This window comes from Rattus rattus, chromosome 5 (genome assembly GCF_011064425.1).
Source record: "Rattus rattus isolate New Zealand chromosome 5, Rrattus_CSIRO_v1, whole genome shotgun sequence".
Lineage (NCBI taxonomy): Eukaryota > Metazoa > Chordata > Mammalia > Rodentia > Muridae > Rattus > Rattus rattus.
Genome location: NC_046158.1, coordinates 87964975 through 88037063, shown reverse-complemented (window position 1 = coordinate 88037063; position 72089 = coordinate 87964975). Strand labels below are relative to the sequence as shown.

Here is a 72089-nt window from a genome sequence, read left to right as displayed (position 1 = left end):
TGCTATTTGGGGAGGTTACTGAACGTTATATGGCGTAGCATTGGGCAGAAAGCACAACACTAGGGACAGGCAAGAGCTTACAAGCTGCCCAACTTCCAGTTCCCTCTCTTGGTTTACTATACACAACTGAGATCTGCTCTCCCTGCTTCCTGCTCTGACCACCTGCAGTCATACCTCTCTTTCCACTACGGACTGTCCGTTGGAGATGTCACAGCATTTGTAAAAAGTTTTAAATGAGTTGCACCATTTTAGATGAGACTTCCCTGAAACTCCAGATTTCTGGCTCCTCTTGAAATTAATTTTTGATAAGCCCAGGACAGCATTTCCATAGGTAAAAGGGACCAAACTTAAAGATCATCTTCTGAAGAGACAGGTGGTAGATTGTGCCGCATGGTCTGCCATGTGATACCATGCTCACCTAAGCTACTGTCCAGTCCCCTGGGAAAAGAACAATAGGACAAAGTCTTGCAAGCTCGCCTAGTTTATAATGGAAAAGTAAGTGAAACTTCATTTAACTATTGTGTTTTTACATTATTATTATTATTATTCCAGTGTCACAGAAAGAAAAGCTGGAAGTCAGGGAAGTTTACTTATACACATGGTTGGGAAGAGGTAGCAAAATAATTTGAAATTGGGTCTCTCTGGTTCCAAGTTTTTGGACCATAAAATCCAGTTCTGTTTTTCTATACTCTGGCCTCACGTGGCAATTCCATCTGCAAGTGGCTCACACCCATATTTTTCTGTATCCTTAGGGCACTCGATAACCTGTCAGAAATCTCACAGTTAATATTCTATCAGTCACCATTTGTGACACCGGGAGAATCCAACAGAAGCCTTGTTTCTTTATCCTATGTGTTGGCACCCTCTGTGATCTCGGAATCCCTAATCAGAATGTAGGCAGTGATATTCAAATAGAATAGGAGAAACTTCTTTGTATATCACCAAGGTTACCATTTGCATGAAGGGAAGAGAGAGGTTGGATGACTCTCAGTCCGGCAATTCAGCAGCCATCTGCACTTCACATCACTGGCCTGAATTTTCAGCTTCATTAAATTCTTTCAGGTCATCTGGTCCCAATCTCTGCGGTTGCCTGAGTGCATATTTATGTCCCCTGAGTTATTGCCATTTCTAACCTGTGCTTTACTGCTCCCACTTCCTCCTCACCTTTAATTGCTCTTGCAGTTCTTCTGTTATTATTTTTAAAAGTTTTCCCTTTCCCAATTATTTCTGAGGGCCCACGGAGGTTGCTCCATGGATCCCAGATATTTTGCCCTCTGGGTTTCTATATGGCAACCTCCTCATTCTGCCAAGACTCCTTGGCAACTTGTGCTAGGACAAACCACTAGATGAAACCACTGCCAAGAGGTATTAAGGTCATATGGGTTCCACACAATGGAGGGTAGAATAGATGTTTGGTGCTTATCACAGAACCGCTTCCCCCTTGTGAATTCTCTTCTCTTGCTCTGCAGGATTCAGAGACAATGCCATAGGGAGCATGGCTGCGAAATACAGTGCTGAATTGGAGGTTGGTCACTCCTTTGCTGATGTTGCCACATACATACTGAATGCATACAGGGGCCCTCCCCTATAGCTTTCTCCCAGATGACTCTTTACTCCCCTGCTTATGTCCTTTCCTACCATGTCTGCACTGAGTGTGAAGGTCTCAGGGGTGAATGCTGTTCAGAGTCAAGTTAGAATCCAGAATATTAGGACACAGCACTTTGTGTAGTTGTGTGTCCCCAAAGTCCAGATCATCTGACATAGGTTGACCACACAAGCTCTCCCCAGATGCAGAATGGCTTAAGTGTTCCTTTGGGTACTTGCTATTCAGTGTTCTCTTTACTAAAGAAGCAAGCCTTGTACCTCCATGTTTCAACACTAGCAAAATGTGGGCAGAGGAACACACTTACACAATTATGCAGACACAGATGTGCTAAGTCCCTGGGCCAGCCTCAGCAACCAGGAGGAGACAGAAGTAGAATCCAAAGACAAGGATATAGCCATGTCTTCAGAACAGACAGTCTTAAACTTTGTCTGGCTTCTGCTTTCCTCTTCAGACCGCCTTCACTGTTTCAACCTGCAGACCGCTTCTCTTGGCCACCATATTTAAAGTGGTACACACCTGTCCCGTTGTTCTTTTGCTTATTTCAATAGTTTCAGAATTATGTGAGACTTGTTGAATTTGTTCCAATTTCAAACTCCCAGTAAGGAGAACCTTGCTGCTATTGTATCTGTTTAGGCGTGGCAGAGTTCACCTCTCATCTAGTCAGTTCTGCCTAGCCACCAAATCTGACGGATGCATTAGAAAGTCTACAGAGAAGGTCAGTGTGTTCAGGACAGCTTCACAAAAATCTATTTTATCACATCATAGATTCTCTTCAACTCATGGTCCCTTGTACCTTTGAGGAGCAAAGGAGCAAAACTCAGGATAGACATTGAAGTGTAGCAGGCAGTTGCTGATTCTTTACTGTGTATGATCTTTGTACCAAATAGTGGATTAAAGATAAAGGAATGGGTCTACCTATTATACACAGCAAGATCATACCACTGCACACTGCTATTATTAGTCTTGTATCACAGTGAAGACATCAGGCTTGAGCAGCTGGCTGGACCAACGTTTATGTAGAGAGGAGACTTCTAACTTGTTTTCAGATGTGAGGTCACACTGGCTATATGCTGCATCTCAATTTTCTTAGCTAGAGCTGGAAAAGAAGATGCCTATGCTATTTAAAATGTTTCAGTTTAGAGCATGTATTTGGGCTTCCCTACCTTATCCAAGCACTTCTGTTCTTCTTACTCCTCCCAATTTTGACAGAAACATCAGGCACTCCTCTGATTTACATTGAGCTCAGATAAACAGTTTTGAAAAAGTGACAAGAAGCAGGGTCTGAAGTTAGCAAACCTGGATTTGAAAATTGCATTTATATTAAGCCAATTCCTTGAAATTAAAGTGACTGCTTTTATAATTCTTCATCTCTCTCCCCATTTGTATTGGTGGTAACGCACACGTGTTCTAAAGATTAAAGTTAATGCACGTTAAATGTTCAAGAAACTCGAAGGCATCGCACATTTGGGAGGAATTAATACTATGGCAGAAAGTCCCGGAATGAACTCTTGCCCTGTGTCTGGCTCTCAGGTTGTTTTAGAAAATCCGTTGTTTGCTCAGTATTTTCACACTCTTAGTCTGTAGTAGCAAGTGTTTACCTTCCTTTCCTTTTAGGTGGCAGTAGTTCTGAGCTTAGGGTGTGTTTTCAAAGCTTCTTTACAGAGTTAAAGATGATGGATGCCGACCAAATTCTCGATCTACAGATAAAGTTAGCTTTTCCATGTATCGGTCTTTTAGTGTTTTTGTTGCAGCTTTTATTTCAGTATTGGGGAGACTTTCTAACAATGGTGGTAAAGCCTTTGAAAATCTTGAAAATCCCTCCGTAGGTACCCCTACCACTAACGTCATGCAAATGCACGAGAACTGATGTAAATAAGAACAGTTTAAGCAAATATCCTTTTATTTCTGCTTTGTTCTTTACGTTTGGCAGCCATGTCCTCTATAGATCATATTACTGCATTTCTGTATCCTGTGGGGCCTCAAGGCACATCTCCAGATATCAAAGAAGAAGAAAAAACACATAACAACATGGAATCACGAACTGTTAGAGCTTAAAGATCATTATGTTCAGCCCTGTCATGTTACGGATGAGGAGATGTCTAAGGGACATGAAGTGGCTTGCCTAAGGTCACATAGAAAAACAGTAATCTTTTCCTAATGAGAACTTTCCCTCTGAAATATTTTGATGTCTTCAGCGCTGTTGACATTTCCTTGGAAAGAGAACAGTTTTTGAAATGAAATATTTTCTTCCAAGAGACAAAGCAGTGGATCTTGGCCTTGAGGATGGATGGGGCTTGTAGAAGTAAACCAGCAGAAGGGTAGTAGTAAAAGCCTTCCTACCCAGTGGTGGCTTGATAGTTCAGTACAAATGCACCCTTTAGAAAGCAGCAAGAATACACTGAAACAGGTGGATTCCTTCAAATGAAATTATCAAGTCATTGTGTTCAGTAATTATTTCCTGATTATTTCATGACACCAGTGTGTCCAGTTCTATGAGGAAATTAATTTACATGTAAAAATGATTAACATGTATACAGCAGAGGCAGCATAGCACAGTGGTGAAGAGCTGTGGCTGTGGAGTCAGCATACTTTCTATCTGTAAGGCGTTTGGCCAGGGTCTTCTTAAAGAGAAAGATGTATTAGTTTATTTTATGTGCCTGTGTGTAGGCCTGAGTGTATATATATATATATATATATATATATATATATATATATACACACACACACACACACACACACACACACACACACACACACACACACACACACACACACACATCTTGTGCAAGCAGATCTCTGCAGAGGCCAGAAGAGAGCATCGAATTCTCTGCAACTAGAGTGACAGCCGATTGTGAGCTGCCTGTTATCCAGGCTCTTGACCGCTGAACTTCCTCTCCATGCTCATGAATAAGACTTAAACTCCTTATAGTTTGGTTTCCATATGGATCAATTGGGGGCTTACTAATAGTTGTGTGAATGTCAGGAGTCTAATAAATATCAGATGCTGATAGTGTCTGACCTGCAGTCAAGACTATACTAACTGCTATATTACATGGAATCTTATAGGGTCAGACCCTAGTCGTGTAACATAGGTATTGTAAACTGAGGGTCAGAAATGAAAGACTGTTTCTAGATTAGTGTATCAAAGATGTTCCCGGGAGGAGATGGAAATGGGTCTGAGTCTTGAATGATTTATTTACGTAGGAGTATGAAAGGCCACAGGGTTGGTTCAGTAGCTGGGGCCCCTGGGGCATATGTAGGACTAGAGTGGCTGCTGAGGTCTGAAGTCTGAGCTGAACACATCAGGTTGGTCTTAAGTACCAGACAGAATGTGCATATATATCAAAGGTCGAGTCCCCAGAATGGCTCATAAAATGATCAAATGACAGAAAGAATAGAGTGAAATTTAAGGTCTGAGACTTTGAGATATGATGGTTATTCTTCAGTACAGATTAGTAAAATCATTTTATTTACCTGCTTGGTTTTCTTTCAACAAAGGTCACACTAATATACAGAAAAAAGAAAAAAAAACAGATCTATTGTTTAAAATCACCCTTGGGGATGCAAGCACTGTGCTTATTTTAAGAGTCCAAGTAATTTTTATGAAATGTGATGTACTTTATGCATTTAAATTAAAATATAACTAGAGAAATTTTTTTCTTCAACTGGGTAAATAGGTTCAGAATTTGAACTTTACCTGTGAATATTTCTTCTGTTTCCTCCCCTCTCCTTTATTGGTTCACTTGTCTTTACTAGGCAACCAATGTTTGCTTTTCTTTAATTCTAACTTCTTCATATTTAAAATTTGGTTTATATTTAGAGTTCACATTCAGCCACGCAGGCTCCTAATAACCATTTGGCAAGGTTAAAAAGAGGTAGTAGAAAGGACTTAGTACAACACTCACCTCATGGTTGAGAATGCTGAAGCTCAGAGCCAACATGACTGCTTTCAAGAATGTAGTACCGGTTAAAGGCAGGGCACAGGATTAGATTTTTCAGACATTATCTGAATGTGTAAGTAATCCATGCTTTGGAGAAGAGCTTAGCTTCGAAGAAATGGCTTATAGATCCTCAACATCACTCTCATGAACTACTTCAAGGCCTCAAATCCATGAGGTATTTAGATGCCAAAGGTAACCTTCAGAGGTTGAAATCTACCAACTTTCCTGCTGTAGCATGAATATGTCTCTCCAAAAGCAGTGTGTTAAGATTTGAGCTCCACTACCATGGCCTTGGAAGATAGGATGTTTGGGAGTGTTGGGGTCACGGGGGCTCTGAATTAATGAATGCATTAATGCATTAAGGAGTGTGGCAGGCAAAGTTTGATGCCCCTTTACCATCTGTCTCTTTGTCATGTGAAAATACAATGTCCCTTCCTTCTGAGACACTCAGCATCTTAGATCAGGAGAAGAGTCCTCACCAGAGAGCCGAATCTACATCTAACATCTCGCTGTCTCCAGCACTGTTTGAAATAAATTTCTGTAGTTTATACATTTTGGTCGTGAGTCTTCTGTTATGGCAGCACAAACGTACTACAGAGACCATGGCTGAAAGAAATGATGGGGCTTGCCCAGTTTACATGGTTGGAGAGGGTCAGAGCAAGGTCAAGAATTCCAGTCGACTGACTCCTAGGACCATGTTTTCTCCCTGCACATGTTTATCCTCATTTCCCAAAGTCTCCATTTCAAGAATCCATCTCTTTGCAGTCACATATACCGAAAGGAATTCTACTTCACAATGCCTGGAAGAACGTCAAGTGGAATGTATCCAAACCAAGAAGAAATCAACTGCTTCGTTTTCCTCTGTCCAGGTTGGTGTGTAGTAGGGGTGGGAATGTGCGGGATGGAGAAATTCAGCCTCAGCAAGTTCTTCATTGTTCTATTCCCACAAAGGCCTATTGCTATTGTGGTGAAACCAGAACCTCCAACTAGTGAGTGTAGAGTTGAAACCCTGTTGAAGCAAAACCCAATCCAAGCTAAATCCAAAGTCACTCACATCCTGTGAGCATTCAACTTAAAACACACATATTGAGGGCTTTCTGACAGGTGTATATATAGACTGTGGTAGGCAAACAGATGAATGGAAATGTCTAGTACCTAAGAAAAGGATATTACAAAACAAGAGCGTGGACTGGCATAGAAATAATTACTACCTAGTAAATAGTTACAATTTCAAAGGGGAAATCCTAAAAGCCTCCCAGGAGTCTTCAAGGTTCGGTAGCATGTAGTGGTATTTAAAAAAAATTAGGGGGCTGGAGAGATGGCTCAGTGATTAAGAGCACCGGCTGCTCTTCCAGAGGTCCTGAGTTCAAATCCCAGCAACCACATGGTAGCTCACAACCATCTGTAATGGAATCTGATGCCCTCTTCTGGTGTGTCTGAAGACAGCTACAGTGTACTTATATACAAAATAAATAAATAAATCTTTAAAAAATTAGGGTGGAGGGAGAAGACTCCTTTTGTGAAGAAAGACGTGATTAATTGAAAAGTTGCCTTGGTAAGTTCACAATGATGCATAAAATGCCGTGGGCTATGTCTGAGTTTGGAAGGTAGAAGTAGCTTCTATTGTAAACTGGAGGCAGAGCACAAAGCTGAGAAAAGAGTTAAAACTAGAAAAGCTCTAAAACTTTTGAAAATGAAATCGGAGCGTTTTGAAAAGTAATCCCTTCACTTAGTCAACTAAGACTTGCTGTGCATTGTTTATGAATAGATTTGGTGAGAATGGAAAATAGTCCATCACCAAGATTCACTACAAGGAGATGCACATGGGGTTACCACATTGCAGGCAGGATTGTCCGATAGAGGAGTTAAAAGTGCAGGCATATGGAGGAGTACTGTCTTCTAGACACACAGTGGCTATCGTAGTCATTAACTCATAGCAGCTATAGTCACTGGCATAAGATAAAGCCAGCCAAAATCACGGAGTGGATGGGGAGGTGCTCTCCAGATCCTATATCTTACCAGGGAGCTATTGGCAGTTGATAGCTGTTAGGGAAGGAGAATCATCCCTCTTGAAGGAAGCGTCCATAGTTAGGTTATGGATGGCTAGGGCTTTTTATGATTCAGGAAGGAAGCATAAAATAAATAAAGGCGTAGGTTAAACAGAGTTTCCACATATAGAGACGGAAGATGTGGAATGGGACAGCAGTGTAAGGTATGTAGAGAGTTGACTGAGTACATGATGGGGACGATAACCTGAAGCCTCATCATAAAAGTCTCGAATGTCACTATGACTGATGTGTACTCTGTCAGTAATGATGAGCCATTCCATGTGTTAAATGGAGAAAGATTATATAAGCTGTCCATCTATCACTAAGATATATTAGGGAGCATATGTCCTCTGAATTTATCTCCTGGTTATACCAGTAATTGCCTTCAACTCACAGCCCACAGCATTAGTTCCATGAGAAATAACCATAATTAGAACTACATTCTACATTTCTTTCTGACATGCAATCATCAAGCAGACAAGGCCACCATGAATGCTTGTGGGGTACTCGTTTGAACACACACACACACACACACACACACACACACACACACACACACACACACACACACAGTGCCTTAAAACACTGCTCCCCCAACACCTTCCCCCCACTCTATTTTATCCCTTGCAAAAGCACTGGACTTTATTCCCTCAAGGGAGGACTGCATCCCCATGTCTTTTCCAAATGAGTACATTTGTGTAGAAGTGGGTGTGGTGCCTAGCATGGTGTGATTGATACAAAGCATTTTCACACTCATTTCCATTGAACCTTCAGAGAGATCCCATCCTAAAAGGCAAGAGGGATAGACAGCACGGGGTGGGGGTGGAGTGGAGAGGCCGACGGAAGGCTGCTGCTGTATCCCAGGTGAGCTGTCGTGATCACCTTAGACTAAGCAATGGAAAGAAAAGCTGAAAATGGAAGGAAGAGATGAAAAAGAACCCAGAAATACAAACAAAGGGAAATTCTGACACCTGCATTTTGATCTCCTTGACATTGCTCCCATTTCCTCTGGGGACATGTCCCGGATAAGGGTGAAATCAGATGCTCCTTGGCAGTTTCAAATGACACCGCCCCTAACTTTCCATTGGATAAGAGATGGCCCAAAATAGCCTCTGGTCCCACAGTCGAGATGATTACTGAGACTCAGATTCCTATTCTGAAAACATGGGGAAGAAGCCAGGCATTTGCCCACTTACCCTCTCAAGCAGCTGACCTGGGGCATTAGCACCCTGGTGCCTGCTGACACAGTACATCTGCCAAATTCGATTAGCCTGGCTAAGCCAGGCATGTCCTGCATTGCTGCTAAAAGGAGCCCTCCAGGAAGGGGTTATAGAATTCAGAGATTTTATTTTTTTTCTTCTACGTGTCACTCACTACTGCCTGTTTGGAAGTTTACGGTAGGGTTGGGGGAGAGACAAAAATGTCTGAAGGAGTAGAAGACAAAGACAGAGTATTTTAATGGTTGCTTTTGAATATAGGGAAAATCCTCCAAATGGCCATGGTAGATTGTTTTCGTTCTTCCAGTTGAACCTTTTAAAGCCTTTTGGAGGTCAACAGAGTAAGCCAGGCATTAGTGAAATGACACTGGGGTGTGTTGTCGACTGAGAGCAGCTGATGACCTGCCTTGAGCAACCCATGTAGCTCCATTTTCTACATTGCTAGGCCAGGGACCCTCATCTGCAGACTCAGGCTTCCTGCAGCCTTTCTGCCTATATTGTTCCTGTTTAGAGCTCCTGCAGGAGTTGATAGACCTTGGCCCAATAGTACAGTGTTAACCTGGACTCTCCAGTGCCCCATTAAGACTCAAAGATTGGTCTTAGCTTCTAGAACAGCCAACTGCTTTTTGCTGCTTTGGTTGTGTACCTACTTACATTTGGTTTACCCTAGGACTAGGGTCCTGCTTGGCTAATTCTCAATCATTAAAATCCCATGGTCTTAGTCATTAGCTGACTCAGGGAAAGTGGAACCCAGGTTAGCACTTCTACCCTGAGCCAACCACTGGGAAGACTTTTGGAAAATATACTTGCCTGGGTTCCACTGTCAGGATTCTAATTTAACTTGCCTGTGCTTGAGGTTGGCATAAGAACTTTTAAAGCTTCTTTGTGTGACTCACACAACATGTCAACATTGAGAACCATAGGTTTAGTTAAGATTGAAGCCTTGGTACAATAGAGATGTTAGTTCAAACCTGACTGCATTATTTATTAACTGCGATAACTTAGAAAACTTACGTAGGCTTCTGTGTTGTCAGTTTCCGTGTCTATAATATTACATGGCCAACTGGTTTGTATTACACAGCATGGAAGGCAATTAGCATGGTGTTTCAGACAACTTAAGGATATACTATTAGAGTATGTTGCCAAACTTTTCTCCTCGTTGGTGTCCAAGTAACCCTTAGGACACTCATCCTTTACTAACTTCTCACTGGATCATCTATCTGAAGTCCATGGACGTTACTCTTAGGTTAGTGTCTACAGAACATGCGCTACCCTTTCCTATTTTATGTCTGCTCAACCTCAGGGAAATATCCAGTCCTCAGCACCTTGAGTTTGGTGTCAGAATCTCCAACACCTGGGGAACCTGTTCTCAAAAAACTGGGAAACCGGAAAACAAACCGAGTTCATCTTTTGGCAATTGGCAGTGATTACACAGAACATTACCATGTGAAACATTCTGAAGCTAAATATGGGTTCAGTGAGAACTTTCCAGAGAGGTATGACATGTGTGGAAAATGAGGAGAGAGATAGTAGGTGATGGTGTCCAAGACTGTTGCAAACCTATCAGGGCTTGACCCACTGTCCTTTTTCTCCTCCACCAACCATAATTCTGTAAAGCGTTCACCGGGGAGGGCTTGGAGTATTGCGTAGTGCTAGAGTACTTGCCTATCACACGTGATGCCAAACTTAAAGTACCATTCAAAGAACATTGACCAAGGGAGAACTGAGCATTCCTGAATTTAGGAAATGGTTCTAAAACACTCACCTACCCAATCCCAGTAACTCACAGGAAGCCTTTCAGATCTGTTACAGAGTTGAAGGGATGACAGCTGTCCCATTTCTAGGTAATGAAAACAGCTGGCTCAAAGGAGAGGGAACCCTGCCCTTGGGTTGCTCAGCACAGAGCCAGCAGCATTGCATGCACTGTGGGAGGGTCGTTCGTAAGAACATGAGCCGATTTGCATGTTAACCCTTTAAAGAGCCAGCCGTGCTCTCTTCAAAGTTAAAAAGATAAGCATTGCCAGTGTTCTTTATTTCTGATGGAAGCTCAAACCTCTCCCTTCCCCTTCTCTCCCTCCCTCTCGTTTTTCCTCCCCCTTCCCCTTCTCCCTCTTTGCCTTCCTTCTCTCCTCACCTTCCCTCCCTCTCCTGTATTTTCCCAGTTTCCCTCATGTTCTTTTGATTTTGACAGTAGTTAGGATAGTGACTGCAGATGAAGATTTCATGAAATCCAGCCCTGCCCCACTACTCACAAGCACTGAGAACTTTGGCGGGAATTACCTTTGTGTCTTAGTTTCTTTGTATTGGTTCAACCAATACGTCATGGATTTCTGTGATGTGGGTTACTCTGTGCAGGTGTCAGGAATGTTACCCACTATGGTTTTCATGAGTTTTCCACCGTCAGGGGTGAGACGGATGCTTAAGATGAGGGAGGAGACTGAGGCAGGCTCTTCTTTGTCCACTTCCAGAGATGTCACTGTGATTCTGTTTCTTTTTCAGACATCGTGATTTCATCCATATTCTGCTGCCTCAGCTCTTACTATTTGCCTGGCTCAGACACTTGGGAACAATGGATAACATTTGAAATATGAATTCCAGAGATTCTCCCTTATTGTAGTTTTCTGCTCTGTGTGCCTATGTATTTGGAGTAGCTACTGCTTAACTGACAAGAAGTGGGTAAACAGGAGTTTGCTTCCTAGTAAAAACAGAAGTAGACTTGAGTGCTGCATAGACAACCGGGATCCTTCCCAGGAACCACAGAACAGCAGAGTGGGATCTCTGAAGTCTACGCCAGGCAAGAGCCACTTACCAGAATGGCCGATAAGGTCTGTGGTGTTTTCTGAGGTTTTTCTGTGAGCTCCCTGCTCTTTTCCCCTCAAGGTTTTATGTGTATTTCCTTATTTAATTGGCACAAAATTGTAAGATATGAATTTTTTAACCCATTTGATTTACAGGTGAGGAAGCAGAGACAGATCAGGTGAGTGACTTTTCTATAGTCACAGAGCTGTAGTAGCAGGGCTGGAATTCAGACACATGGGCCAGGCTTCAAACTCTATAACCATAATGGCCATAGTGTCTGCCTTCTGATACGTAAGAAGATGGGACCCAGAAGACACAGACCCTGGAGAGCATCAAAGGGAAGCCAGGAATAAAATAGCGTTAGGAAAAGATAGGCGTACAAAGGAAACAGATCTATGACAGGTTCATGCCCGAAGGACTCTGGGCCAGGAATAATCCAAAGCTCGGAGTCTGGAATGAGGATTCTAGGCCATAACATGGCAATGAGCTTGGTCCCCTATGCTGACCAAAGCTTTAGTCAGAATGGCATCCCCACATCCAATTATGAGCCATCTAGCTCTCAGGACAGCAGTGAATCTGCTTAGTGTTCAGAAGTGGCAGGGAGGCAAGCTGAGACATGCATAGCCTTGGCAAAGAGGTGATGGCCACAGAGGCGAATTGAGAGCCCACTTTGTTAATGTCTGAAACTGTGATAATGGGATGTAAATCCAGCACTTTCACTTGGCATCTCTCACCACAGTTTAGTTCCATGCTGGAGCTCTTTCTGCCAGGCACCATGTAACAGGACATGCGAGGGTGAAAGAAATGAAGACCGGGTAAGCAGCATTGTCTCCCTAGCTTTGAAAGTAAGTTTAGAACCAGGCAGAAAAAGTTCACACCTTGTGGTTGGTCAGCTTTGCCAAGGCATTTTTTTTTTACATATTTGGTTAAAAATATAAACTTTATACGCTGCATTTAAAGTGAAGACTCTTTTGGGGGGGTAGTCATTCAAGCTGCCACACAGTCTTGACGCGTTTGTCAAGTAAAAGAGGCACCAAGAATGAAGAGAGATGTTCTCCGTCATGAAAGCACCTCAGAAATCTCTTTTGTAATCTCTTTTTACTGCACGTAATAGAGTAGGTAGAGTGGCTTAGATCTAAAATCTTACTCCAAGACAGTCCAGCTTGCCCTTCCCTATGAGTGAGAAGAGACTCAAAGTGTCTTGGCAAGCCTAGTTATGGCTTAATTAACCAGGCTCCTTGTCTTTGCAGCCAAGTTTGCCATAATTGCCATAATTTAGTCTTCCATATTGGCAAATGGGGAATAATTTTGGACAGCCTTCCCTCTTCTTCGAATGCAGCCTGAAATCTAGAATATGCACATACAGAAAGAGACACACATACAGAGAGTGATAACATGGGCAAGAGAGTCGGGCCTCAATCCCACAAGCCAATTCCTACAAGGAAAAGGTAAGTCACAAAGACTGGGGAAGACACCTGCCCATTCTAGAGGGTCAGCCTAGGGGCTCCTCATCCTGATAATGGCTAATTAGGCCAGCATGCATAGTTAACTTATGAACAGTATTTCACAGAGACAGGGCTGTTGTCATGGGCACACCCCACCTTCTTAGATAAACTAAGCTTTACTTTATTAGTCTGCTGCATGTTGCCTCTCAGCTCTTATAGTCATCCCAAATGTATAAGAAATGATTACACGCTCTGAACCCTGACTCCGTTCCTCCTGTGACTTTGAAAGGAAAGAAAACAAAATGTCCACTCTAAACTGGAGTGAGCTTTTCTTGCATACATTTCCATGTAGGCTTTTAAGCTGTCAGTGCCACCCTGAGCATTATTCCACTTTTAGGCACTCACTGCTCTTCAGGAAGTGGAAATCTAGACTATTTGAAGGTAGGGGAGCTGGAGTCTTGGAAAGAGATAGCGTCCTGGCAGGATAAGAAACCGTAGTTCCAACCACCTGGGCTGTGCTAACACCCTGCTACCCAGATAAACATATGGAAGACTGGGTAAGGTTGGAGTCTCTTTCTAATGATACTCACGACACAATCTGAGTGCTTGTTAACCATATTATAGGGTAGCCCCAGAACCTCCCAGTCTTTGAGTATAGAAAGAGGCCTAAGAGTATGTAATTCTACACTTGATCTTAGCCAAAAGGCCGAGAAGCGATGAGTATGTAATTCTAAAGCTTCTCTAGAGCTACTGCTGCTAGTGGTTGGAGATCAGTATGGCACTCACTGTACTACAGCATCCGGAGAGGAATAGGGACACTGGTCACCAAGTGAACACTGTTTAGCAGGTTTTAGAGAAGGACTCTACTGTTTAAAAACAAAATGTCTATTTCTACGTCTTTGTCATTTCCCCCTTCTGACTTGCACTGAATTCCAGTTCAGAGACTGTTTCTTAAATATTGGGCCTTGGTTGAATAGATACAACTTTACTAAATAAATAGAATGTACACTATGGTACTTGCTAAAAACTTTTACAAATTGTGAGCATGTAAGCTAAACAAAACTGTCTCCCCTTAGTCCATACATTATACACAGAGTGGCTCTTTGTTTCTCAGGAATGGTTTGAAAGGATACACAGCAGTGAAGTAGAGGGCCCCAGAAGCATATCCCCATGTCCTTTTGAAATGAGGACTCCTCAAGCTGTTTCAACTTACTCCTTGGTATTTACATGCTTCAGATACATCCTGTCATTAACTATAACAGTTCGTGTGAGATTGTTTTCAGGGTAAAGGAAACAGTTTTTTCTTCTGAAGGAAACTACTTTCTTCATATTTCATGATTAAAGGTAAATAGCAGCCCATACATAAATATAGAATATATGCAAAGGTTGCTTTGTGTATGTGTGTTTGGTGTGATTTATTAATTGTAAGACTAGCATGAGGTAACTGCTATTACCAAGCATGCAGATGCCAGGCAAATGTCAGGTTAGGAGCTTTTGAGGTGATGGCTTACCAAGTTATAAAAGGAACTGAGGTAAAGGCTTGTGGAAATCCTATGTCATGCCACATAAATAGATATTTGTTAATGAATGATAGAATGTGTAAAATGCCACAGTATTTATGTCATTAATGTGACAGTTGTTCTTTAAATAACATATTATAATTAACATATTATTATTTAACATATCATATGTTAAAAGGTAAGGATTTTTCCCTAGAAAGAATACTTGTTAAAATTAAAAGAATAGATGATGCTCAAAAAACTGGCGATAGAGATGCAATTAGAGTGTTCACTAGATGGAGTGTGTAAGCATGCTGGGTGCTTTATAGTGACTGTGACCCATTCAGGTCACCCTCCTTGGCTATCACATAGAAGTTCAGCTAGAGAAAGGTCAAAGTAACTAAAAAAGAGCCAGTCACAGTTACTTCCCTTCAACTTTCTAAATCAAAGGACTGACCTTTAAGGCAACAGTTAACACACAGATCAAAGAATGACCCACATCTCATCAAACACTAATATTTCTGGTCAGCATGTTAAAGTTAACCATATCAGTGATGGTTCTTTCCAGGCTAAATACTCAATCTACGTATGTATGTATGTAGTATGTATATATGTATGTATGTATGTATGTATGTATGTATGTATGTTTGGTTGACTTATAGAACACTCTTGTTGTTAGAATAGGAGGAAATAATAATAATGTTGCCAGGAATGCTAGCCGACCCAAGGTAAGGCCTGAAGTCTCTTATTGCAGTTCAAAGGGGTCTGCCCTGTTTTCTAGATCCTGCTAATCACTTCAATGAATATTAGACAATTTCACTCTTTCGTTCCAAGACCTACTCCAAATATTCACTAACAGTTGGGATATCATTGATAAAATCAATATAGATGATAAAACAACTTCATAGACACATCGAATGATCACAGAGGCTCATTAATGTGATGGAAGCAACAGAGCAAATCATGCAACTTATTCCCAAGCTCCTTAATGATTAAACATTTAATCCAGTGGTTTAATCCAGTGGAAACTGGTTACTCTTGTTAAACTCCAACTTGAGTAATTTAGCAGCAATACTTCCATTTTTTGTTGTTCCTCTGACTTCTCTCTCTCTCTTCTTCTCTCTCTCTCTCTCTCTCCTCTTCTCTCTGGTTATAGCTAAGGTGACCTTTTGTGTTAGCTCAATAAGCTATAGCTTTTGCTCTGACCTTTGGTCTAATGGAAACTTCGTCCTATTTCCCAAATCCCTTTAATGCCACAAATGTGGATGTCCTATTTAATTCCCTCTTGCTACTCAGTCCTTCCCAAAATGTTTTAGTCTTTGTTAACTATGAAAGTTGGGTAAGCCTGAAGTATTATAAAGTTCTAATTTCGTGGCTGGGCTGTCACGGCTATGTGTTTGGGAGTGGGGGGCTGCTCTCCGAGGTCAGAGAGCTCTGCAAATGCACTGAGCAGATTCGATTCATTCATCCCATTTGATTTGCTTTTGCATATATACAACACAAGTCAGTGTTTGTTATGACTTTCCTGATCCTTATTTATAAGACAATATACGAGGAAACCATGTGTGTATGTTTGAATAGAAATGATACATTGTACAGATATAGTTCACCACTTTCTGGGATGGGCTGTCAGTGCTCAAATAGGAAGCCTTAGGAGTCAGAGCAGATGCTTTCTTCCTTAATGGCCCTTTCTATAATTGAAAATCCTTCCATTTATTTCCCTAAGATGTAGTGATAACTTTAAACACTTTAACTAAATTACCCAGCGGCTTGGCAGCCATCACGGAGGCAAATCTTTTTAGAGATTGTAGCAATCTGTTAGATCATGGATACTATGATATAAAATCTGCATGCTCCACATACAAAAATTAAATCAGTGCAATGGATACAAGCACATGCTGCAAATGGCATCACTTCCAAACCAAGGGGACATGACCTGTCTCCAAATATTGAATTTCTGCAGGTTTTTCAGTCATTGACTTTCTAAATTTGAGCCAATTTATTCTCATTATCCCTAAGTAAACCTACTTTGATTTTTTTAAAAACAGTTATTTCATAATCAAATAGAGCCTGCCAGCCCTGGTTCATGAATCCTGATGTTGCTAGGATGCATGATTTGGTATTTGATGAAAGTATATCACTTCAAAGGGAAAAGTCTCAAGTGTCCTAGAAAATGACACTCCTGTCTTCTACCACAGAAGACAGGCCCAATCCTGGAGCTTCTCTGAAGCTTACAGACTGCAGGATTGGCCTCCCCATGCTTTGAAATCAGCTTCCTGTGTGGAGAACTGTTCAATTGCTACCACTAGTCAGGATGGTCTTAAAGCAAGGAACACATGTATTTATAATAAAACACATTTTCATATTTTACAGTGAAGAGAAAAAAACCCAGAACCCCCAGATTTTATGTACTTTGAAAATATATTTAAAAACATTAAAAATTCTATATTTAAAACATATATTATATGTTAATTGGTACACTTAAATAGAACCTGTATTTACAATAGGCTTCTGATGTGGTTAAGTTTTAATGCCAATTTTTTTTCAATAACATAATTATATAAATATACTAAAATACAATAAATATTTTTCTTGTTTTACATGGTGAATAATATCTTTACCATAGAGAGAACAAGGCCACAGACATTTACTTACAGTTTCAATGGGAATCACTATAAAAAGCATCAGGCCTGCTGCCATGCATGAAACACTTCTGCCAAAAAGAGACCACAGCAAGACTTTCAGAACAGAACGGAACAGAACAGGACGGAAACAGAACGAACAGAAACAGAGGAGAGATTTTAACAAATCAATCTCAGGTCAACATAAACCACCGACATGGAGCTATGATGTATCTTAGTGGGTATGAGAGCCAGCCACTGACCACACAGTTGCGGAGGGTCTCCTATGAAGCCACCTAACCGACCTGGCCCTTCGAATACCGTGAGATTGTGATGGGGCTCCTTTTATTTGTTTGACTAACGTCTCTCAGAATGAAGCTGCAAAAAGTTAACATATAGCAGATATTCCAAGCATTCCTTAATAGGTTAAAAATGATGACAGAGATTAATGTTGTCAAACGGCACAAAACAATCTAGGCTACGTGAAGTCTTCCAAAAACAGGGGATTCAGTGGGACTCCAGAAGACAGACTAGTTCTAAAGGAACAGTTGAACAAAAAGAGCTATTTGCTGATGGTATCTTCACTCCCTGAGTCACAGTGGACAGCCACTTTTTTTCTTCCGTTCCACTCCTAAGACGAAGCAATTGTTTGCCTCTTTTTCTGATGCCCAGGAGCCCAGTCAGGTAACCACTAACACATTCACGCTTGCGAAAATCCTCACTAGGGAAATGGGCTTAACACTAGTTCTCATTGGGGCCATTCATTCAGGCTTCCAGCTTGACTTCTCCTAACCCCAAGGGGTAAAGTGTAGAAGGGACCCTTGTGCTGAATGGACAGAACTATCAGGAGCTTTCTGTGCTCTTCGCCTAAGCAGTATTTCCTCCTGTGTTCTTGTCTCTTTCACAGTGAAAGCACCTTCCTATGCCTTGTCATTCTAGCCCTTACAGACAGACATTGCTCATTCTGCCTAAGTTTTGGTGCTTTTTCTGGTTTTGTTTGTTTGTTTTCTTCTTTCTTTTTTCCTTTCACCAAAATGTCTCAAAATAAATAAATAAATAAAACCTAGGCTTCCTGAAGTCTAAGCTCAAAGAAAGTTAAGTCTCTTCACAGCAAACATTTCCCATCATGCTGCACTGATAGCATCACTGCTATGCCATATTTGGATCCAGAGCTGCTCCAGGTTAATCCAACTTTATCCATAATTATTTAGGAATGGGATGGAGGCCATAAATGGATTTGAGTGTGGTTCTCCAATTGAGAACCTCTTGAGCACTGTTAGGTAACGTAGGCACTTAAAGCAGAAGGCCTAAGAAACTTGACACATCATTCCAGAGCCTGCTCTGAAGGGTGCTTCCCAGCCTTCCTTTAGGAATGTCTCAAGTACCATTCCCCACCTCCATCTAGACCTCAGGATGGCCACTCAGAAATTCCTCCTGCACTGCCAGGAAATAGTATGTCAGCTCCACTTAGCCTCCACAGGGCCATTCAGTCGCATTTCAGTGGCAGTGTGGATCCCTGCTCTAGTCTAAGTATCTGGCTGTATGCAATATCTTTTATCTGCAAACATTGTTAGGCCATATTACAATTTATCCACTGTTTATGCCTTTAAAAAAAAAAAAGAACATTTTCGGTTATTCTTACTTGTTTCTCCTTAGGGCAAAAAATAAAAAAAAAAATCACTGTTTTCCACGAGTGTCATGAAATGACACACATTGTTCATCTGTTCACAGCAGTGATAAAATATTTCAAAGCGCGCAACTTAATTTTCTTTCTTAAAACAAAACAAAAAAGAAAGGGACCAAAATGGGAGGAGGGAGGGAAAGAATGTGCTTTAAACAAATGCTGGTCTTTCCAATAAAAGCAGCTTTCCCTGACCCATGCCAGAAGAGTGACCTGGCGGACCAGGGAGATACATCATGGGCAGTGTTGTGTGAGCATTTTATTCAGTTGCCTTAATTTTTATTTGTTTTCCAGTCATCTGATTGGATTTTGCAAACATTTTTTACAACATACAAATGTAACGCTTTATCAACCAGAATGGAGAGTGAAGAAATTTTCTCCATCCCTACTCCGGGTGGAACTAAAAAAACAAAACAAACAAACAAACGAAATAAAACACAAAACAAACAGAAATCTACCCCTCCCGTTCCCCATCCCCTAAGCCAGTAAAGCAATGACAACAGCACCTTGACATAGTTTTAATTCCAACGCTATGAGAAGTTGAAAGCAGTAGAACAGAGTACTAACAAGAACGAAGATACTTAGTGTCTAAAATGTAAACGGAATGTTTTGGTTCAAATTTTTGTTTTTGCTTTTTTTTGTTTTTTGTTTTTTTGTCTGTTTTCTGAAAGAGGGACAGTTTATTATCAATTCACAATTAAAGCAGCATGCAATTTATTATTTTTTTTTAAACTTTTTGTTTTCAATTCTTGGCAACGGCAACAAACCACAACATTATCGAGGAATGTAATGCAGACTTTTAAAGTTGTGCGCAAATGACTGTTTCTTTCTGGTCATGGATATGTCCAATAAATAGATTGTAGAACCACTGTACTGTATAAACTTCATTTATACATGCAGTTCATAAAATTATCTTTTTCTTAACTGAATAATTTACCCTGTTATGTATATATACAAATAGATAATTTTTGTCTCAATATAATCTATACAACATAAATCCACTATCTTCCCCTTTTAATGGTCAGTGTACATACACAGGAAGTGTCTATCCTTATGAACCGCCAGCCAATTCTCTTTTTGCTATCCATAGTAAGAGCCCGAACATACGATTGGGTAGTTCGGCATTGCGAGTTCCAGTGCCTTTTGTCTATGCCCCTGCAGCCTTCCTTCGTGTAACCCATGGGATTACACTTGGTCTCGTAGAAATATTGCTTCAGTTGGCCTTTTGATACCGGGACTTTCTCCAGGACTGTGACCGTCCCACCGGACATGTCCACTGCAGTCTTTTTATCTGCCGCTGTGACCCACTCGCTAATACTGTCACACACGCTCAGCTCCCCACGGCGGGCGGGGTCGGAGTGGCGCCGAACCCTCATAGACATGTTTGCGGCATCCAAGTAATTTTTGTATTCCTCCAGCAGAAAGAGCAGAGGGGGCTCCAAAGGCACTTGACTGCTGAGCATCACCCGGGAAGTGTACAAGTCCGCGTCCTTATGGTTTTCTTCGTTGGGCCGAACCTTCTGGTCCTCATCCAGCAGCTCTTCGATCACGTGCTCAAAAGTGTCAGCCAGGGACGTCGTCGTCAGACCTCTCGAACCTGCCCTGGGCCCATTCACGCTCTCCAGAGTCCCATGGGTCCGCACAGCTGGGTAGGCCAAGTTGCCTTGTCCGTGGACGTTTGCTTCTTTCATGGGCGCAGCCTTCATGCAACCGAAGTATGAAATAACCATAGTAAGGAAAAGGATGGTCATCACTCTTCTCACCTGGTGGAACTGTGGGAAGGAAGCAGAGACAGACACGGAACAGGTTAGACCGTACTTTCATGGGGACACCATGTGGCCCATCTGCTTGTAATTTCAGACCTTTTTTTTTTTAATGTCTTACTGATCCACTCCAGCTGCAGGGGACACAAATCAATGTCAGTTACCGTGCTGTATGTAGCTTAATATAAACCAGAGACATGCAGTGTTTTCCTCAAGATTTACATGTAAGCCTGAGAGTAAACGGTTTCTAAGCAAGTGAAGGCACTGTGGCTTCCCCGCTCCCACTTCCTCCCACTTTAGCAGCTTTGGGGGTTTAATTTTTAATGATCTCTGCTCACGCTGTCACCAGAAACACAATCACAAATGTTACTAAGCAACAACTGCAAGTGGAATAGTAATCTTCCTTTCAAGTCAGCAGCACAGTCCTTGGTAGGAATGTGTGGTGGAAACAGTAGTGGCTAGAGGGCTGGCTGGCTGCAGCTCTGAGCAGTCTGAGCAGGAGAGCTGGGAGGGGCCTTTCTCCCTACAGGCAGTGTGACAGCGCTTTGGACCACCGTGTTTTTCAGATAGGGAAGCTAAAGGCCACACAGGATTTGTCTGGTGTCATGAAGAAACTTTAGGAACTAGAGAGCCCATCTCTAGGTTTTACTGCATCTGAGAAGGTTTTGCTTATTTCCAAACAATTCATTTTCAATAGGTTTGTTCTAACGATGGGCCTGAGGCAGGTATGAAAACAAGGGAAAGGGGAAAGCTGGACGAGTCCTCAAGGAAAGGCATTCAAGTCCGGATCAATCAATGCCTTTCACGTGCGGACAGCTCTCCGATGGTACTTCGATGGCTTGTTCTGGTAAACCAAAGAGAGCGCAACTTCTCATTAGCAGAACTCCTGTGTGTGTGTGTGTGTGTGTGTGTGTGTGTGTGTGTGTGTGTGTGTGTGTGTAACACTGAGGTGTCATACCTTTACTAAGCTGAGTAGTATTTTACACACTGGCAGCTAGGGTTTCTTTCTGTGCATTTGAAGTTCCCTATGATGTCTCTTAACAACACACCACAAAGTTAAATCACTCTTAAAATTTGGCTTGCATCTTTAAGCACGCTCTGCAAAACCCAACTAAAATTGAATAAGAAGCAAAATTAAGACATACCTATGGTTACGTCAGGTGGTGGGAGACTTCTGAGTTACTTACCGGAAGCATTGCGCCTCTTAGTAGTAACGAGTAGAATTCCTTTAACTCTACCGTGCTAACTTTCTTTCTACTTATCAGCTGTGGAACATAGACTCGTAAAGACATACACGCACAGCACTCATTATGCAGGGTAAGTCCACCAGAAAGGAATTATGTTTCTGTCCACGATGAGTTGCTGAACACAAAAACAACCTACCTCCAGTCAATAGTGCAGAAATGGCCGAAAGCTTTAGTATTGAAAAATCAAAGTTTCTATCATCCACTTTTGAAAGAGACAAGGTAGTCTACCACCAATGGAAATTTCCTCATGTACACACCTTCAGTTTGCATAAATAGTAAACATACTCAGAACTGCTTGGATGGTAGGGGTAGCCAATCAACGAGAAGACAGCAATGATCCTATGTGGCGTCCGAACAGGCCACACAGACAGCTTATGCAGCACAAGCTATGGGAATTCTCACTGAAGTGGGACAGTAAAGCCCTCCTCAATTCTACAGTGGCATCACGATTATCTTGAGGCTCTTCCCCTCAGGAGAGCAACGCTCACGACAGTTTCAGACTTCATAGATGCGCACGGCCTCCACACACCAGCCACAGAAAGAGGAAGTTGTTCACAGAGCTAGTTACCCAAGCACAGCCAGACAGGAAGGAAAGTGAGACATTTCACACTCAAGTCCAGGCAACGATTTGAGACTAGTGCAGCATCCCTCTGAAGAAGGCTCGCATCTTCCTTCCTCAGGAGATTGGACACTGTCTGAAAGCCATCTTCCCTGCTCTGCACAGCATCTCCATTACTTATAGCCACCTCCTCCTTAGCCAAGGGTCTTGAGCCACTTGCCCACTTGTGTCCTAGGAATCTTTGTTGTTGCTGTTTTCTATAGAGTATCTTTGCAGCTTTTAGTTTGGATACAATGAACCAGTATGAATTTGTAAGTTACTAAGAGGATTGTAAGCTTGTTCATATTTGTTTGATTGTATCATGTTTTATACTATTGACAAGAGAAAGTGCTTGGACCACATAATGATTTAAGATTAGAAAGGCAAATCGGCTTGAGGAAAATACACCTGTTAGTCCTGCTACTATCTAAAATTTTAGGAGTGTTTTATATCCAGCACCATTACAGAAATGGATCTTGCATGAAGGTTTTGGATCTGGGCAGGTGGTACACCACTGAAGGAAACTTTTCTCCTAATATCACAAGTCTACATTTGAAGGACTCAAGGGACCTTCAAATTTAGGTCAATGAAATAATACATATTTAAACTATTTTATACTGGTGCATACTTTCAACACCAGCAATCAGGAAATAGGGACAAGTGGATCTTTATATATTCAAAACCAGTCTATGCCTATTCTACGTATGAGTTCCAGGCTAACCAGAGGGACCCTATCTCATTAATTAATTAATTAATTAATTAATATTTTAGTCATCTATACCACGTTGGTGAAGATTTGCCATTATAAGCCATTTTTCCTCTTGAAAACTCATATATATATATATATATAACTTAAGTACATTAAAAAAGCAGAAAAAACAAAAGAAAATGAATTTTAGAAGTAATGAGACGTAGAATTTTGTAAGCATTTACTAAAGGTTATATGCTTTTAAATGACTGGAGGTATTGAGGCATTTTAGCTACAGTGTTTTATCACTGTTACACCAATGAGTCTTTTAATGATACATTTTTCTATTTCGGGGGGGTGCGTCTCATTTATCAGTTTTATTGGTAACATTCTGATACAGAAAGACTCAAGGCTCTGTCTATCACTGGTTCAGCAATTCATAAGCAAATTCTAAGTAAACAATTGGCCTCTGAGTAAATATGACTCAGCTTTCCCTGTAAGTTTACACATAGACTTTGTCCCAGGCTGAGCATCTAAGTAGACTCAGTAATTAACTGGGCGGTAATACACCTAGCCCCACTCCTCTGACACCCTCCCAGTGGTATTTTAGCAATCCTTTTGGCCTATTTGCTATCAAGACTTCAGAAAACACCTTGAACAGTAACTCAATACTTTTTGTGAGCACAAAAGCATGACCCACTTTGCCTGTTTATTGTATGTTTCTTACTATGTACACCAGGATGGTCTTGGCTCCAGTCTCAATCCTCCTGACTCAGCTTCTGAAGTGTTGGGATATGACATGTACCGTCATGCCAAGCTCTGGCTTTTTAAATCATGGCTATCTGATACTTTGGGTAATCCTGGAATTGACTAAAATGTTCAGAATAGAATTTGATATAAAGTTTGACACCACATTTCCTGTATAGTCTTCCTGTATAGACATTTTACTAATGTCTCCATCCAAACTTATTTTACCAATATTTCTTTTTCCAGTCCACTGCTACCATCCTGGATCAGGCTTTATCATCTCATTTTTGACCATCATTTCTCCTTGTTGTGTGGGACACCCTTTCTGTCCTATTAAACTCCTGACAAAACACTCCTATGCTATTCTCTCACAAAAAACCTTACAATGACTTCACTTCTGAGTAGGCCAGGGTCCCTGTGATCCTTTGTCATCAGTGGAAATTATTTGATTTTCCCTGAAAATAGAGCTTTCTCCTCTCTACCTCTAGGGAACTGAGCCTTGGCCATCTTTCATGATGGCCAAGTTTAGTTTAAGCACTAAAATTTGCTGTACTTGCCACCTTCTCTAATTACGCCAGCACACGTTGGCTTCTCCTTGATTCTACATTATCATGATCATATTTGGTACTTTATGCCTCCCCCACCAACCATTAACAGTAGTTACTAGTTATGGCCTGTCTTCTGTAAGAAAATAGGTTCTTGGAAGACTTTCTTAGCTTCATCTCAGTAAAGTCAATATAAAGTATGTTACATAGAAAAAAAAGAAAAAGAAAGCTTAGTTAGAAGACCTAAACATCCAACCAGAGCAATATTCATGATAGCTTGTTCCTCTGCTATCGTACCACAATAACTTGTGCTGTCTAAAAGATTATAAAGCATTCATAATCTTCATCAAATTAAATTGTTGCAAAGAGAGGACAGTTAATATCATCATGGTCACATAGTTAGAGCAATTACACTTCTAATTCTGTCAAATGTCACAAAACTAATAGGTCTCCTCACTCTCGTTTTTACTACCAGAACTTTATGCCAGTTTTAGAATATTAATCACAGGGTAGAGAAAGTGTATGACAAAGAGGGAGCTTATGAAACTTGGGGATCATTTCCTTATAGTTAAACAAATCACAAAGGCCAACTTTCTAAAGCCAGCATGATAAAGATTCTATTAGAACTGTTCTTAATCATGGTCATCATTTAGATCTTCCCCTTGTGAGTTGAAGACTTGGTTCTCACTGAAGCTATGTGTAGAAGTAGGTCATTTAGACTATGAATAGATCATGAGGGCTCTCACCCTATCAATGGTATATCTATTGATGGATCAGTTGTTAAATGGTCAATAGGACAAGGTAGAAGCCATAGGAGCTGGGGGCTCTGTGACATTATGCCTAGAAGCAGTGGTGCCAGGTGACCAGGAAGTGCAAGCCAAGATAAATGCTTTCTTCCTTTAAGTTAATCATGTTAGAACTAAATTTTCATGGCCAAAATTGAGAAGAACTAAATAATCATAGAGGCAAGTCAAAAAAATAAAATAAAAAATGGAGATGAGAAGACCACAGAAGCTTTATTTACTCCTATTCTCTTTGGATTTTGTATGTAAGCAAAAGAAAACAGTTTAATGTTTTCTGTAACTATCAAGGATAATGAAATGTTACAGAAAGATCAATTAATGTTTAATTCTGTCGTATAGGGTACAGACCTATTAAAACCACATTGTGGTGGTTTGAATATGCTTGGCCCAGGGACCGGCATTACTAGGAAGTGTGTTCCTGTGGGAGTAGGTGTGTCACTGTAAATGTGGGCTTTAAGACTCTCATCCTAGCTGACTGGAAGCCAGTCTTCTAGCAGCTTTCAGATAAAAATGTAGAACTCTCATCTCCATCACCATTCCTGCCTGGATGCAGCTATGATCCTGCCATGATGATAATGGACTGAACTCTCTGAACCTGTAAGCCAGACCCAATTAAATGTTGCCCTTATAAGAGTAGCCTTGGTCATGCTGTCTCTCTTTTTTTTTTTTATCTCTATTAAATTGGGTATTTCTTATTTACATTTCAAATGTTATTCCCTTTCCCGGTTTCCAGGCCAACATCCCCCTAACCCTCCCCCTTCTCTTCTATATGGGTGTTCCCCTCCTCCCCCCATTACCTCCTTCCCCCCATAATACCATTCACTGGGGGTCCAGCCTTGGCAGGACCAAGGGCTTCCCCTTCCACTGGTGCCCTTACTAGGCTATTCATTGCTACCTATGTAGTTGGAGCCCAGGGTCAGTCCATGTATAGTCTTTGGGTAGTGGTTTAGTCCCTGGAAACTCTGGTTGGTTGGCATTGTTGTTCTTATGGGGTTGTAAGCTCCTTCAACTCTTTCAATCCTTCCTCTAATTCCTCCAACGGGGGTACCGTTCTCAGTTTAGTTGTTTGCTGCTAGCATTTGCCTCTGTATTTGACATGTTCTGGCTGTGTCTCTCAGGAGAGATCTATATCTGGTTCCTGTCAGCATGCACTGCATAGCTTCATCAATCTTATCTAGTTTTGGTGGCTGTATATATATGGGCCACATGTGGGGCAGGCTCTGAATGGGTGTTCCTTCAGTCTCTGTTCTAATATTTGCATCCCTATCCCCTCCTAAGGGTACTCTTGTTCCCTTTTTTAAAGAAGGAGTGAAGCATCCGCATTTTGGTGATCCCTCTTGAGTTTCATGTGTTCTGTGCATCTAGGGTAATTTGAGCATTTGGGCTAATAGCCACTTATCAACGAGTGCATACCATGTGTGTTTTTCTGTGATTCGGTTACCTCACTCAGGATGATATTTTCAGTTCCATCCATTTGCCTATGAATTTCATAAAGTCATTGGTTTTGATAGCTGAGTAGTATTCCATTGTGTAGATGTCATGGTGTCTCTTAACAGCAGTAAAACCCTAAGGGACACACTAATGAAAACCTGCACAATAACATTAAAAATGTCTAACTTTCATCTGATTTCACCACAGTCATATATCAACCTTACTTGTTCAATTGTAAGGCAAGGGATTCATTTTCTAGTTCTACTGTCTAAGAAGGAGTTAAGACCATCACATAACTTTAGGAAAAGACAAATGATCCAGGGAAGATATAGATGAAGTTTTAAAGAGAGAAAGATGCTCTTTTCAGGTAAGAAATGAAGAAATGCTTTGTGAAGTTTTCATAGAATTCTGAGATCTCTGTATAGGATAGAAGTGGGTGATGATTGAATGGTGAGTGGGTTCGAGGTGAGAGAAGGACTAGAGTTAGAAGAGCTCTGTACCAGAAGTCATAAGAAACAAGATGAAACAACTGCCCAATTTCATAAGGTTCTAGGGATGACGATAACTAAATTGGATACTGCTTTATGGGCCCAGAAGGTCCTATAAGAGTTTCTGAGCAGAGGGGGGTGTTTAGCATGGCACACAGAAGACTTCAAGGAATGGCAGACTAGACTAAATAAGTTCAATAATTATATCCTTATTGAATAGTGAGCTTTAAAAATAAACACTAAGTAGTTGTTTACTTGTGGAATTATGGGTCTGTTTCAATCTTTTTATTGAAACATGGTTTGAAATGGAAAGTGGTTACAGAAGTAGAGTTAAGTAGCAACCATCAGTAATCTTTGGCTTGACAGAAGAACAGGACATAGAGAGATAAAGATGAGGAGAAACTACAAACTTTCATTCCAATTATAACTGTACTGAACTTTGGTTCAATGGCTCAGCACTTTTAATTCAAAGATCTCCAAGTGCTTCGCAAATATTAAGTAATTAAGACTCATAGGACCCAAGAGATACAGGTAACTATAATTATCCCCATTTTGTGCTGCAGCAAAGAGGATCAGAGTTTTTAATCAACTCATCCACTCTGTGTGGTTCCCCTGATAGAACAAGGTCAGAACCTAGATTCCGAATCTAGATTCCAGAAGTGTAGCCTTACAGTAAAGGCACTAGTTTGTTTCATCCATCTATAATTTCCATGTTATTTTCTCATGTATTGCTAAACCAAGAATAAACAAAAAATAAGACAATACTAAATACACCCACACATTCCTCAAAGAAGATAATTAAAGTTGAAATTTATAATTAAAATGGAAAAATAGAATGATCATTACAGATATTCACCTACTTAGCTGGTTGTCCATTTCATTGAAGATAATAGATAATTTTGAAAATAATATTTGATAATGTAGATGTTTCAAAGTTTTTAGAAATACCTTTATAAGGTAATGTTTAAATATTTGTGTCCCAAGATAGTCAAAGACACCGGAGTGAAGGTTAAATTTAGGTATTAAAATGGATAGACTAAAGAATATTGTTTTGAGGTGTGATTGTGTTGCCAGAGGAGATTGTGAGACAAATTGGTGGATTGAATAGGAAAGTCTGTCCTCAATTGTGGGTGGACACAATCCATGTCATTGGCTGGTGCCCAGATAAAACAACAAGAGAGGAAGGGGAATCAGCTCCCCCTCCTCATAACTGATTTATCTTCATCTTTTCTAAGACTCATTGTCACACAGACACAAGTTCTAATGTTAGACATCAGAACTCTCAGCTCTCTGGACTTGTATGAGTAGATCTTAGACTCTTGTGCTTTCACATATGGACCAAGCCATGCTACAGCACAACAGGGTCTACAGCTTGCAGACAACATCTCATGGTGCCTCTTAACCTTCATAATCATATGTGCCAATGTCTACAATATGCCTGTGTTCAAACATCTATATCTACACTGGTTCTATTTCTCTCAAAATACTAATATAGCTTTCTATAAAGCATGGTCTTTCATATCAGAGTACTCTAACTTCTGACTTTTGCATGGCATTAAATGTGACACAAACTTTATTTAATGATACTACAAAAACCAAATAGTTTGATTAGTCTATGTATTAAATAATTCTCCCTGGAATTCTTACACACAGTAAGTTGTACAGTATATTAGGTCAACTAGATTCTCTAGATACTGAATGATCTAATAATGTTTATGCTGGTGCTATTGAGCAGTACAAGGGGGAGGTTTTGTTAAAGTATGGGCCATAAGTCTTAGTATCAGCTGAAATAATGCGTTGGATTTGGGAAGAAGGAATAAAAAAATGATCTTATAGAAAGAGCAGCTCTGGGCAGCGAACTCTCTAACTTACATCCTAACCTTAGGCACAGCTGCCATGTTCCAGAGGTTTGAAGTGCTGCTGTTAACACTGCCTCAGGCAGCCTAGTGTTTCCCACAACCAATGGAGGTTCCTGAATGTCAGAGACTTCTAGCAAGACCTATTCTTACCTGTCATTTTCTTTTGCCTAAACAGCGCATGACTCTAACAAATGAGCCTCAGCACCACGCATTCCTAACTCACTTGCATATCAAATATGCATTTTTAAATATCCTCTAGAACAGCTATTTTTAATTATAGGGCCCAACTGGCAGCTGACAATCAAGAACTAAAATCTTTTTAAATTAGGATTTTATTTTCTTCTGATGTCCTGGCAGTATTTGTTGCCACTCACCTAACAAGGTATTGTTTACCAAATCCTCGCACATGGTAGACAAATATTATTAATTTAGATTAGTATCATTATGTGTTATTGACTCATTCTGTAATAAGCAACTTGTCACTTTATCACATGAATATCAGATTTAATAACAGATGTTCATCAATTACTATGCAGTCATGGATGGGAGTTTTAAAATTATTTTATTTTATCTGTACAAGTGATTTGCTTACAAGTACATCTGTCCAAAAGTGCACGCCTGGTACTTATAGAAGTCAGAAGAGGGCATTCAATTCCCTTGGAAGTAGCAAGTTCCAAGATTGTGTGTGAGCCACCATGTGGGTGCTAGGAATTGACACCCTGGCTCTTTGGAAGAACATCTAGTGCTCTTCACTGCTGAGCCATCTCTATAGCACCATAGGTGGGATTTTTGTGAAGGCGATGATGGCTTTGGAAGTGAACAGGGATGTGAAAACATCTTTAGCATTACATCGATGCAAGTGAACTACAACTAAACTGTACGTAAATATATACTTTTGAATTTATGCAAAAAACTCAATGTTGAAATTAATTTTATACAGCCTAAAGTCTTAAATATCGGGTACCATTTATTGTTTATTATTGTGATTCAAAATTGTCAGTAAAGGGCTAAGAAGACAGATCAATGAGGAAAACAATTGTTGTGCAAACTGAAGGATTTGAGTTTGCATCTTCAAAACCCATGTAAAAGTCATACACATCACGTGAGCTTTGGTAATTTCAGCATCTCCTATGGGAAGATGGTAGGCAGAGACAGGAAACCCACCAGAAGCTTTTGAGCCAGCCTGGCATATGCAGCAATGATTAGATCTCATCTCAAACAACCTAGAAGATGAGGAACACTGCTCAGGGCTGTCCTATGACTTCCATATACACATCATGCTACCCATGTACCCATAATCACGTAAATGAATATAAAGCTATGCAGACCCATTGTACATTCAAATAATAATACAATAATAATACAATAATAATAAAAACGTGAGAGAAATGCTCAAGGAAAAAAAGAGATTTGTGGTATCTGAAATTAGAGTCTTAGGAAGTACAGGGATGAGACAAAATTCAAACTAGATGAGCCCTTGCTTTTTTTTCTCAAATTGTAATCAATACCCAAGCTGCATTGGCATCACCAAGGAGCTCGTAAGAAATGCAGCATCTCAGATTTCCCTCCCTCATCCCATGTATCTTACCCACTACCAGAACTAGCTTCAGATATTTAAGTAGACTTACAAACTTATCAAAGCTGAGCTATAATAGAGGAAGCCATAGAGAGAAAGTCAGTCAAGAGAGATAAGGAAGAAAATGGGCGACATCAAGGTGAGCACTACGGTTCTTTCTCAGGATGCCACGGGGTTACCTGACATCTCCTTTCTGATTCAACACCCACTGCATGTGTTTTGTTGATTTTGTAATGGTGTTAAGTAAAACCTTGGCTCTTTTGCCAACTGGCTTTTTCATTCTGTCCATACCATAAGGTACAGGATACCTATAAATAAACACTGTTACATGAGCATTTGTAGGGTACCGCTGATATAAATCTGGACTGCAATTCAATTACTAATTTTTCCCAAGTGCTATGAGGCAAATGCAAACACATTTAGCTCTCCTAATCACTTCGCACAGTCTGATATCACCCACTCAATGAGAACCATACTGGAGATGACATGACTAACTAGATCTGAGAGTAGATTTCCAAGCACTCAGCCAGATGTCAAATTGCTTTCAGCCAGATGTCTCTGGTCCTTTGTGTTCTGAAGTGGTAAAGGGGAGTCAGAGGCAGAGAGAACTCTCCCACTCAGGCAGATTTCTTAACTTTAGAATTGGTCCTGAAGCCAACAGATCTCAGCTCCTTCCTACCATGTGTACATTTCATGGACCATGAAATTTAAAATATAATTAAGGTCTCACTAAAACAGTGCTGGCAACAAAGGTGCAATATACATAGTATATGTTTATGTATATGTGTATGTGTCAGGGGTCAGAATCCTTTCTCCTACTTCAGTTGGACACTACAACAGATGACCAGTAAGTAGGTAGCACAATTTCCTGGTAACTATCTAATATTTAAAACCAGTATCATCCAGGTAAATACCTTAAATGGAATTTTAAAAGTTAAAAATGAAAGAAATGCTTAAAATTTTTGGAATTGAACACAAATATGAGGGAGTTGTCGAAATAATTTTGTAAGCAGAACTGGAAACTAGTCCACTGCTGAACTCTTGACAAATGATTGTGAGGATTGCTAGATTCTAAACATCAAGAACTTACCAGATTCACAAGACCACATGTGAATGAATGCTCTGTACTGGGAAGCCTGGCAGTATGGCAAACTGTGTGCGGATTTATAGGGCAGATGTGACACTGTTTTACTGTCTCGGGTGGTGTCACAGATACTGCACATTCTACCTGGAACAGCAGGTTGAAAGGCGCAGATGTCAACATGTTGAAGGACTGCCTTTTCCAGATTACATACAAGCACACCTACAGGCAGAGGATACAGTGAAAGCTACGCTCTGTCTCCTTGTCTCCTTGCCTCCAAAGAGTAAGTGTGCCCTGCACCAAAAAGCAGAATGCAAGATGGATACAGTTACATTTTCTGTCCCTAAGGGAGAGTGTGTGCTAACTCTTAGATCTGAGGATGAAGGGAATCCCATTTAAGCAGTATTGCTCGCTGCTGTGTGGATTGGAAACATTCCAGGACCATTCAAAACAAAAGAAACAGAAAAAGGAAGTCAAGGCAGTCTGTCTTATTTCAATTTCCTTTTTTTTTTTTTTTTTTTACAATTAGCTACTTCTGTTTATAAAATTCTGTTTATAGAGTACTGCTGGATACTCCTATCTTCCTGCCATTATACGCTATCGAGATTCTTCTTGCAGACAGCCAGCAGTTCACCTGAGACCACTGACATACAACTACACACCCAATGGAGCCCGGAGCTATGGTAGAGACATGTCCTTGCCAGCTTTCCTACAGATGATGCTCCTGAAATTTCCACAGCCAACATATTCGAGGGTGGCTATCAGCACAATTTCCAATACAGAAATGTCAACAATTATACCCATATGAGAACAAAACCAGTAGTCTTAAACATCATCGCTTCAGAAGGATAGCTGTTTTTTGTCTAAACAAGGGAGCGTTATTGATTATACTCTATCTTCTGAAGACACAGAACACCAAGCTTTAGAAGTAGGGGGAGGGGCATGGGCGGGACCGGGAAAGAGGATAACATTTGAAATGTAAATAAATAAATTATCCAATAAAAAAAAATTACATTTTCAAACAAAACCAAACCAAACCAAGAAATATATGGAGGCAGAAACTGAGAAGATAAGTTGCCCCTGGCAACAGAAGAACAACAATCCTTTTCAAATTACTATCACGATGTCCTGAGGGTGGAGGGGGATAAAATTAGCAAGAGAAGGTTACTAGTTCTTTGTTGCTCACCTTTAGGACACCATTTTCGGCGATCAGTTTGTTCGGCTCCACTGAGGTGCAGACACACACACCACAGCCTTTCTCCTGGGATGCACAGTCATACCACATGAAAGTGTGTGGGTAGATACCAAAACATGTATGGACATGCAACCCATTCTGTAGAAACTCAACGTTGTTCTGAGTATTAACGAGGATTAGCCTGAGCACATGGAGAAAACTGGTGCTTCCACACATCCAGTTGTCCTTCGGGTTACGCTTGCATCCAACTCTATAATTTCTTTTAATTGCTTACTGCAATGCACAGGAAAGCGCTCATTATTTGCAGCTTAATGTGGGAGGAAAAATAAAATATGTCTCCCTGCCCACTGCCTTACTCCAGCTCTCAACTCTTCTGAGTCTTTGTGTAAGAGGTTTCTGTACACTGTGCGTAACAATCCATGTAGGCCATAGGCAAGATACTGACTGTGTTTTGAGCTACTAAAAAAATTCTAAGAAAACCAGGAACATCTCAGATAAAAAGCAGTCTATATGGCTGGTCAGGAAATGCCACGCCCTCATAAGCACTGGTATTGAAATATTCAAACCTGTAGTGCTGTAAGTAGCTGGGCAGTGAGAGTTCTATCCTTTCTCCTTTCACCAAATATAAATGTGTAGAGGGCACATGAAAACTCATCAGTAAATGTCATCTAAGTAATGAGGTGATGACTATATTTCTACCTACTACCTATAAATAAAAAACATTGTTGGTAGTAGTCATGTGGCTGGAAGACGGACTTCAGAAGATCCTCTGGGCAACTATGTAAATACTAAGAATTACTAAGTTGCTTTTTGTATTAAAAATGACAACTCTACAGTTAGCTTTCATTAACTATGAGCCATGCAATCAAATCAACCACAATTCACAGCTGTGGTATCCATCAAACTTGCTTATACCCACCATGATGAAGATGGGGTTTGGCTCTTCTGTACAGATTCAGATGTAGATATGGCGTCTTCAATTTTGAAAGTCTACATAGTGAATACATAATGTAGTCTCTGTAATCCACATTTTTTAATCTACTTCAACAAAATCCTATATGAGAGTTTCTGATACATGGTGTGTTTGAAATCTAATTCCATGGAGTTTGAATGTAACCTTAAAGTTTCTTTGTTAATACCATGGGTTATTCCCTTAAGGTACCAATCCCAGATACATATTTATCAGGACAGAATGTGGAAGTTATGCATGACGTGAAAGTAATTCATTAGAGGTGTCAAACATTTTTCCCCTGGGGACTTTTTGGACATTGTAACAGAGCCATGTACTTTATAGACCACTAACACTGCTACCAGATGCTTCTCTGCTGAAGTAAGAATGAGTTCAATCAAGACACAAGTGTTAAGTGCCTTTTAAAAATATACTTGTAACGTAACATCTTTACAACACCCTAACTTAAGACTTTGCATGTCTAAATGTCTAATACTATATTGAACCTTATTTGTGACCTATGTACTATTTTTCTTTTAAATTTTTTTATGTACTACTTTTTAAGATCATAGCTTAAGGGCTAAGATATTTGTAGAAAGAAAATTATGCTAAGACAATCTCAAATGTATTCCCAAGAAGTAATGAAAACCACAAAGGTGGCAGAAGAGATGGTCCAGCCTGGGGCAAGCAGTACTCTCAGGGCTAGGGGTGGGAGGCTGACATCCTAAATATGTGTGTTGAGATAGATGACAAATAGAACATCTTGCCTCTGGCCATTATCCGCCCTTGTGAGAGAGGAGACTGAGAGAGGCGGCTTCAAGAGCCTGAGAACAAAACTGGAAATACCTGTTGCGAAAGCCTTTGCAGGTGTCATTAACAAATCAAGTGTGTCTTTGTCCCTGTGCCCAGCTTGCATTTGAGAGTCTACTGATACATCAAAGGATGGTCTCTTGTATAGATCACACACTCTCATCACTGCAACTGTCCAAGTTCAACTGTTCCATAGAGGGGAAGAAAGTGACTTCCTTTAAAATATCCCTGCCAAAGTTCGATTTTAGAAAATCTTCTTTGATTAGGCATGGTACCTCACCTGCCATCCCAGCAATGCGGAGGCAGAGGCAGAAGGATTGCCACGAGTTCATAGTCAGTCTGGGCTATGTAGTGCATTCCAGGCCATCTAGAGTGTGCTCCTGTCCCGTGAGCAAGCACAGAAGTAAGTAGATAAATCCACGAACGCCTATTTGGATTGGATAACTGCTCTGCTCCGCTCCATTTGCCACATTCTCCTAGGGCGGCAGGACTGGCAGAATTTGTTTTTCTAAATAAGGCACACTATCCTCAGAGAAAAATGAGACCAAGAATCAATCCAATGAGAACGGTAAGAGTGATGGGAGGGTGGCCTGGGATACATGCCATTCACAATGGGACGATGCTATCTGGGTCATAAATCATGCTGCTTTCATATGGCTGCCTACTTGCATAATGCAGGAAGCTGCCGGGCAACTCGGAGTATGAAGTGTGCTGACAGTGCAGCCCGGTTCAGTGTTCGTATTGTGCTCTGGAATTTTAGTTTATTGTATATAAGGTACTAATTATTTAATTATAAACCTTAGGGGAAGCACAAAATCCTTCCTCAAAAGAACATCCCACGGGTATGAATGCTCTGAGCAGGACTTGTCTGTGCCTTGAGGTGTATATCTTGAAGTCGGTCCTGGAAATGAGGTTGGTAAGAAAAATGAGAACATTGAAAGCCTGGGATACACAGCATCATGGTGGAAAATTTTTCTTTTCTGTTCCAACGAACAGCTGAGTTCTTTGGAGCCAACCGCGCTAGTTAGGCGACTAATGAATGCATGCTTAACTTTCCATTACAGGGAATTTTGCAAGTGGCGACATGGGCCCATTCCACACATGTCACTAGAGTTGGCGTCAGCCTGTGTCCAGGGTGAGACATTATCTCCACTGTGTCATAGTCCCACTGAAAAATCAGGGTAAAAGTAAAAGACTCGATGTTCACTTGGAAGTTTCTATTTCCCGTCTTACTGCAACACACCATGGACTTCTCGGACAGAGGGGTGTTTGCGAATGCTCTTGGTGGGATGGGATAGCTATCGAATTCACAAGTGAGCTTTCCTACAGTGTTCTACTGCTAAGAACCAATGCAGACAAGTGCACAGGTACGAATATGCACATATACACATGCACGTGCGCCCACATATACTACACATACGGCCTTTAATTACAAAAAGGTATATAATACAAAAGCCTAGTTTTCAACTGTAAGAAAATAAACCCATAGTAACTTCTTAAAGTCAAATTCAGGCAGCTCTGAAGAACATGTTCTTTTCCTTTAAGCTGGAACGGAAAGGTCTCGGAAATCCAGTGCTAAGTGTCTAAAACCACTCTGCAAAACAGTTCCTTTAGAATTTTTCTTTTGGTGGGGGGAGATAATCACAGTCATATCTGCTTTTATTTCTATAAAGCAGACAATAATGTTTTCAGAACAATTTTATACTAATGGCAATTATAGGTGTTGTGTGTAGGGTAGGTGCAAGTGGAAGCAGAATTCTTGGTATAAACTGCTTTTTAACACTATCTTGATATTTGAATTATGTATATAAACAGTATAAATTTTAAACTGACCCCAGACCAAGATTGTACATGCTGGTAATCTCTGTACTTGTTGGGGGAGGGGGTGTTGAGGCAGGAAGATCAAGAATTCAAGACCATCCTGAGCTACACGGTGAGTTCAAGACCAGCCTGAACTACACAGAGCTCTGACTCAAAAACTTAACTAAATCACCAATTAATTCACTAAATGTGAAAGTTTCGAAAATATTTAACCTAGGGGTTTCAGTTTTTTTAAAATCAATATCCCCACTGCTGTGGTAGTATTATCCTAGCAGTCTGAGTTTTGTACTTTATCTTTTGGTACATTTCCTTGGAAGAAGTTAGTAGAAGGTCATGGCTGGGACCTAGGAATGTGAAGCATGAATTCTGCTCCTTCCACTTACATTTCATATAAAGTTAACCCTATTAAATCACTAGCTGACTGGTCTTTTTTTTTAACCGGCAAATTGAACAGCCCATAGGCAGACAAATGTAAGGACCTGGGTCCCAAGTCTGCTTTGCACTGAGAGTAAGAGTACTAAGCCTTCTGAATCCTGTGCACCTTTGAAAAATAACTGGTATAAGAGCAAGAAATCTTTGGCTTACAAGGGGGCAACTCTACAAACAACTGTTATGTCACACGGCACAAGACCGAAAGGTAAGCAATGTCACCCAGAGTATCTAAGTCACTGAAATAATAGGAAAGTAAACTTCCCAAAGAAAGAATAGGAAGACAAACAGAAAACAAGAACCAGCTGATGCTGAGACGTCAAGACGAAGATATGTGATTAAAGGACTCCTTATGTAGTTATCCTCAGTGTCTTGAATTCTGTCAAGTCTTACAGGGCAACTAGAGAGTCAGCCATAGGAGAAACTCTACGGACCCAGACGTCAATCTAACCATGAGATCTATGTTGAATGAAGGGCCCAGGAGGATGTGAACAGTGTCGTTGTTGGAGCACATGCCCACTTCACACAGGTGGCTTCCAACTTACTTTCAAAATCAGATGGAAACTTCAAACATTTCTGAAAATGGTCCTCTGGGGACCATTTACCCCAAATTAGAGACTGAATGAAAAACCACTCTTTCAAAAGGCACCTCTCCTCCACAAACCCTTCTCATCTCCATGTGCACAGTCATCTGGAAAGCAGATTTACCATTAAACGGATGGTCAAAGCTGTCCTGCAATGCTAAACTAATCACGAAAATCTAAGTGCTGCTTTCCTCACCTTCCTGGAGCGAAACATTCCAAAGAGCTGGAAATAACCACATGTTGGTGCTGTGACCTGGGGTCCACTGGCAGTGCTCTGACTTTGTACCAACATCCAGATGCTGGGACAGGAAGCCAGCTACTTGGAACCCAGTAAAAGCAAGTAGAGTCCCTCCTTCTGTTTTGATTAGTGAGGGCCCCATGTGAAGTTCCTGGTTCTTGGTTCCAGCAGGGTCTAATTCTGCTTCCAGCTGTGTCTACGCTGGCTAACGCGTACAGCACACTTGTGGACCTCCCAGTAATGAAATGAGGGACCTGCACATGCGCCTCAACTTCTACAACTTTCTTAAGATCAAGCAAGTTAGAGGTATGTTGGATCCAATTTAATCATTAGACCCAGCAAAGGTGCTAGTGTTGGGCTACCTCATGCAAATTCTATTTCAGAAATATTTCTGTGATATGAAGAAAACGGAATGCCCTAAGATGTTCTAAATCATGTTTTCAGACTAGGCATCGCCTCCAAAGCGTCTAACATCTAATCTGACACAGACACGATACACAATGATTTAATGGTTATACAATTACTCACAGTGCTCAGAGATGCAGAAAACAACTCAGTCAGGGTAGATTTATCATGGACAAGAGTCTTTTTTAGTGGAAACAGAATTCCTGCTGTGTCTTGAAGAATTGGTGTAAGTGTATGTGGAGAGAGTAATAAATAAACAAATTAGACGCAGAGAATTATGGCAGAATAGGTTTCTGATCTTGCCACTCTAGCTATAAAGTAAAGCTCATTAGGCATGAAGCATGCCAGTGAGACATTTTACTGTTTTGATGACAAGGTACTAAACCTCTTCTTCTAGAGTTGGGAAGTGCTAAGAATACAGCGCAGTGGTAATGTCAAGTGCCAGTCTAAACTTTACATGTATTAACACGTTTAATCTCCCACTACCCTGCCAAACGGTGGAGGCACAGAATAAGTAACTGGGTGGGAACACAGACTCAGTAGATGTTAGGCCAACTTCATCACTGGGTTCAGGAATGTAGAGTTGGGTGTTTTGCTCTTCTTTGGAAGTCTAGGATAGAAAATTCCTTCCAAGTCAGAACAATATTTAGAAGGCCTCATACTCAGAGCCTCTGAATGTCTGATTGTTCGGAAAGCTGCAAATCTTTCCTAGCCATGTTCTAATCTAGGCATTTGGGCAATGAAGGAGATGGTAAGCCTCTGTAAATCACGGGCTATTTGGTTTATGTGGCTTCTAGTTCAGGAGAGCCGAAGTGTTTCTGTATGGTTGAGACAACTCTGCAAATCACTAAGCAAAGCACAGACCCAGGTTTGGTCTTGCATTCTAAGACTTCACCTTTACAGTCTTAAAAGTTTGAAAGGCATTTCTAATGGTCACCAGGCTTGGGAATCAGTGTATTCCATTTTACTTATATATTCAATATTTCACTTATCCTAACCCCCAGCTTTATAAAATATGTGCCCTAAATCATACATTAAAATGCACTTAAAACTCCCCTCGAACACCTGTTCCTTTCTAGATTCATGATTTTTGGTTTGCTTTATGACCCACTGAGTTTAACTAGGGTAATCTCTGTGACACGTTGGAGTAACAGTGAGGGAGAGAGAGAGAGAGAGAGAGAGAGAGAGAGAGAGAGAGAGAGAGAGAGAGAGAGAGAGAGTCAAGAAATGTGGGAACTCTTAGGTTTTATAAAATGTTGACTATAGAGAACAACCAGAGGTAGAGGGTGAGGATGGAAGTGTGATACCAACAGTGGAGTTCTCCCCTCTCAGAGGAGAGGGGAGCGTAGAAGGATCTGCTTGAGGGAGTACTGGCAGAAAGGGGGGATGTGATATTGGGATGTAAAGTGAATAAATAATTTAAAAATAAAAAAGAACAACCAGAGGGTGTGGAGTAATCAAACTACCACACTATAAGGAAATCACTGGCAGGACCACGAAGATCATAAAGAGTGAGATAGGCTGGCTTTGTAACCCAATGGGGACAGTTGCTTATCATGCATAAGAGTCTGAGTTTAGTCTTTAGTCAAAAAGGAAGGGATGAAAAAAAAAAAGAAATATTCAGTCAATGCAGGGAGAACATTTTTGAAATAAATATTATTAGTAATAATTATAGCTTTTCTTCTACTATAAAAGATTTCCAAAGTTCTTCAGTGAAGCTTTGAACATTATTTAAGGAAATCTACCTTTCAATCTACTTTCTGCATACTCTGAATGAGGAGGGAGATGTAACTTTTAACACAAGAAATTGACACAAAAACATGTTGGGAGATGTCACCATCACCAAAAAGAAAAAAAAAAAAAATAAGATTCCAGGATTAGCCTGCCAAGGACCTCTACCTACTGACCTACTGACTTCTATTTGAGAACAATTTGCTTTTCAAGGGAGTTTTATGAAGCAGTATGTCACGGGATCTCTAGGAGGAGAGCAGTTAAGGTTGAAAGGTAGAAACAGCATGCTACATGCTTGTTCTCCAACTAGACCAGAGTTGCTTGGTTTTCTTTTATATATTGGGGCTCTAAGTATGATCTTATTAGGGAAAATTTGCTGGACAGCATAGTATAGTGCTTTTTAGGCTTTAGAGCACGAACTTAGAGGCTAATAGACACATTTGTCTCTCTGATATTGTTTCAAAGACCAGATTAAGAAATAACCAATAGGCCAGACCAAATTTTTACTAATCACCTCGGTGTCTCCCCTACTTTTCTTCTTTTTTGAGATTAACAAATTAATTATGTGAATATCTGCTTCCTTACCTGTTGGGAAGCTAAGTGTGTCTAAGTTGGTAATGCCAGTTATGCTGTTATAAAGTTATAAAGGCATTGCCCGGGAATACAACATATATATTAATATCATAGATATTTGAGCAAAATCACCTCCTAAGTTCAAAATTAAGTAAACAAATGATTGGTTTCTTCATCTGGGCATTATACTTCTCTAAGCCTGGCCCTAAATTGTAGTAGCTCTGTAAACAGCTCTGGGTTATACCACGGCTTACACTGAATGTGCAATTATTTAAAACCCACACGTTTCCCTTTCCTGACATCTGTTGATAAGCCATCCTCTAAGTCTACACCCCTTGCTTCCTATTCTGTCCTGCTGAGATTCGTAAAAACCCAACAGTGCTGAGACGATATAGCTCAGTTGTAAAGTACTTGCCTCAAAATCACAAAGTTCTGTCCCTAGACCCCGCAGGAAAAGTGCAATGGCATCTACTTGTAATCACAGTGCTGGGGCAGTGGAGACAGGAGGATGACTGGAGTTCAGTGGCTAGCAAGCCTAGTGCACTTGATGTGCTGCAAGTCAAGGAAATACCCCGTCTCTAATAACAAGGCAGATGGCGTCCCTAAGGAATGACACCTAAAGTTTCCCTCTGGTTCTCTCCACACAAGCATGTGCACTTGCATGTGTGTGGACACAAGCATACATAAACATATAATTCAAATGCACACAACACCCATACACAGAATTACACTATTTTCCACTAAATAAATATATATGATCCAACTTCTGTCTAGCAGCAGAATGTCTGCAGTGCCTGTTGGCTTTCTGTCGTGATGTGATAAGCACATCGTCTGTGCCTTCAGACACATCATCAGCCAACATTCGGTGCTGGGTGTACTTTCCCAATGTTACATAAGAGAGAACACCTTGGAGCCTTTGGTCTAGGAATGTGGCCTGGGGCTCTGCCAAGCATCTCCCTTCAGCCCCATGATTGTAGATTTCTCGACCTTTAGATTCTATGTAATATAAGAGAAAGTAGTCTGTGTTTAAAAACACATCCAAGAAGCAAGTGCACACATGAAAACATAGAGAAACGTGTTTCAATTTGGGCCTAGTTTCAGGTTTCAAAGGCAAAGGAGTCCACAGAAAATATAATCTCTGAGACAGAAGCTCTGAATCCAAGACTGAATTAGCATGTGGCAAAAACTACTGACTGAGCTTCCCTTTCGTGTCTCATCCATCCACCCCTCTTTCTCTTAGGGAGTGGGGAAGGGGGTGGAGGGATATGCTTTCTTTCCTTTTTATTTTTATTTTTTCCTGAATAAGAATCAGGACATTCCGACCATGACAACCAATGGAAAGTTCTTTCGAGTGAACCTTTGGGGAAAACTATACAACATTCATTGCTCTCTGGGAACTTTGCTCCTAGGGATAACACAAAGCACTTAGAGTTCAGTTACTTTCTTTGGTTATAATGCTGTTTATTCTTTTTTTTACCACACACTGGCGCACATTTAATACACACTATATTCAGTCCCTGAAGCACACAGGGACCAGCATCTCTACTTGTACCCTAAAACTTGAAGACATTAAAAAATTCCACCAGGAAGTTTGTCTCAATCAACTTTAACGTGTCAAATTTTCTAAACATAATTTCATGAGTGAAACAAATTATGCACTAGAAATTTTGTAACTAACTTAACTAAATGATTTTTATAATAGGTACTGGGGAAAATAAATATTATTAATTAATTCCTCCAGTTTCTATCTCCCTGCCAGCAAAACAAAAGAACATGTTTTTTTTCCCCAAAAAAACATTGCTTTCTTTCATTAGCTGCATTAACAACTCAGAATCTCCGGCAACACTAACGAATCTATCTGTTCCTTTGATGGATCTACCCAATGTGTCCCCATAGGATTCACTGTTCTGGATACTAATGTAGGATCGTGCAAGCGTACATTAACCAAATATAAAGTTTTGTCACTGGGGAGAAGTTTAAGTCAACTTATAATTACTCATCCCTGTTTTTATCACATTTTATTGCAACGTATTCCTAGGTTGAGATTATCTTTATCGTTTCTTTTTACCTCCTTTATGTTTCTTACTTTTGAGGGGAAGGGTGTAAGGTAGATAGAATGGTGTTTAAAAATCCCACCCTACTTATTACTCTCTGTTCTTAAATCTTCTCAAATCATTAAAGTTAAAATTAGATCAGAGATGAAAGGCAGTCCTTAAGATCTTCCTACTTCTTTTATATTATATTGCAGAAAGTGGAATGAATGCCTGTGGCGAAAGAGCAAAATGAAAACCTTTGTATTCAATGCTACAGAATAAACCCTTAAAAATTATAAATAAATGAGAGAGAGAGAGAGAGAGAGAGAAAGAGAGAGAGAGAGAGAGAGAAAGAGAGAGGGGGGGACAGCTTTTGATTCCTGGCACCCACTTTTACATTGACTAGCATGTTAAAATTCTTAAAGGTCTTAGTGTATAAGTTGAGTTGTGGAGTGGCTTGCTTTAAAATCCACATGCAGTGATAAACATTACCTGCCCCCGTCTCCTCCTCACTCACACCTCCCAAGCCTGCACAGGGTGTCATAGAAAGGGAGTCTGTAAAGATTGATGTGGCAACAATCTGACTTACTGGTAAGGCTGCGGACATTCTTTAGTAGGTACTATGACTTCAATGTTTGATGAATTGCTTAAATTAATTTGAAACATTTATCTGATTTTCTATTACATACATACCAAATTTCATATAGACTATTTGAAATTAAAAAAAAAAGACTGCTATTGTGGGTTAAAAAGAAGAATCTGAAGTATAGTGACTTTAAAAAAAAATCATGTCATGTTTTGTATTTCTTGGTTACATTGAAATTAAGATATCCTCCTTTGCCCATTTTCCCTCCAAAAAATGTGGGGGCATATTAAAACCACAGAAGGTCGTCATAAAATCCCAGTCAGACCAAAGCAGCTGAGATGAAAGCACATTTAAAAGCTCTAAGGTCTGTAAGCTTTCAAAATCAGGACATTACGACCATGACAACCAATGAAAAGTCCTTTCAAGTGAACCTTTGGGGAAAACTACATAACATTCATTACTCTCTGGGAACTTTGGAAATAACCTTTTCCTTTACAATGCCTGCCACTGAAGCTTGTAAATGTATGTTACTCTCCTCACTCTCCTAATGCAACCATCCTTGAACTTCAGGCCATCTATAAATGAAACTTCAGGGCAACGAGCTACTTCACAGCCATCCACTGTGTCTGGTCAGACTTACCTCACCAAGAGTGTGTCTCAGAGTTTGTATTTGCACTTTGGTACTTACATAAATGGAATTTGCCATCTATCTATCTATCTATCTATCTATCTATCTATCTATCTATCTATCTATCTATCTATCTATCTATCTATCTATCTACCTATCTATCTATCCTATCCATTCATCCATCCATCTATCTGATAGCATTGCCCCCCTAACAATTTTCAAATGCTGATGCAACTCCTGAGATTCATCATTTTTCATCTATCAACAATGACTCCATAATTCAATAATTGGGTCCATAGCTCTCTGGAGTTTTCAGCATCCCTGTGATGGAGTGATGGCAGTTTAGTGATTCTTTGGAATATAAAACCATTAAGGATTCAATAATCTCATCTACAAGTAAGAGATGGAGGGAGGGACTTTGAGGACATACTTCCCTAAGTTTAGTCATTTTTCCAAGGGTTAACTTCCCCATGCCAGTGACAAACGGATTTTATTTGCCAGCATCATTTACTGCTTAGCATCACTCCCTCCTAGGCAGAATACATGGAGGCAGAGTGTAACCAATGCGTCTACTCATTCACTCCTGACGCCCATCTGCGCCTCTTATCCATCCTAATAAAGAAAATTCATCACGATGCAACTTAATGCGATCATCCTTCAAATGGCTTCTGCCTCCACTGAACGACAGCCAGCATTTTCGAGTTGGAATCCTGCAAAACTCTCTTCTGATTCCTCTTTAAAAATGCAATTCACAGCTTGAGCTCACAGAGCCTGCCAGTGGCTGAATGGCTGCACTAGGCGGCTGAGAGTCCTTCAATTAAAGCAGCAATTTTGCAATTAGTGGAAAGGAAGTGCTCCACAACAATTGTTTGAAAACAAGTTGAGACAAGCGAGCAATTACCCCATTAAAGAGAGATATTCACTTTCGCAGGACGAAAGAGCCCCCTCACACAGACTGAAACCCGTCACCACAAGGAGGAAAACACAGGCTGGAAATGATGTTTTCACCATTAGAATGAACCCGGTACACTGTAACTGCTGCAGTAGGAGTGTGCCTGCCATAAAAGACAGTCGGCTTAGCTGTCAGTCCTCTTTCTCGGTTCTGTTTTCATTCAGAAAATCCACAACTGCTCTTTGCTTTACTCTGGGACTAAATTCCAACGTCTTAAATTCTTAATGAACTACTTGTGTGTGACCTTTCCTTCCATGGTGAACATCCCAGATTCTCTTGATGATCAGAGGATAACATCTATAGAGCCCAAATCTGCCAACTGTGCTACACTTTACAACATACAGAGGTACGGGGTGTGGGGGGGGGGAAGACGGATCTTACTGAAGGCTTCAAAGATGAATCTAAAAAGGAATAAAAACAAGCTCGGTGCTATACTATCAGGTGGGCGTGCTCAGTCTGCTCTGTATGCCAAGCTACAACCCAGAGCTATTTATATTAGGAAGAAATGAGATTACTGTGACTATTAAAAAAATTGGACTCTTAAAACATTATGGGAAGCTGGGAAGAGCTTACATTTTAATGGTGCCCCCTTTAAAAGAAAATCCAAGGCTTTGTGCTTGGATATTATAAATTTGCATTTACACTTAATATGATTCCTCCCTCCCAGCAAGTCAAAATGAACTAGAAATAACCCAGCTCCTTTTCTCTCTTGGGACCTTTAGGAGATTTAAGCAACCAATTTACACAGCATAAAAGTGTTCTGAAGTGAGCGTGGCAGCAGTCTAGGCAAATGATCACTTTCTAGGTTCCTCTTGTTTGCAAGTAAAAGGTACATACCTCCAAGGCATCCTAAGACAGATTTCCTAAATGCTTTAATTCCTAGACACATAGAGGTTTACAATCCTTTCGAATGACCTCAAGTAGCACCCTAGGACAAACATGACTTCATACTACGAACTTAGCTCTTCATGGGGCTGTGAGAGACTCTAGAAGTATGTGAAAAATTACTGTTTTAAAGAATGTTGTGTCTAAGTATGTCTGCAATGGTCTAATGCTTCAAGATGTGTACGTCATGTACAACAGTCTTGTTTATCTGGAAATTATTTCTTTCTTCCTAAATCCTCTATAAACAGGAAAATTTTAGTGACCTAAAACAGTTCTCTATACAACACGAGTTCTGTGTCATATTTACTATGAATATTTACCAATATTTATCCCATTTTACAAGATAACATGGAAGAAGAACAGAAAACAACTTTATGATTCTGGAATTCCAATAATGGTAACTACCATATTTCAAATTCCACTAGAGATTACGTTTCAACAAGTGTCTCTGTCCTTTTTCTTGCTTTCGGGAGTGGGGAGTGGGGGGGGCAGGCGGTACAACAAAACAAAACCTCCAAACCTTATGAAAAATCAGGGAACGGCAGTAATTATTTTTAAAACTCCCTAATGTTATTCCATCCTCTGTGCACCCGATTAAGCCTATTATGTGTAACAGCTTGAACCGCTCTTGTTCTAGCCTCAGATACCTCCGACCTGAAAATAGTGTCGCAATCTTAGAGGGGCCCGGATGCTTAGAGGAATCAAACCCGTAAATAAAATAAATAAATAAATAATGCAGCAAAAGAAAACAAAACAAAATCAATTGTAGGATCAAAATGGGTTTTGACCTTATAACTAATGTATAAAAGAATCGATTTTTGAAGAAGAATTAAAAGAGGGGTATATTTTCAGTAAGTTGATCCAGTTGTTGGGAAGGGGGACTCATTTAGTCATTTATATACAATTAGATTACAATGACTGTTCTTAATCACACAGCACTTTAAAAAAAAGATTATTTCTAGTTGGCTTAATAAACAGGCAGAAATATGCTTCTAGCCAAGAGCATCCTGAACTCTTGTGAAAGAGGAAAAAAGTTCATTGGTTGTTGTTGACGCTGAAGAGCGCGGATATTTCAGGATGCCGGGAAGACCCTCAAGTAAGTTCCAGAAAAGCCCAGCACCTCGTCAATGTTATCTCTCAAAGCACTCCGGCAACTCAAGGAAAGAAACGCAACAAGTTAAAATTCCGAACCCAGACGCGCAACTCAGGAAGCTGGTTCGGAACACCATTCAACAAGTTTTTCCTCACAATCCCCTTAAAGACCAGCAAAACTGCCCCTAAAACACTTCCCCGCCCCCATCAGACGAGCCCCAGCAGCTATTCTTGCCAGTGTGGCCAGAAGAGGGCACCCTCTACCTTCCTAGCTCAGCTCTCCTGGCCCTCTTCTCCCTCCTCTTTGGATCCTCCCTCTCTTCCTCCGGCTCCCCCAACCCCCAAGTCCCCATACTCCGTTTCCCAGTCCAGGCTCCACCCCCAACGCACGAATTGTTTTCACTAAAACACCAGTTCAAACCCACAGCCTGTGGCTCAACCCCCAGAAGCCCCGGGGGAACCCCCCGGGCAGCATTTTCCCCTTCTTCCTTGTCATCAAGCACAAAGCCGGCATCCTCAGCTATTTCTTTTTACGCTTAGGTCGCTCATCCATTCCCCCTCCTGTTCTAGCATCCCCAGAAACCAAAACCAGACTCTTCATCCTCCACAGACACCCAATCTACTCCCGGATGAAAGTCAAAACTTTCACTTCCTCTGGAGGATGCCTAAAGAGGTGCGCTGGATGGACAGAGAGGGTCGGATACAGGCTGTGGGACCTGGAGTTCCGCAGACCCTTTCAGGTCCCAGTGACAAGAATGATCCCAAGTTCCTAGTTATGTTGACCTTGGACTTGTAAGTAAGCTTTGGTAATACTCCCTAGAGAGCAGGTGACAGTGAACAGCCTGTTGTGATACCCAGGAAAAGAGATGAGGGCAGAGGGCGCCAAGACCCATTCTCGGACTACATTACACACCACCCCGGTCCAAATCTGCGTGGAGAGTGCCTAGCCTGTGGTAAGGGATCTCATCCCAGCCCAGACTCGGTGCCTTCCGTCTGAGCCCCCGACAGCTGTTGCCCTACATCTCTCTCACCACCCTTCCTCGTCTGCGGGAGGACTTCGGGGATCCCCGGGACGCAGGCTTTGCTCTCATGGCGCAAGTCGTCCTCTTCCCTTGGCTTTTTCTCTCGCACTGAAGGGATTCCCCGGGTCGCGCTGTCTCTCGGGGTCGTGGGCTCCCGGGAGAACGCTCCTCAGGAGCAACCCCGCCCTCCGCTGTCCCGGGACGAAGGTGAAGCCGAAGTTCTGCGGTCCCACAACTTCTCAGTCCCCCAGCCAACTTTCCCGGGCGCACGCGCCTCCAGCTCTCGCGCTTAGCCCCACGCCCCGCAGTCGCCTACCTCAGGGTCCACACAAAGCTCTCGGATCCCCGGCAGTGGAGTCACATTGTTGTCACGCTCCTGGTCCCTGCGCCCTGCCCTGGGCCCCGTGCGCTTTCTCGTCTGCCCCAAAGCAGCGGTGGCAAGCTGAGGGAACCGGGTCTCATCAAAGCCTCCCAGGCGGAGGTGGCGCGCCGCCCCAGGCGGTTTCCTTCTCCAAGCCCGGGAGTCCCGGGCGCAATGGGGACCGTGCGACAGCCAGCCAGCGGGTGCGCCCCGGCGCGGCGGCAGCGGCGGGCACCCAGAGCTCAGCCAGCGCCAGGCACTGGGGTCAGACATTATTTAGCTCTTCGGTTGAGCTTCGATTGGTCAGACAGCGCCGCCCCTATCCCCTCCCTGCTCCGCCGCGCCACCGATACCCATTCGGGGCGGCTGCTTAAAGGGGACGACGCGCCTTTTCCTTGCGGGGGTTCAGCCCTCGGAAGCCCTCGGGGTATCCCTAATTCCCCTGCACCGGCTTCTTTCCATTTCCCCGGAACCAGCTGCTTAACCCCAAAGCTCTATGCCTGCCCTCTGCGGTCTCCGCAGGGTGCCCTGGGCTAGGAGGGGTGGTCCAATCCCGGTCCCTAGGAACCCTACTCCCCTCAATGTGCCCCAGAGTAGGAGGGAACAAGTGTGACTACCACGCTCCCAAATCTTTCTCCCCTGGTTTGCAACTCTCCCCATCTTTCCCATCCCAACACCCAAGTTCTGTGGGAGAGGGCGTGCATCCCCCCGCCCCTGCCCCAGACACACCTTCCCGCACCTTCCCGCACCACAGAGCTAGAAAAAGCGAACACACAATGAAACTACACAGAGTGTGCGGGGTTATGGTTTACTCCGCTACCTTAAACACATCAGCTTAACCAGAGTTCGCGCCCTGACCTCTCCGGAGTTTGCCTAATAGAATTCAATCAAGATAATAACAGTATTTTTTATTAATGAATAACCCCGGATAGCATTACATCAAGTTACCGCTTCTAGCCGGGAAGCCTAGGCAGTAACAGACCTCACTAAAGCCATATGCTTCCCAGCAGACCAAGGGGGGCGGGAGGGTGAGGAAAGAGAAAGAAAAGAAACCCACCTTTTTCAGTCACTACTTGTCAAAGTAAACATCAAGGCAGCTGCTCTGGGGAAGACCGGTCCCCAAGGTTCTAGACTCTTACTATATATTTCCCCTTCTCTTCAGTTAAAAGGGGGAGGGGGGCGAGTCTTTGGTGGCCGATATGTACTCCTGTTCTTCAGCAAAGAAGTTAAATTATTGATAGTGGAAATTGCATGGCGGAGGTAATACTCGCACGCCTTCAGTGAGAAGCTCCATTTGATCTAGGCAGAGACTGGGAGATTTCATGCTAGCTCGCCGGGGGTGGGTGGGGGGAGCGGCAGCGCGAGCAGTCCTCTCCTCGGTGAATGGGAAAGTGGGTGGGAGTCCACGAGAGGGCTCCACGCTGCCTTGACGTGAGCTGTCATATGATACCTCCTCTGCCTCGAAATAGACACTCTAGTGCACGAATTACCAGAATCAGAATTCCGCGCATTTAAAATGATACATCTTTTATTAGAAGAATTCCGTTCCAGGGCATTGCATGCTCTGTAGACGTTTCCACTTCCAGTCCTAGCGAACTCACGCACACAGAAGCCAAACCTTTCATCATCTAGGCAGCAACAACACATTTTTTTTTAAATCTTTAACCAAAATTTAGGGTGAGGGGTGGGTGGGGTTGGGTGAGTAGCTCCCTGAGCCCCCTTCCTATGGGGCAGTGAGGGGTCTTTGGGCCGGTTTTCTTTTCTTTTCTTTTTTTTTTCTTTTTCTTTTTTCTTTTTTTTTTTTTACCTGTGGCTAAGAGATCAGTTACATGACTGGTTTCTGGAGGACTATTTTCATTATGGTAAACTCTGCCAAGTGTCTACCTGGATTCTTGCTTTGGTAAACGTTGCCCCTCTAATCCAGCCAGTAAGTAAAGGCTAGGGCAGACCTTCACTTATTTATTTATTTTAGGGGAAAAAAAAGAACAAGAGGGCAGTATTGAGCATAGTGTCGCAGCCTCTTGTTAGCATAATCACCTGTCTGAAGAGTAAAAGGGAGGTTCCTTCTTCTAAGGCTAGCCTTTAGTATGGCTGAGGCCATGCCCAGGGATTAGCATTTTAATAAGCAATTCCTTTACAGACAATCTCAAGTCACCATGGAAGACTGACATGTGTGATTCATAGAGGAGGCAAAAATGAGTCTTGGGGACGCACCTCAACTTCTGTGGCTCTGTGTATGTGAATGTGCATGTTTGCGGAATGTAAACGACTTAATCATTGTTAAGGCATTGCTGACTGACTATCTCTAAATGCTTAAACATTAAATTTGCCGGAGGAAAGGAGGTGTGAACATTCCCTTTCCCAGACAGTTGGTGGTTACCAAGAATGGTAGTGTTGTATACTGAGATTCATTTATCTAAGGGCTGATCTTAATAAAGTGGACTTACTAACATTTGCTATTTGACAGCTTCTGAAAATTGACAGAAATCATTTCTGTTTTATAAGTGAAGAACTGGAGATTCAATACCTCATAATAATTCAACCAAGTGCACATACATACCAGAGATTCACCTCCAAAGACCTCAAAAACTCAAGCTAGAAATGCCCCCTCCTTCTACTCTTTGCCCTTCAGTAAAGGGAAGTCATCAGAATTCAAGATCCTCCAGAGTCCCTTTATAAACTGTTGGTTTGGATAGTCTAGTTATTCAAATATATGCACACTCTCGGAATGTCACTCACAGTTAGCTTTGCCCCTCTGACAAGTTGGTGGAGCATGAGATCAATACAAAGGATTGGACAGCACAGATGTGGGAGTTTACTGTGGCATACCTAATCTATACGAAATGTGCAGGGGCAACAGAACAATAAAGGGCATGAAACTAGGTTTGGGCCACCTTAAAGACCCTCTGTTTCTTCCTAGGGTATATGCTGAATGCAACCATGATATCTTCTATTACTGTAACTTAAGTGGCTACATTATAATCTTTAAAACTACTAGTATCTCTTTAAAAAGGACTTGGGGAATCCTACCCCAAGTTTAAAAGGTAAATAACTTTAAGTCAGCTTCAAACAGATGCCTACTTTCCAACTTGACATTTGTTAGGAATGAGTTTTGACCCCAGGTTTTGCAACCTCTTGTAATTTACTTCATTTTCAAAAACTACATTGTAAGCAAATGTCTTTGTTAGCATTGCCACTGCTGCTCAGGTAGGCGTTATGTCAAATCTTTATTCTACTGAACCTATACTGCCCTGTTACCACTTCTGCTGAAGACACCATGCTTTCATGCTGGGACTCTGATTGGATGGCTGATCTTGTTATTCTCACTCTCCCTGGCATGACAGACAGAAATGTTTGTGTCTTCCCTTTCCAGTGGGTGGTGCATTTTTACTGAGAAAAAGAAGAAGTCAGAAGGCCGGAGTTTTTGGGGATAGAGATCAAGTACCAAGTCAGATAAACCCGAGCAAGTAGACTTCTTCCCACTTTTGAGCATTTTAAAACTCTCTGATTTGTGATTGTGGCAATGCCTGAACAGTTAGAGACCAGACTTAGGTCATTTACCTATTTGCCATAATAACTTCCCTCCCTTACACTGAAGAACATCAGAGCCAAGATGGATCAAGTGCCTGCACTTTACAGGAAGTTATGAATGCTTTTAAAAGTTTTCACTCTGGTAACATTCAACTCGTTTTCGTGGCTTAAGATCAAATTTTTTAAAGAACGACTTTTCTTTATTTTTGATCAGGTGTCACCATTTAACTCAAACTCACTTTGGACTTGACTCCTGAGTGTCCTGTACTACAGGCCCCTGCTAAAGCACTAGATTACTGTCATATTATGCTCAAGGGCAAATCTTGATAAAAATTGCCGCATGATTTTTTTTTTACAGTTTGGTTTCTGATATAAAAGATTGTTATGGGAACAAATATTCCTTCCAAGTTTTTGATGGCTATGTTTTCTCTACCATTAAAAGGAAGAAGAAACTATGAAGAAAAGAAAAGTCATTACTGTGGGGACTTAAAGTTAATTTTGAGTGAGTCTAATTCTTAATTCCTCTCGGTTTGCTGCCTAATATTCTCCCAACTCAACGTTTCAAGGGACAAAAGTGAGGCATAAATGTGACTTCCCATCTATTCTTGTCAGGAAATATAAACTAATCCTCATTACCCAAGTGGGAACAGAGGCAGTAGGATCAGATTTGATACTGACATATTTTTCTATTAATAATTTTAATTGGATGAGGTCAATCCTACTATCTCCATAAGCATTTCATGTTTAATTGTGTTTATTGAAGTTTCTTGGTTACTCCTGCCTTCACTCTTCTTTGAAGCAAAACAAAACAAACAAAACAAAACAGGTTTAGTATCAAATGAATTGACCCCAAACATTGCTGGAAACCAGAGAAAGTAATTAATATGGGGAAATAGTAAGTAAACAGAAAACTTCCCCAATGAGCAGAGTGACAAGGATGTTTTCAAATCCATGCTGCATGATTTTCAAGGTCTGGTTTGGCCTTGAACTGTGTCATTCACAGCCTTTGAAATCATTAAATAAGGTCTCTTCTTCACAGGAAAAATGGTTTCCTTATTCATTGGGTAGTACTTCTCTGTAAGATTCCTATAGGGCATAAAAATAATTCCATGCTATACTTAGATGTGGCCAAATTGGCCAACACATGTTACAGGAATTCCGTATCCTGGCAGGCCTGGCATGGACGGATAAAAACAAAGAAACACAGAAGGCCTAGGTATAGAGTTGAAAAGGAGGGTCTAAAAGGAGATGATCCCATCTGGAAATACTTGTCTACTTCAAGGGAAATACCATAAAAATCATTATGAAATTGCTGAGGCTAACCCCCTAAATATTCAAGATTCATCTACTCGTAAACCCTCTTCTAGGTTACCAGATCTTCTCTGAAAACATGGAAAGATTAACAATGAAAGACACATTGACATATTCATTAAACTATAGTTACAGGCATAGTCACCAAGGGCATGGAACTGTGGATTTGAGAAATAAGAGCTAGACTCACTAACCATGGTATGTGTTGGTTGGCCTGGGAGTAGAGCCATGGAAATCATGAACAAACTTAAATTACTGGGTTTCAGGACATTGAGTTAGATATCCAGAGTAAGTTAATTTTAATTTTGAAAAACAACTATGTTTAAATATGGGATGGTTGAAGGAAGATTTTTCTGTTATTAAATGTCACATTATTTTCCCATAAACAAATGAAGAAAGAAAAGCATGAAAACACAGTAACTGTGGTGCTGTCCAAAGTCATATTAGGAACGTGCACCAAGAATTGGGGCTATTTTCCCTGTGATTTTGATATGTGTGCCTTTGTTATATGAACTGTGTAATGAAAGACCTGGGTAGGTTATGCAGCTCTCTTGACCTGGTCCTCCCTAGGGACATGGCAGAGGGGGAACAGAAGGGGGAGGCCTCCACAGCGCATGCAAGCAGCAGGGTTATGGTTGGCTCTGTCTAGCACATAGCATCATCTGGAAGCATCCAAAAGCCACCACTCCATCAATTTCAATTTCCCTTTACTTCACAATTAGATTCATTCAATTGGCTATAACTTGTTGGGCATCAATATGTATCAGCCATTATTCTACGTGTTATGACACAAACAGATAAACAAAACACATCTCTAAGCTTTAGGAGTTTATAGTCTTGGCCATGGGTTATAGTGTAGTTCAAGGACTATTTGTTATTTGCCAAAGGAGAGAACTTACATTATTTTGTCTTGCCTTATGTTTGTTATACTGCATAAACTGATAACCATCTGTCTGTCCCATGTAGTAGTGATGAAAAGAAACTTCCCTCTGAGGTTTCAGAGATACAAAGGAGTTAGGGAGGGCACACCATGGTTAACTATTGTCCTGGTTCTTGTTATTCATGGTTAGCGTGTTTTCATAAGGCAAGCAAATAAGAGTGGAGAGAGTGGTTGAGAAGAAATGGGGCAAGTGTTGCTTATTGGGGGGCATATAATTTTGACATATGAGTAGGCAAACTGTTTCCTAGAATAGATTCTCTATTCTGTTTATTTGTATGTATGTGTACTTGCATGAGTTTAAGTACACGCCACTTATGCTGGTGCCTGGAACTGGAGTTTTAGGTAGTCATGAACCACTTGGTATTGGTGCTAGGAACCAAAGCTGAGTCCTCTTCAAGATAAGTATGTGCTCCTAACTGCAGAGCCATCACTCCAGCTCCTAGTTAGATTTGTTGCTGTTAAAGATAGATCTGGAAATGGTGTGTGTATGTGTATATCTCTGTGTGTGCACCTGCATATATATATATATATATATATATATATATATGGTGTGTGTGTGTGTGTGTGTGTGTGTGTATGTGTGTAGGTCAAATATAAACTATAGGTGTTGTTACTCAAGAATCTTTCCTTCTGAAAATGCCAGACATCTTGGTGTTTTAGAGAAAGGGTCTCTCACTGGCCTGGAGGTCACTGGCTAGGTAGGCTGCCTAGAGAGCAAACACCAGGGATCTGGTTGTCTAAACCTCTACAAGATACCATCTGTGATATTTTAGGTGAGTTTTAGGGGACAGAATCAGGCCTTTTTACTTTTGGGCAAATAGTTTTACAGACGGAGCTACTTTCCAGCCCTTGCAAGGGCTGTTATGGGGCTATACTGTCTTCTTACAGAATAGATTAAGCCTCCTTCTCAGAACTTCTAGAACCTAGCATTGCTGCTCTTGGAAGTTCTTCTTGGAGCATATTTTAATTGTTATAATTAGTATCTTATTTCATTTCATCCAACCTTACTGAAGATGAAGAACAGCTGCTTATTAAGTTTCTGATGTTGCTAAATCACCACTCAGACTGTTCTCATAGCATATCAAAGCTCATAACTTTCTCCATAAACTCTAACTTCCAATCCATCCATCACTTCTATTGTTCTACCCTGGACATCCTCCAAAGTCTCCATATTCTTCAGAAAACATGAAGCCCTGTACTCAGCATGTGTGTGAAATTATCCAGGACTCAGAAAACATCAGAATCATGAGTTATCTGAACGCAGCTGTTGGGAAATACTAAGGGAGAAGAAGATTCAATCAGATTGACAAATCGTCCCTTGGAAGTTGGAGACAGGAGAGGTCATTTTATAGAAGAACAAGCCTTTGTATCAAAGCTGAATCTTTATCCTCAGCATAAACATGCTGCGTTTCTCCCCAAAGGAAACAGGTCCTGAACAACGTACTCATTTCCTGACCCCAAACCCAGTCACAGACAATGCTGTCTAACGATGTTCAGTACACTACTTACTATCACAAGTTGTGGACTTTTAACTAACTAAATTGGAATACTTCTTTCAAATCCTTAAGGGTTACCACTATTGTACAGTCTCTTAGAAGAATAAGATTTATGAAATACACTACTTTTGAGGCTTTTACTTCCGAAGAACCATTGTAGCTTTTGTCTTCCGTTTTGTGAACACCTAAACCTAATTAGAATAAAGTTAATAAAACAAGTCCAATCACATGAGACCCATACTAACCAGCCTGACACCTAGAATCAAGCTGTCCTGGATGTTTCATTCATCAGGTATACTTCTATCACGATGTCACAGTCCACACCAAATGTATAATGAATTCAGTGTCCTTCCTTGGTGAACTTGGGGTAGAAGTGGGATAAGGTCTTTCCATACTCTCCAGTAGTTTTAGTTCCCATTTTACTCTAACTTCTCTGAAAAGACTACTTGTGCTAAGATTTATCAACATGCCTTCCAACAATCATTTAAAATCACATTGTCTCTGTAAGTTGCTTTCTAGGAGAAGGGTGGATGAAATTTATCAAGAAGACATCCAAGTAGATGTATGACTTCCTGTCCTCTGCTGTCTTCCTATGCTTCTAGAGCTGGTGTTTTCACTTCTGAGGTGCTGCAAAGATACAAAGGACCCAGATACCATTCCTGGCGTGCTCCCAAATGAAATGTATTTCCAGAGAGGTTTCAAGTTTGGAGTGGAGCCCTTAGAGGAAGAACACTGAATTGCACAAGGAAAGCCAATAAACATCTTAGTCCCTAGCAGGAACTATGAGCCTGCAATTACGTTTCAGGCTGTGCTTGTCCATTTTCTTCTTCTCTATATCTGTAAACAATATGTTAGAGTTGGAGGTTTGTCATAGACTCTGTGTCTTTGGAGAGAATGTTCTTCATCAGAGCATCTGCAGTACCACAGCCAGTAATAGTTAGAAAAGGCAAACTTATGAAATGGCTTCTAAACACACTAAATCCCAATCTAAACAATTTATAACGTTTCTTACTCAATAACTCTTAGAAGTCAACTCATTCAGAACAGTTCTAAACAAGTTAAGAAAGAAGTAAGACAGCCCCCATTGGGTAATAAACTGAAGTGAGTGCAAGAATATGCAGGTAAGGATCCTCAGAACTCTGGTGGGGCTAGATAGTTATTTCTGGAAAATCCTGTATGGATAGTGTCTGAGGCATGACGACAGTTATAACAGCTGAGATTGTATAAGAGGTTGCAGGTGCTGTTAATAATTACAAGAAAATTTTGGCATTAGACAGACACAAAACCCAGCTTTGCCACAGCGGCTGAGCCACTCTAGTACAATTAATTATTAGCTAAAGGATTAATCAGTTTCCTTATGTTAAGCTATGAATACTGACAGGCTTTGGTTAGAGAGATTGTCATGGAAAGGATTCACTGAGGTGTGGTAATAAGGAATGCTCACTGTATTAAATGAGACAAAAATCAGGTTTCACTATTCTTTCATTTGATCCTAACACGCTGGTTAAAGTGTCGCCGTGCTCCGTTCTATGATTGTGAAAACAATACTTGAAAATGAGAAGTAACCAGTCACTTGAAAGCTGTTCCCTGATCATCAAATCTTAAAAATCACTCTAAAGTGATGTTTGTGGCCACTGATTTTGAGGCTTTCACCTATTGTGGGGAGATGTGGTGAGGACTGTTTAGGAAAATACGTGTGCAAACCAAACGATATAAATGAAGTGAAGGCTTGTGAACCACCCATTACATAGAAATACTGGACTTCCCTCCTCCCACCTCCCTCATTCCCTTCCTCCCTTCCTTCGTTTCTTTCTCGTACTGGGAATTGAACCTAGGGATTCACACACACTAAGCAAGTATTCCAGTACTGAGTCAAGTCCTCAGATTAATGTGTGTATGTATGTATGTATGTATGTATGTATGTATGTATGTATGTATGTATGTGTGTATGTGTTTAGTATTTTAAGATAGAATATCTTCAACTTACCCAGGGTAGCCTTGAACTTGTGTCCTTCCCACCCAACCTCCAGAAAAAAATGGGATTGCAGACCTGTACCATCAGGCCAGGCTTAGAAGGCAGGGTTTTAAAATGAACTTGTAAGTCAGAAAACTTTAGGTCTGAAGTTCAACTTCTCCACTTAAAATTTACTGTGTTTGTTTGGGCAAATTACTTAAACTCCCTGAGCTCCAGTTTCCTTGTTTACATAATTAGAATATAATCTGTCCCTAAGAGTTACTTTCAGGGTTAAATAATATATATCAAAGGCAAAGCAGAGAGCTTAGTATATGCTAAATGCAAAACAGATGTTGCCTCACCTCACAATTTGTGTCACTGTTCCTACAGGGTAGCAATGACAAAATCTAAGAGTCTTCAGTCAGTTGAGTTTGTTAAAGTTGTGTTAGCTTTCTGGGGGGTAGTATTCCCTACGTGAATAGCCAAAGCTTAAACTTTCGAGATCTGCTTTGCAGGAGTGGCCATGTTGAAGGTCAAACCCAAGATGTCATGCATGCTAAGCAACCACTCTACCACTAAGCTATACCCTGCCCATGCCCCTGGAACACCCTATCCTTTCCACAGGAGGGCTAGATTTCTAGAGCTGTGGAGTTGTACTGCAGATGATACTAAAACTATACACTAGGGTCATAGCATGCGCAATTGAAGCACACCTTCCACACCATGGCTATGTCGTCGATTGGCCTTTTACACACTGTGTAGCTTGCTTAATGGCAAAACCAATTTAATTGTTTTTCTCCCAATGCCAATTTCCTTTGCCAGAAAAGAAAACCAAATGGCTAATGTTGACACTGGATAACTTCACATTTCTGAATCAATGCTATGTTAATAATTTCCTCCCACATGTTCTGTTGTCAGATGTGTAGAGGATTTTATCCAGTAGTATTTGCGGACTTTATTATAAGCAGAAGTTAGACATTTTTCTATTGCATGCCAATTGTTAGTTATTTCAAAATTATAGCAATCATTTTGCTCCTAGATTATCTAATATATAAAAGTACATATATTTTTATATCACAATATATTACATTTTATATTATTATAACTATCCATAATGCAATTGTTTTCCTTTGTAACCATAAACTTTTTATTATCTTCATTTAGAAGTAGTATTCTGAGATGAGTTTACAAAAGGGTTTATTAGACTGCCAAGAGTCTATGCCACAAAAAGGCTACAAATCCCATGTTAGTTCAACATGTCATAAAGAATAAGAGCTTAATTCTTTAGTATTGATTGTGGAAGTCGTTGGAGAGGAAGAAGTTCTCAGAGGAGGATGAAGGTGAAAGTCAAGGAAATCATTGTTTTCTACTAAAGTAGTTAGAAATAATGAGCATAGAAGGCAGAGATCATGGACAGGAGAAACGGGCCTGGAGGAATGCCCACAGAGAGAGAGCCCCTGTAGGAGTGGCCTGGAGGAGCACTCACAGAGAGCCCCTGTAGAATCTCAGTTCTTCTCGACTTCCCTGATTATTTCTCTACTCAGTTTGCTGCACATCTCCTCTCTCTTTCCCATTCATCTTTCCAGCCATACTTTCCCTCATCGGCTTCCTGTTTGGGTGAACACTCATGCAAACACTTAACTTGACTATGTCATCTTACAGAGTCCTTAATACTTACAGATTATACATATTCAATATATTTCTGTGAACCTGAAGAGATCTCTGTTCTAACTTCCCTTGGCACTGAGACAGATTCTGAAGGGATTCCTAGGTATCACAGCACTTCATATATATTCTGGCACTAAGATTCCAGTGCTTTTCTTCTGCTGCTGGGCCTTGCATCCCAGTTTGGAAAGGGTATGCATTCACTCAGAGGTTAAAAACATTGGAAAGGTCATTTCTACTTCCCATAGTAATCCAGAGAAATAACCTTTTCTGTTTAAAATATCTCAGATAAGCTACATTTTTATTTATTTATTTATTTATTTTTTTACCAGCTTCAGGTTGAACTGTTAAATTTGGGATTACAAATTGTCAAATGGCTTGCTCATAGAAACTTTCCTTAAGGTTTATTCTTTTTTTTTAAAGTTTATACTTTGAAATATATTTTGCCATTTGTCTAAAATAGAATTCAAGAGTGATGTCTGTCATCCTCAGTGCATCAGAAGTTATTTTAAATATGGCATCTTTATAAAAGTCAATAGCTGTCTCATCAAAGGGTAATCATGTCCAGTGTGGGTGGCTGTGCCGATTGTCTCTGAACTACTGCAGCAATCTAGCCAATCGCGGGGAATGGCTTGCAGTCTCTCTACACCCACATTTCTTCTTAATTATCTCCACCAGGCTGAGTTAGCTAAGGACAGATCTATAGCATTTCCTGGATGTCCAAATGCCCACACACCTTCTGCAGGCCTTGAGATACCAGTTCTCTTTCATGTTTCTCCTGACTGGCCCACCTAATTATCTATTAGCATGTACATATAATGCATTATTTATAAGAACAAGACACTTTCAGAATGCAATACCTTTAATTTTAAAAAGGAATGACATAAAACATAGAACATGGATGTCACAAAGAAAAATGCCCTCAAATTTGACAGTGGGAATTCTCCCACAACCCTCCCTTAACATACATCTAAAGAAATTTAAAGTCCTTGTTCAATTTAAACTATCATTATCATCATTTTTGAAAAAAAAATGGCAAATTCCATATCCAGAGTCCTCCTATGTACGTCCCAAATATATTTCATTTAAGCTTTTTAAAAAATGTATTTAGAAAGTAAAAATATTAATGACCTCTAGAATTAGAAATCATCAAAACTTAGGGTAACTTAAACTCTACTTTGCATAAAGAAATGGGAAATCATTACAGTGCATATCATCCTCCTAAAATACTGGGGAATGGACTCATGGATCTCACACATACCACCGAATGTTCGGCCTTACACCTATCCTTGCTATCTTTTTACTCTCTGTTTTTTGACAGAGTTCCATTAAATTGCACAAACTGACTTTAAATTCACTCTGCAGTCTAGGCAGGCCTTGAACTTTTGATCCTTCTATCTCGCCCTCGTCCTCTTGAGTGTCCATATACCCATTCCAGATTGTATATTGTACACTAATCAACCATGACACTGAATAGACTTTAGAATTTATCCTAAGAACATCTTTTCTGTACTATGTGTATAGAAACAGTAACTGAGTTGATCTTTTCCCTACTGATAATGAGTCGAGGATAGAGTTTGAACTATGGCTTTGAACCGGAGTCACTGCGTTTTCTTGAAGAAAGTACAAATTCCTATGTCTGTGCCCTTAATGGACCAGCCTACAGGTTCTAGCAAGATAAGGATCATTCAATCTTGCTCATGGCTGAATCTCCAAATTCTGACATAGTTTGGGACTCATAATTGATTGATATTTAATACATATGGAATAAAATTATGACTTTTTTCTGCAGAAATATGTTGGAAGCAAATGCCATCTTAGCCCACTTACGATATGCAAGCGCTATCTACCAAGGTAAACAAGTATCCAGGAATCCAAGACCAAGATGAAATTCCAGAGGGTTGAAAGAGAGCAAGCCAGTGTGAACTCATGCATCGGATATGGGCTGGGCCGAGTGACCTCTGACAAACGTCTGGCAATTAGATTCTATGACTCACGAGTAAAAGTCATGTACTTCTTGGCTCTGGCCTATCTCTGTGTTTGTTTTTCAGGGGAATTAGTGACTGTGACTTAGCTAGTGTGTCAGCCACAGGAAGATTCCTATTTCCTTTGAGCCTCCAACTCTGAGACAGGGAAAGAAGAATTTAGGAAGTCAAGGTCATGGGCTGATAAAAACTTTCCATTAGCTCTGCCAAATTTTGGGAATATTTGTAGAGCCTTTAAAAAAAAATTAACTAAATCAAAATAGGAGGAAATATGCCCAAAATTCCCTCAGAGGCCTTGGACAGGTCTGTGGGGTCATGATAGACACTGGGCAAGTTCAGTCCTTCAAACTGGTAGAATCTGACTCAGCCTCCAGACTGTCCACTGTGGCATGTCTCTGAAGCTTGGCCCCGAAGTTCCCTGTGTGGGAAGCCATGGTGATCCCCTCCCAATATAGCCCATCTGGAAATTAAATGAAGAAACCTGTAGTGAGTTGTCAAAATACTCCATGGAGTGTTCTTACTAGGAAATACAAATAGACTGTGCACTCCAGTATAGAGGACGACTCACAGGATTCTTTCAGTGTTTGAATGAAAGAGAAAAGAGAGGGAGGGAAGACGGGAGGAGAAAAAAAAAGTCAAGATTGGCAAAAAAACCAAACCAAACCAAAACCAAATAAACCAACACCCTCCCCTCCCCCAAACCTCACCAAGTGAGAGTGGAGGCAGGATAATAATTCAATATTTTGACACACATGTCCAAGTGGGGGAACATTACTGCTTACAGAACATGCATCATTGTTCTAGAGACACTCGTGAAAGGAACAGCCCTACATTCCCAACGAAAAGATGTGAGACTTTATAGTCTTGAAGTTATGCTCACTCTGAAGCCAGAAGGGGAGAGAACATTTTATTGTTTAAAAATTTAATCTTCTCCACTTAAGGCAACCCCCTCCACTTCCAGAGCACTCAGTAAGTGGTAAACGTTCACTAAATGCTAATGTTTATTTTATTATTAACTACTACATAGTGTTCTTTATGGGGATTACGGTATGTAATTTTAAGAGATTTGCTGCTTGTTAAACTCCCACTAGAAACACACACACACACACACACACACACACACACACACACACACTGCACTGACAGATCAGCAGAGAAAGAAAGACACCAGCAAAAAAAAAAAAAGATAATTTGAGATACTTCTGAGGTAGCAGTTGTAAAATTAAAATAGGCAACTCATTAAATTATCCATAGAGTGAAAAGAAAGCTACAAAAATAGATATTTTTCTGGCAAGTCAGTGCTGTTCAGAACAAATATAGTTTTCAGCAGAGTTTTTATATCAGATGATATCAGTTCATATTTGTTAGAATCACTTGCATGGTTGGACCAGTTTGCTTTAATTAAAAGCAAAAAATTACGTAGAAGAATGTATTTAGGAAGAAAAAACAACACTTCGACAAGACATCATTTTAACTGACAGACTGTAAGCAATATGATCAAATGAATGCTATCTGAGCGATTGGGAGCATGGTCCCAAAGAGCACAGAAATGTTTAAAAAGTAAAAAATAAAACCCCCTTTGTAAGTCATGTTTTAGCTTGAACTGCCTCAATTCAATTGGCTGACTTTGTGGCTGCTTATCTGGTTTGTGGTCACCCGGGCTGTTGTCTTCTTTCTTCCTTTGCTGGTGTTGATACATTGTTTCTTATTAAAGTTTCCCCTAGAGGACAGGCCAGGAAAAGGAAAGACCTAAATTCACCAGCTTTTTCTTATTAAGAATTTAAAGACTTGGTAGGGGAAGTGCAAACGAAAGCAGCAGCTAACACAGGTTGATCCCACCTCTTTTCAAAGCTTTCCTCCAATTTACACTGATAGATAACTGACAATATTTAACAAGCCAATTAATCGCTTGCTTTAAAAAAAAAAAAAACCACTTCATTTCCTGTCTTGACCGTACAGATGAGATGATCTTTTTAATTAGCAAGGACTCTGGTTCAATTAAGTACAAATGCTACATGCAAGGAGGATGGTATACTGATGTGGCCCATTTCTGGAGTGGCAGTTTGCAAAGCCTATTCAGACATTCTTCTCTGTCCTCCAAAATTTGCTGTGTTGTGGGTCTTAATGTCAAGGATATTGGAAAAGATACTGGTGAAATGCACACATTTTCATCTAATTCAGTACTAGACATTCCACTGAGGGAGCTAGACCAAGGTAAAAAAAAATCTCACCTACAGAAATGTTTAAACCCAAGTCCAGGGGCTACAAAAGTAGGCTAGATTTCTATTAAAAATATAAGGTTAAAGTTTCCCTCTCTCCCCCTCTCCCTCCCTTTCCACCTCCTATCATCTTCTGACTCCAAAAAGGGCAATTGAAATTCTTTTGCTTTTATGTTAAAGAAATGTATGTTAATACATAAGAATAGTGAATACCAGGGGCACCGTTCTTAAAGCGACAGTCAACCATCTCCCCTTACAAGTCAAGGATGCTTGGGTGTAAGAGGATGACGTGACACTTTTGAGGCTTATTTAAATTGTTAAAAAAAAAAAAGGAAGTTAAAATAATTAGACTGGTATTTTTTCTCCTTGGTGCCCAGACATGATACCTACAATTTCCTCCGCTCAACTGTCAGACAAATTGACAAGTGGACTAAAAACATATTCCCTCAACGAAGCGTTCGTCTAAAACCCTAGCAACTGTATTAGGCAGCCCCAAGTATTCACGAGCAAGGCATGGCGCGGGAGGGAAACTCTGCAATTTAGAATGACAGATGATTATTTTTTTCTTATCCATTAAGCCTTCTCAAAATGTCATAATATTTACACCTATTCCTTGGTGAATTAGATCCAAAGACAGGCAGACAGAAAGAAAGAAGGAAAAAAATTCCCTCCAACTGGTTGCCGCTGGGTTGGGGAAAAGCAGGCGTTGCACCTTTAAATTTTGTCCCTTGGTTCTCTGTCCCCGGCCCCCCTTCTCAGGATTTTGCAATAAATCTCCCAGTTCTGCGTTCAGCCCTGCAGATCCGTATTTAAAACAGCACCATCTGGGAAGGGTGGGTGGCTATGGTGATGCGGGCGCCTTGGAGTTCCTTTGCAGCACGCTTGGAATTGCATCAGACTGATCCGAAATCCCCCCCACCCCCAAGCCCTGCCCCTCCCGCCACGCTTCCCTCTCGGCCCCTCCCCTCCGCTCCTTTCGCGTAGATCTGACTGAGAAAACGCCTGGATCCCGGAACTGTCTGTGCCCCATTCGCTGCAGGCTTGATCCGTAAACCCTGCCCTACGCTCCCTTTGTGTGGCGAACAGCCTATGGGCAGTCATCTGATCCAACTGCCTGTTTTTCATCCCCCCCCGCCCCCCAATTTCCACAATATCTTAGCATCGTCTATGAATTCATCATTTCCACCTGCGCAGAGTTGGGATGCTTTCGTTCATTAAAATAATCTTGAGTTTTGGAAATCTTTCCTTTCCCCTCCATAACGTTCCTCACTCGGATCCCAAGCCTTATCCGGGGAGGGGTCCCAAGCCACCAAGCCTTACACGGAAAGCTGCGGCAGGGCAAAGCTCCTGGCCCGAACAAAGGGCGGTGGTAGCGGTGGGAATGAGGGTTGTGGGAGTGTGGAGGTCTCCCCCGCCCCCCGCCCAGGGGCACGCAAGTCCCTGAACTCCCGGAAGAGAGGCTGGAGGACAGCGCAGCGGCTCGCTCCGGGCGCACTGAGTCCCCTGGGGCGCAGGCGGGGGCAGGGGAGTTGGAGGAAAAGGCTGGGCGGCTCCCAGCCCGAGTCTAGTTTATCCCCTATCCCTCCATCTCCACTCCCCGTTAGGCTACCAGGCCACCCAGGTGGTGGCGGCAGCTCGGCGGGGAGCCGGGGCCCTCCACCCGCGCCAGTGGACACAACCTCGCTCGCCTGGGCGGTCTGCGCGCCCCGCTGATTGGTGGCTCGGTCCAGCCGCCGCACGGAGCTAGGAGTGTTCTTCTCCACCTCCACAAGCCATCCAGGCCCCCTCCCCGAGCCGTTCCCGGGCTCTTCGATCTAGAAAGGACCTTCCACTCCCGAGCGGAGCCTCCCCCCCCTTCCCTGAGTTACCCCGCCTGACTCGGACCTGGGCTCAATGAAGCATCCAGCCCGGCAGGGAGTGGAGCGCAGTCTCAGCGGCTCCCCTTCCCTTGAGAAAGCAGGAGCCCTCCAAGCCAGAGCCCGGAACTCTCGGGGAGGGAAAATAGAAAGGGGTAAAAATTAAAAAGAAAAAAACCAAACAAACAAAAAACAAAAATCACCCAAAACATAAAGAACTATCCAGCGAGAATCGTGAGGGCGATGGAGAGGTAGAGAGAAAATGAGGGAGGGATGGAGGCAGGAGGAGGGGGCGGGGTAGAAGAAGGGGGGCGGGAAGGAGGGAGGGAGGGGGAAAGAGAGGGAGGCAGGGATACCGAGAGAATGAATCCTCTTCACTAGAGGAGCTGAAATTACCTTGATTCATTTTTGTGGATATTTAGCTAACCTCCTTCCCTCTCCCAGCCTCCACCTCCTCTTTCCCCATTGCACACTCCCTCCATCCTCTGATTCTAAATGGTACAAAGTCAAATCTTAGGAAATCGAATGTTGTGTAAAAAGCTTCATAATTAGTAATGAATCTACTGTACACGCACACACACCACACACAAGCAAAAAGAACGGAAAAGAGGGAGGGGAAGGGGGAAATGAGAGAAATCTTACATTTGAATCAGATATTTGCAGTTCCAAGTTAACTAAACTCATTATATCCGCAGGAAGGTTGAGCTTCCCTAACCTCGATTTGCCCCAGGTTCTCACCTAGGTCAATTTAAAGTAGACAAATACCAAGAAACAACCATTTCTCATGCTCTCCTCCACTTCCTCCGCCCCACTACGCGTCCTTTCCGGAAGATCGAGTATCAAAATAGCTCAAGAATTGGGGATGCAGGGTCCCCGCCCCGGTGCTTACCTTCTTTGCGGCTTACACCACCCCGGTGGCTAGATCCTGGAGATAAACACTTGCATTTCCCAAAGTTAACCCAGTATACCAACCCGGAGCTTGCCAAGAGTCTATTCCAGCCTACACCGCTAGGAAGCCAACTTCAGCGAGCTCAATGAGGGGACCAAACTGGGGCTGGCTCTCCAAACGCTCCGCTCCAAAATCTGACTCTCTCTCCAGCCCCGATCTCAGTGTGAGCCGAACCTCGGGAAAGACGCTTTTTAAGGGCGACACCGGGTTGGCTTGACAGCGAGGAAAAGAATACCTGGATGAAGTACTACCACCTCGGACAAATCCGCTGGCTCTGTCCAAGGTGCTGAATGGACTCTGCTCGCCCGGATCACACACCCGGCGCAGCAGGAGGAAAAGGTTAAAAAAATATTCTCTAATTAAGTGGTACTTGATATTGCTCTAGACCGTTTCTTCCACTTCCTTACGTTTTGTCACGTGCGGATGGCTTTGCCAAAGCCATCCTGTTAATAGTTGATCACATGTTGATGAGACCCTTTCCATGTATGAGAGCATTACCCATTTCATTATAGATAGGCACTTCTGACTTATTCCTCTCTCCCCCAACTCCACCCCTATCCTCACCTAAACTCTTAGTCTCTACCCCACTCTTACCCTCTCCACCCCCTAGCCCCAAACTCTAAGAACATTAATGTTTTTAGATGGAAATTAACCCCCTTGCGGATGTCAATTATATGCCCACATATAAATCATACAATATGCTCACACACCATACAGTAAAGCAAAGAATGCAATACAAGACCGTTGTCAGACAAGCATCAGCTTTGAACAGCCAGTATAACAACCCCCTCCAGTCCCAAGTTTGTTCCACGCAGTTCCACGCTGCTGTATTAAATCTCAAATGATTCCAATTAAAGTTGCAGTGGGTAAACCCGATTCCCTGGCCTGAATAGCTGCTGTTCTTTGGCGTGTGAAGTGCTAGGAAGAGCCGTGATATGCCTGTTGTTAGGCAACATGTCAAGATTTTTTTCAATTATAATGCAGGGTTTATTGCTACTCACCATTGTGGCTTTCCTGTCCTGGAGACTCAGTGTCTTAAAATCTCGTCTCCCCAACAGATGCTGGAAGGTAATGTGTCTTGTTTGAAGTCATCATGTGAGAAGTTCGGCTTTGCTCAGTGGATCGCCCACCACTTGGTGTGACTTATGAATCTAATAACCCTTTGCAATATCCGCAAGCTTCAACTCTCATCCACCTTGGCGCTTACAGAAGACAAAGCAACTGGCATCGATGTTGAAAAACCTATAGATTTACGCAAACGCCCTCATTCTGAGAGACACGTTTCCCTTTGAGTTCTTACGTGATTCTAATGAATGAGCGAGGTTACCAATGACTGTCCAACTGCCCTGCTATATAGCGGGCGTTTCCTGAAGCAGCTTTCTCAACGCCTGTCACTGCGCCCTGGCACAAAAAGTTCCCAGAAAAAGTGAGGGAGTTTCAGAGTACCCCCATACAAATAATCCAATTTGCACGCCGCTCCTTTGCCCACTGCTCAGGTCACACCTGGGGCTCTGGCAAAGATGAGCTCGGCTCAGGAGATTTCCCTGTCGCCAGGTAAGAAAACCTTCGCCTTGTCAGGCTAGGGCGGGAAGACCGCTGGGGAACTTGTTGCTTTCCTGCACCAGCCGGCTACCGCTTTAATAAGAATGCCAGAAAAGCGCAGCGGGGAGGGGGCGAGGGGAGGGGGCCAGGGCAGCCTCTCTGAGCCAGTTACGTGACCAACTCACTGTGACTCCCTTGGTAAAAAGGAAACTTCTTAGAAAAGTTCGTGCCCCTCCCCCACCATGACTAAGGGTCTCCAGCGGACGTGGTCGTGAGTGATGATCAAATGGGGGGGGAGGGGTGATGGAGCAGGAGTGACTTGTTCTAGGGAACAACTGCGTGAATCGAAGAGCTCATCAGCCCCACAACTTTCCCTTTTCCTCTTAGGGACTGATGACTAGGCGAGAGGCACCCGGGCGAGCCACTAGTTGCCCACAGGAACCGGTGTAAGCCAAGCTCTCAAGCGGCTTGAGTTGAAGTTATGACTGCGTTTGCTCTAATGGCTTATGGCTTCTCAAATGAGAGTTAACAGCCTCTGTGCGCAGCTAGGTCCGCCCTGCGAGCTCTAGATCTCTGAGCGAAGAGGTATAGGCTAGGAGGGGAGGATTCGCTCTAGTCTCCCGGCTCCGCGTCGGCTCCGTGCTTCCTGCCCAGTATCGCTGCCCTATCTCTGGTGCTTTCCGGGGTTGAGAACGAGGCCACAAGCTCCAGAAGGTGGGCTTCGGGCGCGAGTACAGGGAGGGGGGCTCTCCCAGGAAGTCTCGCGCTGGCCACTACACTTCCCACTAGTAACTGCGCAGGCTGGGAAGTGGAGAGGTCACGTGCTGGCGGAAAGTAAGTTGGAAGGGAAGATGAACTTCAAGAAGAGTCACAATAAAATACCCCCACCCCCACCCCGTATGCGTGTGTGTGCGTGCACGTGTAAAAATAATCTCTTGAAAGGCGGATGTGGTGGGGGAGGGGTGCAGTGGGGGAAGGGCAAGGCACTACTAGGTTGAGGTCCTAGGCAGATGTCCGGAAATCTCTAGAAATGAGCTGTAAGTCCAGAGTTAACCATATCCCCCAACGTAGGGAGGCGCTAGCTCCAGGTATTTCTACACCAGAGTCTTCCTTTGCCTACCCCTGGGCTTACGCAGCGAAGCACAGGAGCCGAGGATGAATGTAAACCAGTTGTTATGGAGATACCCGCAGCCCTGAGGAGCGCGAGTGCCCTGGGAAGTCCCCGGACGCTTTTCAGGTTTCGCCGTTTTGGTACGGACACCATGATTTTCCTCTTCCTCCGGAGTTTCCACCAATGGACCCTACCAAAGGCGGCACTGGCCCTGGCTGTGGCGCTATTGACTGCAGGGATGAGGCAGGGAGATGTTGCAGAAGATGGTGGATAGCTCTGAAGTTTTGGACCACCCAGTCCTTTTAAATTTCCACTTTCTTTATTCAAATCAGACGGTTCTGTGTTCAAAGGGAACTCGTACTTCCTGGTGTATAAAAGCAAAGTTACACATAGGATGAGTTTGAAGAACATTAGCGTGCAGTGGCTGCTTCAAGGTTCAGGTCCCCTCCCCCTCCTACCCTAATAATCCTTTTTTTAAGGAAAGTAAACTTTACTTCCTAATGCGTTCTATGGATTTCTGTTCTTGGAACCTCCATTGGTGCTAGATTATTACTTTTAGTAGTAAATCCAGTGTTGAGTATTCATATGCACCCCTAAAGAGATGTTTTCAAACTCAATCCAGATCATCCTAGGCTCCAGCCAACATATATTTATACAAACGCTTTCTTGACCTCTTAGAGTTGCCAGGCTCCTGGTGACTTGGTGTGCATCATCATTAAGAGAATACCTTTCACCAATTACAGTCACCAAGGCAACAGTTACCTCCAACTTAAAAAACAAAACAAAACAAAAAAATCAAACAAAAACCAACATTGTTCATATTGTTCACAATTGTCACTTTCTGTCCATCCATGAATTAGCCAGCAGATGCTGCCCTAAGACAGCTGGCATAAACCATCCTCAGAGGTCTTGGGGTACAGGCTACGTGAGAAAAGCCAGTTTCTTGAGAATGCAATTCATAATGCTGTTAGTAAGTTCTCTCTACTGTTGATGAATTCAGACTGGTCTGAAATCGTAAACTGATGTGGGAGGGTGATCTGTATGCGAATATACTTATTTCTTATTGTCATTTGTCTGACTTTGTCAGCTGCTTCTGGCCTCTGTTGGGAATAGCCTTCTCTAATAGATATTTATTCTGAAAATTAATGTTATGTTTTACGGGTACACTAAATTGACGGCCTAGGTATTTCTAGATTCAAAATATGAATGAGTGATTAGATTTAAATTATTTAGACAGCACAGGATTATACTGAAAGTATTTCCAAAGGAATATTTTTTTCTACCCTCCTTGCTTGGAGCTATTATTAAAAAGCAATACAACCTATGGACCAAGATGAATGACGAGAATTGCTGTTTCATGAGATTTACTGTAGTGAGTTGTGGGGAAGAGTGAAGACATGGCATTTGACCTACATAAATCTGTGGCATATATGTATAATGATTACACATGCATATATTTTCCTTTTTTGATTTCTCTTGACCTGAGGAGAATCTGTTCTCTTGGTTTATTATCAGGTCTCCAGGTTTTTATCTGCTCAAACTTACTTATGTAATTTCTTTTTTTTTCCCATCTGAAACAATCCAGTACTTGATACAAGCAACGGTTGCAGTCATTTTATTTGTTAAAATAGATGGCAACCAGTGTCCTGCTAAAATTTTAATCTTGGGAGCACTTGTTCCTGAGGTCATGTCACTCCCCTACCCCCAGAACTCTAGTCAGCTATGATGATATGATTATCACACTTCTCCAAGTGCATCTGACCCCATTCATTTTAGCAAGGATAAGACCATTTCAAAGCGAATGGTAAACAATCATATCTTAAGTATCACAATCCAAAAATGCACCCAAACTTAAATCAAAATATAGGAGCATATTCTAACAGGGAGGATTTTTGCCTTGTTTGTGTTCGCATGGTATTCTATTAATGCCACAGTTAAAAAGCTTGTCTTCTGCCAGCTGCTTTAAAAAAGAGAAGCACAAAAATGAATACGAGCCCACCCAAAGTAGATGGTACAAGAACGCAACTGATTGTTTGCATTGTAGAAGCAGTGGAAGGGGTCACAGGAATCAGAATGAGAAAGATATATTTTTTCCTTAGCAAACTAAGAAATGCTTGGATATCTTTTACAATAGCATACTCTGCTTTTAAATGGAAATTTACAACATCATAGTCAAAGTGAAGAGCTGGGGACTCCACTAGCATGTCGAGGTGGATGAGATAGTACTCAAGCTCTTTCCTTCCAAGTATTTTTCACCAAATCAATCTGTTGTTGATGAGTTCTCCATCCAGCGTTTGATGTCTTATTTTCTTCTTCCTCTCTTACTACTACTACTTTAAATCCTTCCCCTGTTCTCACTCTGTGCCAGGTAGAGTGAAAGGGCTAATGAACTGTATATTAATAATTTCTTAACGCACCCTTGAATTTCAGAGTTGAGCAGTTGGTTAATTAATGTAAGATATTGCCTTCCCTCAGTGTTCTCTTCTCTTATTCATCACCTCACGGTTGCTTAGTTAGAATCCACGCAGGACGCTGGCCACTGAGAGGCTTCAGATAGCAGCACCGTTGCTGACTTGGAGCCTAAGAAAACAGGTAACAAAGATTTCTGTTTATGACATAAGAAGTGATTCTGTCCAGGTAGGAAGAAAGATTGGGTCTCTTAGTCACTTCCTGATTCCTAATGGTTCTCCACAGGCAATAGAAGGAGAGGCAGAGAATCACGATGCACAATTTGGAAAGCTTTCTGAAAACAAGAATGGGTAATGATTGCCAAGAACCTGGTGTTGAGCTCATATTTAAAAAGAACTCACGAAATCTTCCATCTCACAAACCTAGTTTAGCTGGAAAGAAAACAATCGGAGCATCAGAAAGAAAGGAGAGACAGCTTTTGGAAACTCACGATTTAGTCTGCAAGAGCTTTGATGCATTCCTCAGTGTGACAGCTAGGCTAGATAGAACATTTGAATATGACTTGATTCAGAAAACCAGGCAACCTCACAATGAAGCTGAAACAAGACCCCAAGGAATATGGGGCTACAGCTGAGTAGATTTTTTTTTTTTAAAACCCTCTTACAGGCAAAGATGAATAAAGGGATGAATGGCCAGAGTTGAGATCACGGAAAGGCAAATGAAAACCTTCATTCGAGGAGAACAGAATGCATGCAATGTGGTAGGCCTAACAAGAGAGACATTCAGGATCTCTCTGCCTGCAGTATCTGGAGGGAAGATTTCACAGCTGCTGAACTGCATTTCTCATAATTTAATAGACACGATTTCCTTGGCGGCTTGTTAGAAAGCAGATTCCAAGTCTGGGATACGAATCAAGATTTGGCATTTTCAACAAATTTCCAGGTGACAGGGTTGCATTGTCTTGCACAGCTGAGTGCTAAAGCATGTTCTTCCAGGCAATGGTTTCACTCACATTACAGTGTGATTGACAGCTAAGAAATCTCTCGAGTAACTGGATTGAATGTCACAAGTTTAAAAAAAAATCAAGGAAAAAAATACCCAATTTTAAAACTGTAATGCTGTATAAACCATAGGCTCTAACCTC

General features: G+C 41.6%; 1 protein-coding gene across 6 annotated transcripts; it reads right to left on the bottom strand.

Annotated features, from left to right (window-relative positions):
* Nucleotides 1-16957: 16957 nt before the first annotated feature.
* Bdnf (brain derived neurotrophic factor) lies at nucleotides 16958-67523 on the bottom strand. Of its 6 annotated transcripts, none has more exons than XM_032903863.1 (2): nucleotides 66885-67523; nucleotides 16958-20629 (listed from the first exon to the last, which is right to left on the bottom strand). In XM_032903863.1, the coding sequence occupies exons 1-2, from the start codon at nucleotides 66885-66887 to the stop codon at nucleotides 19859-19861; spliced, it is 774 nt and encodes a 257-aa protein (XP_032759754.1). In that variant the 5' UTR covers nucleotides 66888-67523; the 3' UTR covers nucleotides 16958-19858. The 6 variants fall into 6 exon arrangements, with proteins under 6 accessions (XP_032759754.1, XP_032759756.1, XP_032759757.1 ...); XM_032903865.1 differs by lacking the exon at nucleotides 66885-67523 and adding an exon at nucleotides 65824-66322; XM_032903866.1 differs by lacking the exon at nucleotides 66885-67523 and adding an exon at nucleotides 65907-66322.
* Between the last annotated feature and the right edge of the window lie 4566 nt (nucleotides 67524-72089).

Excerpts from the sequence above, each read along its gene's own strand:
- Bdnf (XM_032903861.1), bottom strand. The coding sequence starts at position 48,250 with ATGTCTGACCCCAGTGCCTGGCGCTGGCTGAGCTCTGGGTGCCCGCCG. Across the intron at positions 20,630-47,932 it reads AGCTTTGTGTGGACCCTGAG|TTCCACCAGGTGAGAAGAGT; the intron begins GTAGGCGACTGC and ends TCCTTCCCACAG.